We start from the raw sequence: 55584 nt of genomic DNA on the forward strand, positions 1-55584 counted from the left end.
CATAGCCGGCTAGAGGGCCTATCCGGGTATGTCCTAAAGTTAGCTCTTTGTAGCTTGACTTGATCCAGAAATGACCACTGCTCGTCGAGGTCCTCCCACTGCTCGTCGAGGTCCTCTCACTGCTCGTCGAGGGTCTCACACCGATCCTGCACGTAGGACTATCTACACCACTCGTCGAGGGCCTTACACTGCTCGTCGAGGTCCTCTCACTGCTCGAGGGTCTCACACCGATCCTGCACGTAGGACTATCTACACTACTCATCGAGGGCCTTACACTGCTCGTCGAGGTCCTCTCACTGCTCGTCGAGGGTCTCACACCGATCCTGCACGTAGGACTATCTACACTACTCGTCGAGGGCCTTACACTGCTCGTCGAGGTCCTCTCACTGCTCGTCGAGGTCGAAATGACCAAGTGTTCTTCATGGAATTTGTGGAGGAGAGATACCTCTTGACATATCAAAAGGGTAGAGGCAATGGGCTTCATCTCCTGGTCCATATTGAGAGTTAAAGTGGCATGTATAACTTGATCTTTGATCCTCTTAGCCATGGCTCTTGTGATTGCTCTTTGAGGAGTTGATGATAGGGATGCTCCTGCATCATTCCCTCCTTCTTTTGAAGGGCCTGACCTCAGGCCATCTTCATGATTGATGATTGGAGCCTCTTCTTGTTCTTCCCCTTCCCTAGCTTCTTCCTTGAGTCTGACCTTCCTCCTATGCTTGTTCTTTGCCTCAGCTACACTTGTGGGTAAGCTCTCCAGCCTCTCTTTGGTCCTTTCATGTAGCTCCTTGATGAGTTTAACCTGGTTCCCTGCACTATAGTCACACTTCTCTTTGCTAGGCAAAGGAATAAGATGAAAGGGGGTTAGAAGGTTAGTACCATACACACACATAAAAGGACTTACCTTGGTGCTTGAGTGTGTGGCCCTATTGTAGGCAAACTCAACACGTGGCACAATGTCTTCCCTTGATTTAAGGCTAGTCTCAAGCAAGGCTCTAAGCATGGTCCCTCTTAGTGGCGGACGTCCAATGGGTAGCTCTTGTGGAAACAACTCATGGAACTCATCTAGCACCTTTTGGATGGTATTAGGAAATGTGTGGCTGGGTGCTTCTGATGTGAAGGTGGGATGCTTGACTAAGCTCCTTAGTATATCATCCTTGGGCAGAAATTCATCCCTTTGAACTTCCTTGATCACTAGCATGGAGTATTGTCCTTGGGACTTGGAGTTGTGCAAAACCAGGGACTTGTCCTTGGTCTTAGGCCTCTCTTGTGCTACCATCTTGTCCCTTTCCTTGGCTCTCTTAGCCTCAGCTGCTTCTACAATCGGAATTGGTGTCATAGGTTTCAAAGTAACCAACTTACCATTAACCATGAAGGAGTACTTGTTAGAAAAGCCATCATGTGTAACTTTATTGTCATATTGCCAAGGTCTCCCTAAGAGTAGATGACAAGCCTGCATGGGTAAGACATCACAAAGAATAGTGGCCACATATGAGCCTATCTTAAAGGTCACATTACATTGCTTGTGAACCTTGAGTTCTCCACTATCATTCATCCAATGTAGTTTGTAAGGTCTAGGATGTAATATGGATGGCAAGTCTAGATTTTCTATCAATTCACTACTAGCTATATTGCAACAACTTCCTCCATCAATAATCACATCACAAACCTTGTCTTTGATCATGCATCTACTATGGAAAATGTTCTCCCTTTGATTATCTTCAACCAATTCAGTTTGGACACTTAGAACTCTCCTACAAACTAGCACTTCACCATGTTCATAACCTATCTCCTCTGGTTCTTCCCTTAAGTCCACATCTAGGTCATTACTAGGTTCATTATCTTCATGCTCACTTTCTGATTCATATTGTCCCATAGCATTAATGAACATAACTCTCTTGTTAGGACAATCTCTCATGAAATGGCCTTTACCCTTGCATTTGAAGCACTCTAAACTACTAGACCTAGGGTAAGGGGTATTAGTCACATTAGGGGGTTTAGAAGTACTCCCTGAATTGCCCATGGCCTGGCCTTGGGGCTTAGGTGGATCCCTTTGTGGATAGGTTTCCTTGGGTGCTTGAGTATGGGTGGTGCTTGGCTTGGTAGCCCATGGGGTGCTTGATCCCATTGGTCTAGAAGTTGGCCTTGTTGTTTGCACCATCCTAGCCTTCATCTTCCTTTCAACCTTGATAGCATTATGAAATAATTGCTCACTAGTTTCATAAGGATACATGTCTACCTCATTGGAGATGGAAGGGTTCAACACCCTTAGAAACCTTGCATTGGTTGCAATGGGGTCTTCTCTGATGTTGGCCTTAATCATGGCCATATGCATTGCATTATACACTTCCTCCACACTCTGATTTCCTTGCTTCAAGGTCTCTAACTTGTGCCTTAGCTCCCTTGCATGGTGCTCAGGTACAAATCTTTCTCTCATGACCCTCTTCATGTCATCCCAATTCTGGATGGGAGGCTCTTGTCTTTCTCTTCTCCCTTGGACCAAGTTATCCCACCACAACATAGCATAATCTTGGAATTCAAGGATAGCAAGTTGTACCTTCTTTTCTTCATTGAAGTTGTGGCATGACCAGATTTGGTCCATCTTTCTTTCCCATGCCATGTAGGTGTCCGGATCACACTTGCCCTCAAATGGTGGGATCTTCACCTTTATCTTGCCAATGCCATCCTCTTCTCTTGGCCTAGGCACTTGCTCAAACCCTTGATCATGTCTTGGTTGCCTTGGAGCTGGTCCTAGATGGTGTAATGGGGCATGTCTAGGGGCTTGCTCAAAGGGTTGCTCATGTCTAAGTTCCCTAGGAACATACCCATAAGGGTGCTCATTCCTTTGGAACCTTACCCTCCTTCCTCTGCTCCCTCTTCCTCCAAATCTCATGTACCTATCATCCTGAAACTCATCAACAAAATCATCACCATATCTATTCACATTAGGAGAATCAAAGTTAGGAAACTCCCTTTGGTATTGCATAGGTGATGGTCTTGCTATGGGTGAAACATGTTCTCTAGTTGGTATCCTAATAGGCTCAGGTCTGTTTATGGGTGAGATGGAGCCTATCCTCACATCTTGTCTAGGAATAGGAGCATGGGAGTGTGCATGAGAAGGTTCCCCTGGTTCATATTGGTTCCTTAAGATCCTAGGAGAACTCCTTGGTGACTTATGTTTTGACTCCAATGTTGCCATTCTACTAGAGAGCTCTTGGTGATTTCTAGCTATGGTGTCATTAAGGGTCCTTATGAGTGAGGCTAGGTCTGGTTGAGGGTTGGTGATACTTTGCTCTGAGTTGATCAGAGGGTTCACCTCCTCTTGTTGAGAATGATGGGGTGAGCTAGACATTGTCACACAAACAACAAGCAAAGATGTTAAGTTAGAGTAATAACTTGTGTTTGATTTGTGTCTTCCCTCACACTCAAAGATAATCTCACAATCTCTGCTCAATATAGTACCTTATAAGTGTGAAATGATTTGAGTGAAGCTAGATTAAGTACACTTAATGATGCCAAAGAAACAAGAGTTATAGCATGCAGTTTTAGGTACTTAGGCAAAAACAGAATTGTTTTAATGTGTTTAGCTCAAGAGGGGCGAAGGACTATTACCTTAGTTTTAGGTGAACAAGAAGCCCTTGGAGTCCCTTTGTAATTGCCTTCAAAAGTTCCTTGGAAAAGGCTGAGGATTGTGTTTAGGAAAAGAAGTTAAGTGAACCACCTTAGGTGTACTACTTCTCTTAAGGATAAAAGGTGGGGTATGGCTTAAGTTGTGAAGGGCACTTGGCAATCCCTTCTCTCCGTCTTCTCTGAGTATTATGACCACTTGGTCACGTTCCAAATGTTGCACTTGGAGTACACAACAAAAGGTACAAGGTTTAATGTTGAATAGGCAAGCTAGCACGTTACCGGGTACAAAAGTGTGTTGTCAAGCAACTTTGGGTGTGTTTTTCAAGAGGTCAATGGGCTGCAATGGATGTGACTTTTCTTGAGCCTTGTAGTGGGGGTTTTTCTAGGTAGAGGGCTCAGGTCAAATCCAAAAAGGCACGGCTCAATGAGGCTGCAATGCCTTGGGAAAATGCTAGGTCAACACTTTTGGGAAAGGAGAAGTGACACTTTACCGCTTTGGGAAAGGTTTTGGCTTTAGTGTTTTGGACAATCTACTCGTGCCCTTGGTCTGATTTTTGTTTCCCTCCACAGATCAAATGTTGTTCTTCATGGGGCACATGAGTGTTCTTCGTTTGGTTGTGTTTGGATTGAGGGGTGAAGCTCCAAAGTTGGGTTCTTGACCACTTTTGTGCGTGAATCAAGCACCCGGTTTTCTGCCTCTGGAGTGATTTTCTTTGCCTTGGTCAAAACGATCTACTCGGTGGATTTGGGTGATTTTTGTTGCTGTAGAAAGATCAAGACCTGTACTTTACACTTGGTTCAGATTGTTCTTGAAGATGGCTGCGTTTGGTAGGGCTAAAAAGGTCTGGCTTTTGGTATCTTGCTCGGCGCTGGTTCCCGGAACAAGACACAGATTTGGGTGAAGGGTAGGTTTTCCTTGGAACTTCCGAAGCCAAACTTAGGGAATTCCTTAGGCAACTTCCTCACCTTCAACCTTGGTTTTAGTCCTGCAAAAAGTTCAAGCATTCATCTTGGTTAGACCAAAGAAACAAGGTAAAGAAAAGGCTAGCTTTTGTGGGTTTTCACAATGTTTTTGTCAAGTGTTCTTGCAAGAACTTGCAAGGCACTTGGTTTTGGGTTTTCTAAGGTGAACAAAGGATGAACTCACTGAGCTCTGATACCACTTGATGTAGGGATATCCCTACAATGCTCGGATCTAGAGTTCAATCCTTTCCAAACATCAAGAACAAGTGTCCTAGATGTTATCCTAGCTTGGAAACAAGCTTGGATGCAAAATAGAGATAGAAGTGAAATGAAAACAAAGGGGGATAAGTTCTTGAGTGATTCTTAAGCTCTCTTGCAAGCACCTTGGACTTAACCTCAACACAATGCAAGCCTACAAGAAACAAACAAGCTATAACACAACACAACTAGGGGATATACCACCTAGAGCACCATGAGTTTCCCTAATCAAGTTCATACAATAACAATCACACAAACAAGATATAATTGGGCAAGAGATAAGGTTGTTTTCAGTTGATCAACCAACAAACCAAGGTGGCCTTCAAATGATAGAAAGGAGTCTTTGCTCAACTTTTACAACATGTGTGTTTTTAATCAATTCAAAGGCCCTAAAAATGAGCTATCTCTTGGCTTTTATACCAAGTGAGAGCCGGCCCTTTGAACCTCATAAAGTTCACTTACTTAAGACCAAAATACCCTAAGAAATGTTTCATAACAAACATAAGGAAGCTTGTGCAAATTGCACTTGAAAGTGACATAGCCGGCTAGAGGGCCTAACTGGGTATGTCCTAAAGTTAGCTCTTTGTAGCTTGACTTGATCCAGAAATGACCACTGCTCGTCGAGGTCCTCCCACTGCTCGTCGAGGTCCTCTCACTGCTCGTCGAGGGTCTCACACCGATCCTGCACGTAGGACTATCTACACCACTCGTCGAGGGCCTTACACTGCTCGTCGAGGTCCTCTCACTGCTCGAGGGTCTCACACCGATCCTGCACGTAGGACTATCTACACTACTCGTCGAGGGCCTTACACTGCTCGTCGAGGTCCTCTCACTGCTCGTCGAGGGTCTCACACCGATCCTGCACGTAGGACTATCTACACTACTCGTCGAGGGCCTTACACTGCTCGTCGAGGTCCTCTCACTGCTCGTCGAGGTCGAAATGACCAAGTGTTCTTCATGGAATTTGTGGAGGAGAGATACCTCTTGACATATCAAAAGGGTAGAGGCAATGGGCTTCATCTCCTGGTCCATATTGAGAGTTAAAGTGGCATGTATAACTTGATCTTTGATCCTCTTAGCCATGGCTCTTGTGATTGCTCTTTGAGGAGTTGATGATAGGGATGCTCCTGCATCAGATAACCCATTCCCGAGACAATATATGCCAAAAGCTCGGCCCTTCTATCCTTATTGAGGCTATTTTGATGAATTTATAAACACAAACGACGTATCTTGAAGGATAAGAAATGGATTACATGACAATTAATCCTAATTAGCAGGAAGCTAAACATTGATCAGGAGTTTTGCAAGCCTCTTGGCTCTCAAAAAGTTGATCTCTTTGACGTTGGTTGAGGTGAGTATATATAAAGGGGTTGAGCATGTTGGTATGAGTCATCCGCCTGGACACTTGTAGCCCAAAGACTAGCCTTAGTCTTACCTTCTGGGCCACGTGTTGCACGTTGACTCTGCTCAATCACCTGCCATTGAGGAGATGTGGATTTTCGTATCAGACTTCTCCTAGGGAATTACATACCATTTCCAACTTGAGTTCAACAAGATTCATCTCGCTGCTACCACATGGCCGCATGACTTCTCCTAGAGAATTACATGCCACTGCCAACTTGAATTCGACAAGATTCTTCCCGCTACTACCACATGGCCGCATGATAACACTTCATTCTCTTGGGCTTGTATCCTTCCTTCTTATATGTTTTGCACATCTCTTTCTTCTGAACGGAATGGCGTCACCAAGCATCCTGAAAAAGGCCCAGAAACGGAGATGGTGGTCTCAGAGACGGGCACTCCAACGCTCAAGTTAGTAATGTGTATCTATATAATGTACTTGTCAAATGAGTAATAAGAATCTAGAGATTTACGCGGTGTTTATTGGAAGACGCTCCTAGGGAGAGGGGTTAAGTACCATCCTTTTTCACCCGTTAGTTAATATCATGAGTATGATATTAGCAACGTTATTTGACTGGAATGAATGGATCAAAGAGCCTACAAGATCATCATGTTTACTTAAAATTATGCTCATGTTACTTATTAGAGGAGACCATGTGATAGGCTTTTAATGGCCCATATCACACTTAGTTATTTAGCCCACGTGGGCGCCATGCCTTAGTTTATATAATCACTTCAGTTAGCGTACATTAACTCATCATGAGTCTTACCATCAATGAGCTCGGGAGCCCGTGCCCGACAACATTGTCCAGGATTCACGTGGATACGCTTCACGAGTTTGGGTCTCATGTGTACAGTCCTTATGAGCAATACCTACTTGAGCACGTGGTCGACGACATCGTCAAGTATAATCTAGGAGCAGTACTTCACGATATTGGTTCAGACAACCGGTAGTGGGTTCGACTTTATAAGCAAGAGAGACCTTGTGAAGAAGGTAGAGTCCAACGTAGGCCTTGTGAGAGCAATACCTCATGAGGGTATAACTATAAGGACGTAGCTCGGCAACATCCGCAACGACCTCGGAGTAGTTGTCGGCGACTTCATGGGTTTCGTCAGAGCGATACCTCGTGAAGTTCAATTTATGGGATGCGACTCGACTCAAAATATGACCTCGTGAAGATCCCGTCGGCCATGGGTACGACTTCTGACCTCGAGAGTGTGTCGTATACAAGAAGATCATTTATGATTTAGCTCGACACCACCGAGAACAGCGTCGGGATCCCAACACCTCGCAAGAATATAGAATTAGACGAGCGGATCGGCACCGCTAACGGCATTGGGAGCCTAATGCATCGTGAATCTCAGATCATGAACTATAACTTGACTCAAGAGCTTCATGATATGAAGATAACTCAGGACCACCGGTGACGGCCTCATGAAGGTGGCTCAAGTAGTACTTCGCAAGACATGTTCAGTTCATGAAGCGGATCTCGACATTGGCAACTTCCATGAGCCTCAGAAGCAATGACTCGTGAGCTATGGGTTGGGGAGCGGCATCATCGGTTATATGAGTCCCGTGTACAAAGTTGAGTTCGTGAGCTGGTGTGTTTGTGGGCCATTTTATGTTGAGCTCGTTAGCCATCATTGGTTCATTAGTATAAGGGTTAAGGGATTTCTCTGAAAGTGAATTTCATGGGGGAGCTCTTTAAATTGGGTTCTCGACATTGGCAACTGCCATGAGCCTCAGAAGCAATGACTCGTGAGCTATGGGTTGGGGAGCGGCATCGTCGGTTATATGAGTCCCGTGTAAAAAGTTGAGTTCGTGAGCTGGTGTGTTTGTGGGCCGTTTCATGTTGAGCTCGTTATCCATCATTGGTTCATTAGTATAAGGGTTGAGGGATTTCTCTGAAAGTGAAATTCATGGGGGAGCTCTTTAAATTGGGTTCTCAGATGAGTTTCTCTTATTTAAAAAGGCAGTCCCCTTGCTCTCTCTCTCTCTCTCTCTCTCTCTCTCTCTCTCTCATCCTTCTTTTATTTATAGTGCTTTCTTAATATAGATGAAGAGCTCGGGGCCACCGACGACAACCTCATGAAGGTGGCTAAAGTAGTACTTCACCAAACACGTTCAGTTCATAAAGAGGATCTCGACATCAAGCAACCGCCATGAGCCTCAAAAGCAACGACTCGTGAGTTGTGGGTCGGGGAGCGGCATCGTCATCTATACGAGTCTTATGTACAAAGTTGAGTTTGCAAGCTAGTGTGTTTATGGGCCATTCTATGTTGAGCTCGTTAGACATCATGGGTTCGTGAATATAAGGGTTGAGGGATTTCTCTTAAAGTGAATTTCATGGGGTAGCTCTTTAAATTGGATTCTCATATGAGTTTCTCTTTTTAAAAGGTAGTCCCCTTGCTCTCTCTCTCTTCTTCTTTTTTTATACTATTTTCTTAATCTAGAAGGAGATTTTTGGCTTTATCCTAAATGAATTTTTGGGCTTCAATTGTAATGGACCTAAATTAACAATGACTGCATTATCTAGTCCAATATCCATCCTTACAAGTCCTTTGACTTCCCCAAGAGAAGGCGAAGACTTGTCTAGTTGGATGTTTTCTGAAACTTATACTTGTGTTGTGACTTTACAAACATTTCTACAGGTTGTTCTCATGACTAATGGATAAATATATTTTTATGGAGTGTTAGGATTCCCAAGGGCTTGTCCTAAGGGTGCATGGATCAAGGATACCGATGACTCTTAGTTTGTCACGAGTAAACAAAGTCGATAGTTTGTCATGAGTAGATAAGTTCGATAAATCCATCTTATGGCTCGCATCAAATTCGTAAAGGGAATTTGCATGAGATATGTGCATCATCTTTGTGTTTATTCGTACTTGGGGTGACCCGCGTGCTTCGTGTTGTTTACTCTATTAGTCGGATGTTAAGATAAAATTTAGTTATTTTCTTTGTTGTAAAATACATGTCACTATAAGATATTAGTAACACTAATTTAGTAAGTTTTTAGTGTACACTTGGCCATATACTTGGATATATAGCTCCCTAACTCGTGATGGTAGAACCTATATAGGGCTATAAGCTCTCTCGGTTGAGCATAGTTTCTAGGTACAATACATGTATAGCAAAGGATCGTATTGAGAATATGAAAACATCATCTTAAGGCTCTTATTTTATTCAACTTTTATGTCTCTCTGTGGATAACTTTGTACTCCATAAATCGAGAAAAGATTTTGGACATGAGTAGGGACCTGCAAAACAAAAACGAAGTTACCTCATGTTTGGTCTATCACATAGGTCTTATACACAAGATTTGTTGCATATAAAAAAGTTCAAAAATTATTACCAAAGTTTTGAGAGGGTAGCTTGTATCAAGCTCACGACACTATTAGTTTTAAAAAAGAGACGCTTCGCCAATCTTCATAGGTAACTGGCAAAGTAAATTACCTGAAATACTTTAAGATTGTGAATAACTGAGTATACTATCTTCATAAAAAACTCTTTCAATTTTTTTCTTTTCTTCTTCCCTACATTAGAGTACTTTAGGATTTTTTTCCCTTCAGATTCTTATGTCATTTAAGGTCTTAAAAGTGGCATGAATGAACTATTTGGTTCAAATGATTGATAAATTAATTACTTTTTAAATAGTTCTGAGGGTTGATATGTTGATCATTTTTTAAGTAAGATTTTTGTAGTGTAAGGTAGCACATAGTATTTTGTAGCTTGTTGTTTCCCTACATTAACCTAATTTCAATAACCAGGAATTCACAATTACTCAACTATCTGTAAGTGTAGAGAGAACTATAAGCATTATGTAGTTTATAATGTAAGTTGTGTTTGTCTAATAAATAGTTTAGATTACAACGTGAAAGCATGTATCTTAATTGATTCTTATTTGTTGGACCAATTGATTGAAGTACTCCCTCAATCCTTCTTTTATTTTTCCTTTTGACCGAGTACACGAGTTTTAAGGGAAAAGTGAAGAGTAATAATTGTAGAGGACAGAGATAGAGAAAAAGAGTAATAATTAGGTACTGAATGAAGATTACTATATTATTATTTTATTCTCTTCGTCCCTTTTTTATCTTTCCACTTTCCTTTTCTGGTGTCCCAATTTTATATTATTATTTGACTCTCTCCGTCACTTTTTTATCTTTCCGCTTTCCTACCACTATATTATTATTTTATTCCCTCTGTCCCCTTTTATCTTCCCGCTTTTCTTTTTCCGGTGTCACATTTGTATATTATTAATTTACTCCCTCCGTCCCTTTTTTGATCTTTCCGATTCCTTTTTCGGCATACAATTTTTTATCTTCCCACTTTCTGTAACATTAGTTTTTATATTATTATTTTATTCCCCTCTTTTCATTTAGATAAAAAAGGGACAGAGGGAGTGCAATAATAATATAAAAATGAGACACTGGAAAAGGAAAGTGGAAAGATAAAAAAAAGGTTGGAGGGAATAAAATAGTTATAAAGCTGAGGTATTGTAGATAAGGTTCCTCCCCTTTTATAGTAGGGCCCCTTTTTATCTTCCCGCTTTCCTTTTCCAGTGTCATATTTGTATGTTATTATTTTACTCCCTCCGTCCTTTTTCATCTTTCCGCTTTCCTTTTTCGGTATACCATTTTTATCTTCCCACTTTCCGTAACAATATTTTTTATATTATTATTTTATTCTTCACTTTTCATTTAGATAAAAAAGGGACGGAGGGAGTGAAATAATAATATAAAAATGAAACACCGGAAAAAGAAAGTGGAAAGATAACAAGGAACGGAAGAAATAAAATAATAATATACAGTTAAGGTACTGTAGATAAGCTTTCTCTCGCTTTTATAGTTGTATAGATAAAGGTGAGATGTTAATTGGTTGCTCGTTCCCATATATGTGAAGTTATTTTTAAGAATTATCCTTTTAGTTTTATGGACCAAGTCATTGCACCTCATATCATTTAACTGGGCGGTTGAGTCCCGAGCTGTTTGTATTACCGAGATAGGCTATAGAGCCTTGATCTTTTTGTATTAACGGGTTAGGTGACAAAGTCTCGAGAGGCATAATATATAGGTGCTTTGGAGTGGGTGGAAACACACCTGGAGTACATTCTTACTTCACGAGCCCCATCAGCAAGCCATAAACCAAGAGCTGCAGCTGTTGCATCTTTGCGAGCATGTCAACTCCGTGAGCATAATCTGACTTCGCGGGCTTCATGAAAGTCAAGTGGGGATATTGTTAGTTGAGCTTTAACCGTCTTGTTAAAGCTTAATCTATTTCTCTTTGTTTTGATGATAACAAACTAATATGTTTAATCTCTTAGTGTTTTTAAGCCTTCCATGTTATTGTTATATCTGTAAGGATGCGCTTAAGTCACTTAGAGATGCGCTTGACTGGTCTCAGTCGCGCTTAACACCAAGCGGAGAAAGTAAGTTTCGCAAACGGTGTTTAATAAATCCATTCAAGATCAAGAAGTGAGAGTGATCGAGCTTCGAGGGCGTAGTAGACGCGCTTGAATGAAGAAGAAGAAGGTTGACCACGAGGTTCCACCATAGCTTAGGGTGAGCTAGAGCGCAGAAGAAAACCGCCAACACGCTAGAGAAGGCTGGTAAGCGGGAGAGTGCAAGTTGCGTGCACATGAAGGTGCGAGAAGAGCTTGTTCACTCTTTGGGACGCAACTCCAGGGATCGCCAGCGTGGAAGGAGGTTGTTAGAGCTAAAGCACACGGATTGCTGATGTGGCGTGGATCAAAAAGTGAAGAACAAAACCAAATCACTCCAGGCCGTTGATTAATTCTGGTGCAATGATCAAGGCACACGAATTGATGAGTTGGCATTGTTCTTAGTCTTTGTTTGTTACACGAATTAAGTTAGAGGTTTAGCTTAAGGTTTGTGTATAAATAGAGGACTATTGCATTCACTCTAGATGTTACAAACGGAGAGAATTATAGAGAAGCTAGAGGGAGCTTAAGTGATATACTTGTTTGTAATCAGAGAGAGTGTTGAGAGTGCCTTCATTTGTTCTCTAGAGTTGAACTCAGTATTGTAGAAGGAGTGTTACGAGTGAGCTTCAATGTGATTGAAGCTAGAGTTGTAATTGTTTCTTCTATCAATACAAGTATAATGGTGAGTTTTATCCCGAGTCAGCTAGTGACTTAGGGTTCTCACCTTTGAGAAACTTTGTGTGCAAATATAAGTGCGCTTTAACAACTTAAAGCGCGCTCAATTGTCTGTCTGACCTCTTCCGCACTTAAGGACTTTCATAAAATCATTACTAATAGTTCTACATAGGTCAAGCGCATCCCAAGTATTCAAAGCGCAATTGGATACTTGTTAAGCGCATCTAAGGCTTAATGAACCTTAGTGACAGTGAACAATAGCTGATCAAATACGTATTCTACAGGTATAATGACGGAGTCGACGACGTGACCTTGTGACATTGAGGTCTTTGCGAGAATAAAAGTGAGGGGTTGTTAGAAACGAAAGGCTTAGGAGTGGACCTCGAGAGTATTCCTTGACCTAGCAAAGACACTAGTAATAGTGTGATCTTAGAACGTTACCTTGCGAGATAGGTTGAGTTCGTGAAGAATTGGTGAGCTTGTGGATGCGGCCAAGTTCGAGAACGTGCTAACGAGTTTGCGAGCAATAGACCAATTCATGTGAATCACCGAATATGTGGAAGTTGTCGAGTTTGTGACTTCATGAGCTGTTGAACTCATATCTTCGTTAGTATAACGAGATGCAGTGTTGTCAGCGACAACCACATGCTGATATTGAAGTCACGCAAAGGGTGACTGAAAGGCCATACATGAAGTCATTAATTCTCATGAACAAGTGAAGGAGGTCGAGCTAGATACAAACGTTGGGCTCGAGACAAAAGCTAGGTTACCCAAATGATAGAGGCGGGACGATAGCCCATTTGATTGGAAGTTTATTGACCTAGACTAAGGTACTCCACCATACTATCTTTGACTTTGCGAACATCATGTTGGGGAGATTCACTGTACTCCAATTAATGCATGTTGAGTCTTCATTGACGACATCAACAATATCTTAGACATTGTCGGGGATTTCAAGAGTATGTAATCCAACATATCACGCGCATTGTGAAATTGATTTCACAACCTTTCATTTACGAAGAAGTAGTTCTCCTTTCTATATGTTTTCCTTCTTTAGTCTGAGAGGTTTGTGGCCTCGTCTTGTAACGGGTGTATATTAATGGTAGACTCATTTATCATGATCCAACATCCAACCTCACAATTTTTTCGACTTTGCAAAGAGAAGGCGAAGACTTGGTCAGTTGGACACCATTTGGAGCTCGCTTTCATTTAATCACCTTATGAGTATTTCTTATCGGCCTTTGCGTGATCACCAAATGTATATGCTTAGTCTGCATTGATTTAAGACAACTTCATTGCTCCTTTGCAAGAGGCATAACTCCGAGAGTCGTTTGTATTTGCAGGTTGGCGATAGAGCCTCTAGTCGCTTGTATTCGCAAGATGGGCGATAGAGCCCCGAGCCGCTTTGTCTTTCTATACTTGTGTCTAATGACATATGTTGAGTGGGAAAAATTTTGATCGCTAATGGATGTGCAAGCACGATTTTTGAGTTTGTACAAAGGCCAAAGAAGTAGGGATCTTACTTAGCTCTTATGAAGCTCCTGCTCTATGTGAGGAGGAAACAATTTAGCTTGACTCTTTTAGCATTGCTATGCTTTCTGAGAACAGAAGCTTTGGTTCTTCATGAGAATGAAGGCTTTGATGCTTCGTGAGAATGAAGGCGTTAGTGTTTTGTGAGAACGATGGCTTTAGTGTTTCGTGAGAATGAAAACTTTGTTGCTTCGTAAGAACGAAGGCTTTTGGTACTTCGTGAAAATGAAGACATCATTGATTCGAGAGAACGAAGGGTTTAGATGCTCTGTGTCAAGGAGAAAGCTTGCGTGCTTCACTAGGTGAAGGCTTACAGAATGCTCTGTTACTCGGAAAAGGCATACACCACACACAAGGTTGCTCTGTGACTCGACAAAGTTTTACACTACATATAAGGTTTATCTATGACTCGGTCGAGGCCTACACCATATTCAAGGTTGCTTGGTGACTCGTCTGAGGCTTACACCCTTTTACCTTTCGCGTTTCTCGGCATCAAGGCAAAGGCCTACACGATATTATCTCTACTTTGCGCTTGGTCGAGACTTACGCAAGTTTTTCATGCTGCTTTGTGACTCAACAAAAGCTTACACGATAATTTCGTGCCTCGACAATTGGAGGACTTCTCATGTTGCTATGTGACTTGACAGAGGCTGACGTCTCTCTTGAGGAAGCTCTGCGGCATGGACAAAGGCTTACATCTATTCTCTCGAGGAGGCTCTGCAGCATGGACAGAGGCTTACATTTATTCTCTCGAGGAGGCTTTGCGACATGGACATACACTTATCACGAGGAAGTTTTGTGGCATGGAAAAAGGCTTAAACCTATTCACATATCATGGGGAGGCTCTGCGGCATGGATAGAGGCTTACACCTATTCACATATCATGAGGAGGCTCTGCAACACGGACAGATGCTTACACCTATTCACATAAACGAGGAGGCTCTGCGGCATGGATAAAGGCTTAGACTTATTAAAATATCACGAGGAGGCTCTATGGTATGGACAGAGGCTTATACCTATTCACGTATAACGAGGAGGCTCTACGACATGTACACAAGCTTACACTTATTCACATATCACTAGGAGGCTCTGCGGCATAGATATAGCCTTACACCTATCTTTCTTTCTTAGCTAAGTTAGGGGTTCTACTACTTTGCAAGGTGATTGAGGCTAATCATCCCACTCACCTCTTTATTTATGACCTAGAGACCTCACATACAAGAGAGTTAAGTCTCACCTATACATACGGGTAAAGAATGTTAATAAAATCTCTCTTTTGACCGTTCTTTCTTAGTGACCAGTCATACCCGGATGGAGAAAGTGAAATCTCTTGACGCTTTGGGTACCGTACTAGCTGTATGAGGAAGTCCCCATGATCGACACCATTGTTGGAGCTCGGATTCGTTGGCACCGTAATCTAACAGATAGAGGATAGAAACAATCCATCCTCTTGGGCTTGTATCCTTCCTTCTTATATGTTTTGCGCATCTCTTGCTTTCGAACGGAATGACATCACCAAACATCTTCCTAAAGGCCCAGAACCGGAGATGGACGTTTTCGGGACGGGCATTCCGATGCTCAAGCCAGTAATATATGTACGTAATGTACTTGACAAATGAACAATAAAATCTGGAGATTTACACGCCATTATCGGACACCCCCTGGAGAGAGGGGTTAATTACCATCCCTTTTCACCCGCTATTAATATCATGAGTATGATATTAAAAATGTTATTTGATAGGAATGAATGGATCAAAGATCCTACAAGCCCATCATATTTGCTTAAGACTACGCTCACATTACTTATTATAGGAGGCCATGTGATAGGTCTTTAATGACCCGTATGAGACTTAGTTATTTAGCCCACGTGGGCGCCATGCCTTTGTTTATATAATCACTTCAGTTATGTACATTACCTCATCACGAGTCTTACCATTGATGAGTATGCAAGTACATGACTGACAACATCGTCTAGGATTCACGTGGATACACTTCACGAATTTGGGCCTCATGAGTACTATCCTTGCGAGCAATACCTTCACGAGCACGTTCAACGACATCGTCAGGTCTAATATGGGAGCAGTACTTCGTGGTCTTGGTTCAGGCGACTAGCAGCGGGGTCAACTTTGTAAGAAAGAGAGACCTCGTGAAGAAGGTGTAGTCCAACGTCCTCCTCGTGAGAGCAATACCTTGCGAAGGTATAACTATGAAGATGTAGCTCAGCACCATTTGCGACAACCTCGAGAGTGGTGTCGGTGACTTCATGGCTTTGTGAGAGCAATATCTCGAGAAGTTTGGTTTATTGGATGCATCTCGACTAGGAATCTATCCCATCGCCATGGGTATGCCTTTTGACCTTAGGAGCGTGTTGCATACAAGAGGATAATTCCATACGATTTAGCTCAACACCAAAGAGAACAACATCGGGAGCCCAACACCTCGTGAGAATATAGATGCTCGACACCGCTAACGGCATCAGAATCTCATGCATCGCAAAGCTCAACTCGTGAACTATAACTCGCGAAGCTCAACACCGGGAACCTAGTGCATCGGGAACCTAATGAGGGATGAATTTATATTGAGTTTCCTACCTAGTCTTTTGAAAGAGATCAAATCATACATAATTCTCATGGATATTTTTCACGTGAAATATATATTTATTCACACTCATTTGTTTAACATGGACATTTCTATCACACTAGACAATATATATCATCTCATGTCCATGAGAATAATGCATTACAGGTACAATTAGGTTTAGCATTATTATTTTTTATTCACGTGCTAGGTTTTCTAACTTATCTTTGTATCTCTTCTTCTCCTGGTGCTCTGATTGAAATTGGGAGTAAAGTTACGACTTATAGTAAAAACTTCCTCCTAGCGGAAGGCTCTCTTTTGTTTCTTTGTTTTGTGTTTGCACAAACAACAGTAATGGGGGGTTTTATTCACTGAATCCATTTTGTTTAAGGATTAATCACAGTTGTTTAATCACTAATGGAACCGCAAAGCCACCTATTCCATGTTCACCTCCCTTTTAAATCTTAGATGTTGTAACCTAACTAATAATCTTCCTTATAGCAACATTTTGATTTTCTTTCATTTAATTCATTTTGTTATTAATTTTTATCATTCAAGGTAAGAATTCGAATACTAGATGTTACAATACCAAGTAATCGAGAGCCTGAAAGATCGGGAACCGGAACAAACCAGTTAAAGAGATGAACAACAAGCCAACAAGGGACCAAATAACTAGGCAAGAAAGGAGCAAAACAATTCTAAGAACAACAACCAACTCCGGAAGGATGGGGATGACGAACAAACCACCATGACATTCCCCTCACCTAAACGAGGGATCTTCAGGAGTCGCAACCAACACGACGTTGCCCGAAACAGTAGCCATGATCTCCAAGGGCCTCGAAATCACCAAAAATACACCGAGGAGATCGACCAACACCAAGAATAAACTCCAAACAAAGTATAGAAATAACTCAAGCAAAATGGATGAAATCATCACCACCCAAGAAAAGAGACCAACAACAACAAATGAAAAAATGAAAAATAAAAGGCAAATGCACTTCCATACAAAGAACACTAGTGTTCGACTGGTCAAGGTCTAATTCATACTTACTTGAAGAATAATCAAAAGGAGAATCAATCAAGCAAAAAGAACACACATTAGTAGAATATTACAACTAGTTGTCATCCAAAGGTGTCATTTTACCAAGTTATTATCGAGATAGGCTACTAAATGGTCAAAGATAGATGAGTCTTCTCCCATAAATGGATTTCGTCAGTGATGTATTTGGTTTACCAATGGGTGGTATGAGAGTTGGTACAAATTGGCAATTGGAATAGATCTTTGTTCATATTGATATTGCTAATACGAATAAAACTAGCCCAATACTAGCTTATTATTTATTGATTTTTTTTGAAACTAGCCCAAGACTAGTTTTTTAAAGGTTCTAGCCTAAGACCAATTGATCATCTACGAACAAGAAATAAATAAACTTGGGCAAGGTTGTGAGAATCTGAAGCCCATAAAAGGGCTTTTGGTATTGGAAAGTGTTATGTATTTTCTACTCCCTCATTCCGTTCTTATTCTCCTCCTTTCTTTTTCATATACTATTCATATTTTTATAGAATCTTCTCTATTTCTCTCGATGTATATAAAAAAATATAGTTATGTTTGGTCTTATTATATTTGTCTGGACGAGGACTTCAACAAGATATAAATTTTATAATTTATATTAATCTAAATTTGAAGATATTTACCTTAGAAAATGTGTCTCGGGAAATGTGTTGGGAAGAAATGAGAAGAATAAAAAGGGACAGAGGAAATAGGTGAGAGAGTTACTAGTCTAGCAAGGCAAAGCTATATTGATTAGTTTATGATTGATGTGACTTTACAAAGGGAGTCTCTTTTTTTTTTTTTAGATTTGACTTCCACAAACATGCTTAAAAAGGGGAGAATATAATAATTTTTGTTATTAATTTTGATTTTAACTCTTTTAAATGTTTGTAGGTAAACACAAGAACCAATTTATAAGCCATGGAGTGAATATGTGTTGAGTTTTTGGTGTAGGTTTAAGATCTGAAAATGGCTTGTAAGCCTCATATCAGGTTATTTTGTTAGTCTTCATCAAAGGATAAAGGAGAGGTAAGAGAATAAAATTGTATGAGTAGCAAATGCAACGAGGGAGAAAGCCATGAGAGATGCCATTAATTTGAGGGATTTGGAGATTGAGGATCCCAATTTAACCTTCAAAGTGAAAATTACTAAAAAAAAGGGGGGTACTTTTTTTGGTCGTGTGATTAAAATGTTCGAAGTGTGGATTTTTTTAAGGTTTAGATCTATGGCCGGTGGTTGATTTTAGAAGAGAAAACCCAAAAGACAAGGGAAGATGGTTTTCATTCGAGATGAATGCTTGATTTGTGAGAAGATGAAAACAATAGTATCTTGTTCTGTGTAGATTTGCTCCAAACAGGAGTTTTCTAAATAGTTTTCTGGTAGACTGAAGTTCCTCCATAAGTGAGGTTTTGATTTGAAAATTGGTAGAGTGGGTTATTCCTCAAAAGAGGGCCCATATATATTGGTGATGGGACGAGAAAGCTCTTAAATGAAGCTCTCATTTTGATTGTTGTTCGTATAAGTTTGCACTTACATGAATTTATGGACAATTTATTATTGAAAAGTTGATCTCCATTGAAGTTAAGTGGATAGAGGGGGTGAGATTTGGGTTTTTGGTTTTTGATTTTTGGCTTTTGTTTTTTGTTTTTGGTTGGGAGTGTTTTTTGCAATAACTCACGTATTGTAGTATTCCTTTTGTTATTAATTATCACTAGAAGGAAGTTGTTGTTTTTTTAAAACAATTTTATTTTAGAAGAAATGTTTCAAATGAAATAGAGTAACTACTACATGACATCCATTATGCCCATGTTCTTCAATATTTTATTTTATTTTATTTTGTTTCATTTATTTTGCAAAAACTATTGGCAGTATATTCCAACCTTGATTTTTATCATTTTTAGATCCCATTATTTTTTTTGTCATGAAAGAGGGTCGGGTGCCCTTGCAAGTTGTTTTATTTAAAAAATAGTAGCTCTTGCCGCATTTGAGGCTACAATATCCTGAAGAATGAAGGAATAAAGGAAGCTAGGTACGAACTAGTGTACTCTAGTGCATGATTAGCTAGGCAATACGTTGTGGTATTCATTGTATGACGGATAGAGTGTAGATGTACATCCTTCAATGCGTCATAGAGCAGACTTCGGCATCTTGTGATGAGGTGGATATGTGTGTGCGTTTGTAACGTTCTGATTGTAATGGCATCAACCGCCAACCTGGAACCAGATTCAATGATGAATCATCCATCAATAAAGGATATTGTTGTTTGTAGCCCATGAAAATAGCCTAGATTTCAGCATGTAGGGTCGTGCAGACACCGCTTTGAAACGAGAAAGCTTTTATGAAGGTCTCATCGTGGTCCCTAATCATGCCACCCCCACCAACAACACCTAGGTTCCCTTTTAAGATTGCGTCTACCGTGATACTCAGCCAGTCCGCAGGAGGGCAGCGCCAACGCTGAGTAGTAGTGTCCGAGACAGCAAGTGGAGGGGTCCCTAGGGGTCTAGTACTCGGTGTTGCTAGTATGATAGATACCTTCCAGTAGGAAGTCACCATGTCAACAAAGATCTTGGAGAGATGAAGATGGTTGTCGGTGTTGTCGAAGACCAGCTAATTCCACATTTCCATGTGTACCACATCATTTTGCCAAACAAAGTGCTCCAAAAAGAATCGGTGGCGATGTTTGATTTGATCCAGGAGCGAGGACAAGGTGACTCAAATAAAGGATCAACTCTGGATGTCATGAGAAGAGCGTGCCAGACATTTGTCACCACCAGCCAATCTCTCATTGCATGAAGCCATGTCTTAATAGCTGGGCACCTTGGGCATTTAGATGAATTAGACATGTGGCGACAGCGTCTCATGTCGTTGCAGAGAATGGTGCTATTTACCACGAGATAAACGAATATTCGAATTCACTGGCTGATTTGGACCTAGGAGCTTGCAGTGCAACGTTATTAGCCAAGCAAGGTTGGTGACTAATGCAAATGGGCAATTCTTTAATCAAGAGCATTCTTAAGTTCATATATTATCCATACTTTGATTTTCTCGCAACTTCAGTTGACCCTAATCCAAGTTATTCCTGGACAAGCATAATGTGTGCATAATGAATGCTACAAAAAAGATGTGCGTGGATTGGCAATCTACTTATGCCACTGCTCTATGGAGTCCTGAGGGGGACAAGTTTCAGCACCCGATGGAACCTAACTTGATTTCGTCCTGTTGGGTGGTTGATTCATATATCACTAGACACTTTGGAGTTCTACATCAAGCTAGGTGGTTTGGGCTTTCAGGACCTAAGAGCTTTCAGTACATCGTTATTAGCCAAGCAAGGTTGGAGACTAATGCAAAGGGGCAATTCTTTACTCAAGAGCATTCTTAAGGCCATACATTATCCGGATTGTGATTTTCTCTTGAAGCTTCAGTTGGCACTAGTCCAACTTATTCCTAGACGAGCATAATGTCTGCACAATCAATGCTACAAAAAAGGATGTGCGTGGAGGATTAGCCATGTGCAATCTACTTGTGCCACTACTCTATGGAGTCCTTAGTGGGACAAGTTTCGGCAACCGAGGTTTACCCACATCGTAATTAATTTTCTGCCCGGACGATGTTTCGACTGAACCGGGGGACTTAGGCACAAAAGGGTAGGTAAGAAGTTTAGATTTCAAGCTAGTCAAATAGGTCATTAACTCTAATTTAGGAGTTCGACAGATTATATGGCAATTCCTATGAATCAGAATCAGAATTGGATGAAGGAAGACTACCGAAGGAGAGAGATTCTCAATCAAATGGGATAAAAGAGATCGATGATTCTAAGAGATTTCCACTATGGAGTACCTAAAGAAAATGTCCAAATCCGAAGATGAGACTAATAGGTAGGTAGAGAGCCTTAAGCTGCTAAGTCTTCCTTCAAAAAGTTGTCCCGAGTGTCCACAGTGAGAAGATTTCATTCTTAAGGGGTGTCAAGCTCCCTTAAGTAAGATCTAACCTTTGTCACCTCCAAACTGGGAATAGAATAAGTAGCGGGATTATGATAAAGAGAAAGGAGTGTCATGAATAGAGACTTGATAAGTGGTTGAGGTTGGAACCAGTTCCACTAGAAGGAGGGTAGGTTAAAATAGTTAGTTAAAACCTTGTTAAGTTAGATGATGCTTAGCGGGGTAAAGCTAGTTATTTAGAGGTTTTGCAAACTTTTTTAATACAAAACCTATTAAAATATCTACTATTTTTTACAAAATACTTAATTTCACTAAAAGTCATGTACTATGGCTTTGAATATTATGAAAAATCTATTTAAGTATTAAAAATACAATTCTTTTCTTTTATTAATCTTAGAATATCATTCTTATATAAATGTTAAAAAAAAATTAATGCAAAAGTATTGAAATTTATACTTTTATGGAATACTTAATTTTGATAAAATTTGTGTACTACCCTTTAAAAATTATGAAGAATCAGTTACAAATAAAATATCCATTTTTTCTTATAAAAATGTCAAATTTCTACTTTTTCTCGATAAAACTAATGTATTACATATACTCTTTGAAATTTATGAATAATCCATTAAAATAGAATATTCAATATTTTCTTCTAGTAATCTTAAAATATATTCTTACATAAATGTCAAAATTTTATAATACATCAAATATCTACCTTTTTTTAAAAAAAATACGTAACTCAGTAAAACTCGTGTACTTTAAACACTTCGAAAATTATGAATAATCCATTAAAAACAAATCCATTTCTCTTCTCTTAATCTTAGAATATCATTCTTTCATAAATGTCAGTACTTTTAATAAAAAAGTTGTTGGATCGTGTATAATTCTTTCAAGTAGCGCTTAAGCTATAGCATAGCTTATGCGCTTAAATGCAGAAAGGAAGACTAAAACAATAAAACCTCGATAACACTTACAAGGATTTTTCCAAGGTGAGAACCCTAGACTTCTAGCAAGTCTGGGATGAAACTCACCACTACTCTTTATTGCTTAACGAGTTAATTTTACAAAGTTTAGAACAACACTCTATAGATCTCCTCTAGCATTAGTGTTTTCTCTCACTTTCTCTCAAAACTCTACTCCTAACCAACAGGCCCGTCTAATGGATCTAAGTGACCCGACTTTAAAAATTAGACGAGGCCTAATAGAACAACAATATAAGAGACAAAAAAGAGAAATATGTTATTTTTATTAATAAATACCAATATTCATTTAACCGCTTCAATAATATAGTAATAAAATAAACTAAACCACCCATACTATTTAAAAAGCAGTATCCTTCTAGCATTATTTGATACAAATTTGTCTACGAGCTCCTCAAATTTTATGTTTTCCAAAAGCTCGTTCTCAATTGCCAACATAGCTAAACCGTTGAGCCTTTCTTGTGTCATTGTGGATCGCAGATAGGACTTCAGCAACTTCAACTTAGAAAAACTTCTCTCTGCACTAGCAACAGTAATGGGAATGGTTAACAAGATTCTGTATACAATAGATGCATTAGGAAAGCAATCAATTTGTTTCAAAAAGTTCAAAATTTCAATAGGCTGCAAATCTCCTTCGGGCAAAAAATCTTGTAATAAATTAAGTTCAACATATAAATCAGTGCCATCAATATCGGACTGCTCATTGTTCCTAAGTACAGTTTCAATATGCATGCAACAAATCTTCATAGTTCTATCATCCAAAGAATACAACTTCTTAGAACTAAACAAGAAGCCAAAAATAGATTCAATGTCCTCATATTGTTGAATTAATCTACTAGTAAGTGAAGGAATTGCTTTATCCATAATATATAAGAAATAATTTATTCGAAATAAGTCCTCACTAGTTTTTTTTCCTGATTAGGTGCATCTGGAACCTCATCAAATTGCTTTTTCCTTCTAATTTCACGCCTTTGAGGAAAAACTGGATCAACATCCATTTTATTTGCAATTTCTTTTGCTTGCTCTAAGGCATTTTGTAAACCATATTCTCTGTATCTATTAAAAAAGGAGACTAGACCTTTTACTTTTTTAATAGCAATATCAATCAGCATATTCTTGGATTGAAAATCTTTACTAACATGATTGATAGCTTCCAATATTTCAAACCAAATAACTAAAGAGACGATAAACTCAAATTCACCAAGTTCATTTTGTGCCAACGATTTGGCTTCACTTCTTATTTTTGAATCATTATCTACATCAGCCACTTGAAGTAAAGCTTCTCTAACTTCAAATTTGGTATCTAATAGCTCTTACACTTTCAACACGACTCTCCAACGAGTCGAAGACAATGGTTTCAAAGTCAAGTCTTTTACATTGTTCGTCAAAATCTGCCATCTCTTATTAGAATTTGCAAAAATTGTATAAATTCGTTGAATAATTCCAAAAAAAATCTCTAGCCTTACCACATGAATTGGCCATGTCACATAATGTTAAATTAAGACTATGAGAAGCACAAGATGTATGAAATGCTCTAGGATTTATATCTAGTAATCTTCTTTGTACACCACTATGCTCTCCTTTCATGTTTGATCCATTATCATATGATTGCCCTCTAATATTATCAATATCAAGATCAAGAGAATTCAACTCAGATTTCAAAACATCAAATAGTCCTTGACCAGTAGTATCATTCACATCTAAAAACCCCCAAAAAGACTCTTCGATAGAGACAACATTTGAAGAGACATCCACATACCTTAAGATCATAGACATTTGTTCTTGATGACTTATATCAGGAGTACAATCAAGAATCACAGAAAAGTACTTAGCTTGTTTTATTTTTCTAATAATTTCATTTTTAATTGCCGAGGAGAGCAAAAGTACAATTTCATTTTGGATAGTATGACCAAGATAATGAAAATGAATCTCATCACTAGTAATACGACGAACATGCTCTTCCGTAATTGGATCAAACTCAGCCAACATTTCAATCAAGCCTAAAAAATTTCCATTACTACTTTGATACAATTTTCCATTACTACCACGAATGCAAGATTATGTTTAGCAAGGAATTTCACAATTGAAATAATTCTCACCAAGACTTTCTTCCAATGCTCTTTTTCTTTCTGAAGCTGACTTTGAACTACTTTATCAATTGTTTGATTCTTTTGGAGCCTCGTCCGCAAATCATACCAAGTAGCCATATTTCTAACATGCTCTAAACTTGTTTCATGCTCTTTAAGCCTAATGCTAAGGTGTGACCAATCACTAAAACCCTCATTTGACAATTGACCTCTTTTATTCATTTTTTCTGAAAATTTTACAGCAAAAGCAAAATAACCTATCAAGCTCTTTTGAATACACATGCCAATCTCTGTCACTTTTTTCACGATTCGGTAAAACTCTAGTGTAGCAAGTTGCCGAAAATCTTTGGAATACTTATCTTTAGGACCTTTTTGAACTAAACTTCTTTTTGGACCCTCGACAACAAGAATATCAAGCATTTTAGAATCAAGAGAATCCCAAATTCTAGGTCAAAGATATCAACTCTAGGTAAACAACCATCCAAATCATCACTATTTTGCAAACTAGGCACATTAGGTAAACTAGTGTCTAGATTATCAACTTGATTGAAATTAGCATCATCATTAACACAATCAACATCAGCATCTAGTTCATCATTAGATTTAGTGTTATGAAGATTAGTGTGAATTTCATCATTCAAATTAAGATCATTAAAATCAACATTCACTTCAGAATTAACTTCCTTGGTAAAAAAATTATCTAGTGCTCCTTTTTGAGATTGAATTAAGTCCATAACTCTCTGTATTTTTTTTAGCTTAGAACTTCCGGAATCATATTTTCTATTTGAAGACATAGCTAAAATAAAACAAAATTTAAGCTTGACAAAGATGAAGGAAGGAGCAACACAACCTGAGAAATTCTTCAAATTCCAGAATTATTGAACTTCTTCAAGAATTATTCATCTTCTCTTGTTCATTATTTCAGAACCAGTTAACCTGCTTATACATATAAAATAAAGACATTTAGCAATTGGGACATGAGATTAAATTTTTTTAAATATAGCTATGAAGGAGAAATTCACCAGGGGCAAAATTGAAGCAAAAATTCAGCAGGGCTTCAATTAGTCAAAATTCAGCAGGGCTTCAATTAGTCAAAATTCAGCAGGGCCTGCTGCGTTGCACAGTTGAAGACCATTTGAAGACAGAATTGAAGCCAAAATTGAAGCCAAAATTCAGCAGGGTCTTCAATTGGTCAAAATTCAGCAGGGCCGTTGCACACTTGCAGCAAATTGAAGCCCAAATTCACCAGCCACCAGTAACTTGAAGCCAAAATTCACGTACTGAAAATGAAAGATGGCACAGTCACAGAGTTGCACAACTTGAATCCAAAACTGGATTCCAATGACAGATTTCCAATTGAAAACAAATGGAAGTGCTGCTTGCTTGACAATGTGCTAAAAACAAATTGAAGACCAATTTTTTATAGTTCACCCAATTGAAATAAACAGATTAAAATTTGACACAATGCTGATTTGGATGAAAAAATCAAAGACTAAAGATGAGGGAGCAAGAAAATTACAAGTGTGTTTGCATTTTGCTGCTGTATAGTTCTCGTTTATATAGGGGAAGAATGAAAGACGAATTATTGAAGGAGGAGGCCAGAAGATGAAGCATCTCAAGAGTTGGTCCAATCCCATGGAAGAATCCTTAATGACAATCTTGAAATTTGAAGAAGAAGAGCTACGTTGGAAGAAAAAGAGTTGCGTTGGGAGGAGAAGACAATTAAGAGGATAAAAAGAATTTTAACTAACCCTAATAGTATAATAGAAATATGGGGCCCTAATTAATTTGGGGCCCTGTTCTGATGGGCCGAATGGAACAGGCTCATCAACGGCCCTGCTAAACAGCAAAACTACCTTTCTCAACTCTTACAAGCGAATACTCTCTCAAGCTAGTGATCTCTATGTATGTATGATGTGTGAGATCTCCATATTACAAACGTTATTCATAAGCTATATATAGCACTGCATAGCTAACTCTAATTAAGCATAGCTTATCCTCCAAGAAACACGTTAGGTCAGCAATCCGTGCGCTTGCGCTTCTTCACAATGGTGATCCATGTGCTCGTGTTTCTTCGCTTGAAGATCCCGCTGTCCACGTCAATGATCTGTGCGCTTGTGTTTCTCCATGTTAGCGATTCCCGAATATCCACCTTCCAAAAGTAGAATACTCTAACAAACTCCAGTTTTCTTCTTCTCTCTTTAGCTCTAGTGATACCGACCTTCTTTCCATGAGCAAACCCTTCGCACGCTTCAACGAACCACTGGAATCCTTCCATGTGCTTGACAATGAACTCTAGATCAACTTCATTTGCTTCACTTCAATTATTTTGCAGCTCGACTCTCTCGCTGCGCAACACGACCTTCGCGCTAATTTATTTTAGTCTTGGCGAGACTCATATTTCCCCGCTAGGCTCAAGCTCGACCCTTAAATGGTTAACCTGAATTTGTTGTCTTCAAGATGGACCTAAAACTCTTTGAGTATATCCAGCCAATCTTTAAGCACACAAATATCATTAAATACATATATTTGTCATTATCAAAATAAGAGAACTGGTTAAGCTTGACTTAGCCTTCACCAACAATTTCCCCCATTTCGATGATGACAAACCTATACATGACTAAACATTTGCATACAAACTCAGTTAATCTCAATAACATATCGAGCTCGATTAATATACTCAGTTAAGCATATAAGCGATATACTTACACTTCAACAACTCCTTACCCCATTACTTTTTGTACCCCTTAGACCAAGACGGTCTAATTCACAACTCAAATTTGACCAAGGAGAAGTATGCACATGCACCTGTTCACACACTTGTTTAGTTCCCCTTTTGACATCATCAAAAATATCACACTTCATTCTATATAGGGAACTATAGTAAGAAGCATAATGAAGCTCAACTCAACAAACATGAAAAAATAACAGTAGGAACCAGCCAAGCTAAATTGTAACCAAGAAGCAAATAAAACACTGTAATAATTAGAAAGCATAATTAAATTGCATGATATCCTTAAACATTTTTGTAGTAGAAATCCTAATAGTTCTAGCATACTTAGCAGCAAAAACAATCATAAAAGCACAGATAACAAAAACTTAAATTACTGACTACTCATATGGGTGACTAGTTGTTCCAGAAGCTCGGTTAACTTGGTCAAGCGAGACTCGAGGCAAATAATCTTCTCGGTCATAACCTCGTTGTGAGCTTGAATAGATTTTCTACCCCGTAGATAACCTGTGACGATGTTTTGGTTTGTTCCCATAGGTAAGCCCTTTGGGTAGCTTTTGTTGCTTCTGTGGATGTTCCTTAACTACTACAACTTTTGCCTTTGCTGCAGTGACCATCGCAGACTCCACCCCGCAAGTCAGAACAGTATCAAACACAATATCCTTGTGTGGCTCATAGATTTGGACTGAAATCGTCATCTTCTTCAAAATATGAGGAAAGGGGAGGGGTAGTTAGAGGTGTTAGCGCGACTGAGGGTCATATGAGAGAGCATCAGCTGAGCAATATTGATAGGCTCACTGGACAAGGCACGATCCATTATACAACGGTAAGAAATAGTGATTGTGTGGAGGTTTTGATGTCGCAAGGTGATATTCCGAACTATAAAGATGTGGAGCATCTACTTGTATAGTGGTAGGGAGTGGGTCTTCAGACTGAGAGGTACATTCTTCCCAAAGACGACTTGCTTGATGTGCTTGGAGTTCTCCGGCCAGTTATTCTTGAACAGCTTGTCAAAATCCATCCATACTCTCGAACCCAATCAACTTCGCAAATTCAGCAAGCGAGAAATATTTGTTCATACCTTCCAGATGACGTAAATCAAATTAACTGGACACTCACCAACTTGAAGGACAAATGTGAGGGTGGCGTAGAAGCAACGAACCTCGTCTGGGTCAGCCTGAGAAGGAACGGTCTCGAGCTGGTTCCAGCCTGAATCTCTAGTAGCTCAGAATTTCTGCACCTCGAACTTCTTCTCTAGAGCATAGAGGGTGTTGACAGCAACAATTAGCGGCTCAAGAACATCCTGCTTTGCAATTCCAGAAGGGATATCAAGGATAGAAGAAGGGTCGGATGACTTACTTGTCCAACACTTACTCTTTCCGCACTTCGGGTTAGGGACTAGTGTAATAGCTTGAGCTAGAACTTCTTCTTCTTTTCCTTCACTCTCCTCAACTTCTTCAATGGCTTCTCTGGCTCAGTTAACACCCTTTTTGATGCAGCGAGAGTCCTATGGTTGCTCTTCTCTGTGGTGATAAAAGAGTCGATCAAACTCATCATCCTCTTCTTCATCGCCGGCGATGATGATGTGCTTGGAGCAACTTGTCTTGACCAGTGAGGTCAATCTGAAACAAAGGAGAAGCAAGAGTCTACAACTCCTCCGGTTAAACCAGGGCTAGATTTGTAACCACTTTTTGACCACCTCAGTAATTGGGTCAAGTGGATTAGGAGGTGCCGGAGTGGTAGACTCACCAAGAGCACCTTCAATGGATGGTGTTGCTGGAGATGTAGCAAGAGCTTTGGTTTGGGGAGTGGCTGGTGGTGTGGTTTGGGTAAGATTTTGTGGAGATGACGATGCTGTGGCATTCTTATTCATGGCCACTTGGAAAGCCATGAATTTCTGGAGGGTCTCCTCGTCAAATGACATGGAAATCTACTTGGATCTTGGGCATGTTTGAGATTTTGTGAAGGTAGAGAATTTTTAGAGCTTGGTAATGGCAATGGCGAGTGAGAATTGTAAACAGAAAAAAATAAGAGAGAGTTGGGAGAGAGATGAAATTGAGAGAGAATAAAGCAAGATAAGGAGAAAGATCCATTGTACCTCGGTATTTATAGCAAGAGTGCCGCTTGAATATCAGCATATCCCAACGTCTCAAAATAAATGGTGCAAACAACAGCTAGATCTCGCTCGGCCAAAATCACTGAATCTTTCCAATCACCATCACATATACACTTTCCAAAAATCAATTTACCGTTCAACGGATATAATCCCACTGCGACTGCCTCGAAGCAGGAAAACCATGTGCTTTTCTGAATCCACATACCACACACGCTTTTCCAAAGCTCACTAAACTAATTTACTTACCATGACGAGTAGTTTGTAAGATCATGCTTGAGATATGTTGCAATTTAATAGTGCTAATATAAATGTTAAAGTGCAAGTAAGAGGGAAAATGCACATTTCAAATAGGGACAATACAAAATCACACTCAATAATGATAATATAACAAGTATGTGCATATAGATGGGTATTTGACTTTTTGTCACCAAAATGAATACTTCCAATGTCGAGCTTATAAGGACTAGGAAGCGTTACATTAAGGTCGGGCGTAGGAACACCATATGAGTGGATCATGTCTATGGGCTTGTAAGTTGCAATATAGCTAGAATGCGATCACCACTCTCTATTTGAGGAGAAATAAGAGCATGCAAATGGATGTCGAAGAGAGTACTCAGTTTGCATTGAATATACAAGTCTAGCTAGGTAGGCCTTTTGGAGTAGATAATGCATTTAAGCAGTATAAGTATGAAGGATAACTTCAGATAAAGTTCCCAAAGTGATAAAAGCATGCTAATTTATAGCCAATATAGAAGGAAACTTACATCGCAAGAAGAGATGGTCTAATTGAGAGGAATAAGACCGAGATGAAGTATAAGGCGTAGAAATGGTAACATGTTGAGTTCCTTAGTAAAGATATAAACTTATTTGCTCTTCTGAAGGTATATGAACTAGATCGGCGGGATAGCTAGGATATGCTTTATCACTATGAGGTTGTGCTTGAGCTGGATAGAGTCTTGCTAAAGCTATAGTCATACCTAACTTACCACAAATTGGACTCGCTGAAACTCAGCGATACTTAGCTTTAACTATATAGACATCTCTGAATAGTATGGAGTGAAAGATATGTATATGAACATTTCAGCACAGTCGATCTCGACTTCTTGTTGACACCGAAGACATGATTCCCCTTCCTTCGCTTGAAATGAGAGTAGCAAAGATGGATCACCTGTCACGAGTAACCACTGAAAATGTAGCTCCTACTCTTCATTCAACTTGCAAGAGAAAAAAAAATCAAGCTTTGGGTACCCAACGAAGCTTTGACTTCATAGGGTTGTTAACACTAGCTATTTTTGAGTTGGAAGGTAGAACATTCAGCTTCACAACTCGAGGAACAAACTCATACTAGATAGGATCATTAAGATTAAGCACTTGATGAGGTTTACCTTTATAAGGCATACCTTTTGGTGCTTTGGTTTGTGCATTCTTGGCTTTTGAAGACCTAGTATGCACAAATTTAGTCTTAGAAGACCAGCTCTGGTCAAGCTTGCCATCATAGAGACTAGCTTGATCGAGCTTGCCCTTCCTAGAGTTGGCCTTAACAGGCTTGTAGGTCCTTGTTCTTGAGTGAAATTAAGAGCTCACACTCATGCATAGAGTGACCATTCATTCCATAAAAAATGCAATATTGATTAATCGGACATAACCATATTTGCCTTTTTATGGAAGAAATGGTTCATTATGCTCAATTTTGATAGGCGAGTGGTAGGAGTTTGCGCTTTTTTGATATACATTTTATGCACATTTCTCCACAAAACCATTTTTTGTCTCGCTTGATCCTTTCTCAAGAACTTGAATCTTGCTATTCAGATAGAGATTTTCAGCTTTGCAAGATTGAAGCTCTTTATCTAGTGTGACTAACTTTTCAGAAAGGTCGCTAGATTGAGAAGGACCAGAATTGGTGGAGGAATCTAGAAAGTTGAAACCCAAACCAGGTCGTGCTTTCACGGAGACAGTTTGAGTAACAACCTTTGCTTTAACATTTTCAGCTAGATCATCAAGCTTGGTTAGGATTTCAGCAAGCATATTTGTTACAATTGAGTCAGAATTCTTAGCTAAATCTTTGCCTTTACAAAGCTCACATGATTTGGTATTCAAAGTGGTCTTTGCATGCAATTGTTTAATAAGCTCAATTGTTTCCTCTCTTAGATCATTCAGCTCAACTAGTTGTGCTCTTGCTTGAGCTGCGAGAGCTTTATGATCTACTACCAATTCTGTAAGAAGCTCAACAAGGTTATTTTTAGGAAGTAATTCAAACTTAAGATACGATACCTCGATGTCGTCATCTTATTCAGAGTCTCCAGCTGCCATTAAGCACAACTCTTATGCTTGCTCACTAATGTCCAACTCGTCATCTGAATCTCTTCATAGAGTGACAAAGTCCTTCTTTGGTGGACTTTGAGATGAACTTGAGTTAGTATCCACCTTGGCATTGATGCATGACTTATCCATATGTCCCTTCTCTTGGCAATTATAGCACAAAATATCCTTGAGGTCTCGCGACCTAGTTTGATCTATTTGGAATCCACCTTGTCTCTTGAAAAACTTCTTGACTAGCTTGGCCATCATATCAAAATCCTTGTCTTCATCATGGTCGTCATCATCATTCTCCATTTTTTGAAGAACTCGGGAGAGCTTCAATGCCATACCTCTGTTCTATTTGGCTACAAGCGACTCCTTGAGATCTTTGCTTTCCTGTACTCTTAGCTTACCAGCAAGCACGAAAACTGAAAGTCTTTTTGTTTCCTTAATCATGAGCATAATTCTTTTTGAGGTGCCAAATTTATAGTTAGCCCCGTGAATAAAAGCAAGAGACAATTCCCATTCATCAATCTTCAAGCCAGGGGAAGACATTTTATCACAAAGTACCTAGAACCGTGAATGATAATCAGAAATGGTCTTGATGTCGCCCATCTTGAATGAATGGAACTCGCGTTGTAGCTCAAATTTTCTGTTTTTGCGTATGTCCTTGTTTCATGCGTGCATGTTGATAATTTCTTCCCACATAAGGCTTGACAGTAGGAAGAGACATCACTTGTCTATGTCTTTCCTTGAGAGTGTGTTGAGGATGAGCTACTTACCTTTGGCGTTCATCTCTAGTGATGCGTATTCCGTTGGCCCCCATTTAACAGTGTCGGTCTCTGCATTGACCTTCTCATTACCAACTTCTATTATCCTCCAACATTGATAAACCGTTTGCTGGATATAATTGTGTGTCATGGTCAACCACCATTCTAGCTCATCATCAGCTAAGACATGAGGCTTAGCTAAAGAGATTCTAATGTTGAAAGCTACCTTGTTGTTTCTCGTGATCCAAAGTATGAGCGAGTATGAATCTATGCAAGAGCGCCTACTCTGATATCAATTGTTTGATCATGTATAATTCTTCAAAGTAGCGCTCATATTATAGCTTATCTTATACGCTTAAATGCGGAACGGAAGATTAAAACAATAAAAGCTCGATAACACTTGCAATGATTTTTTTAAGGTGAGAACCCTAGACTTCTAGCAAGTCCGGGATGAAACTCACCACTACTCTTTATTGCTTAACAAGTTGATTTTACAAAGTTTAGAACAACATTCTATAGATCTCCTATAGCCTTAGTGTTTTCTCTCACTTTCTCTCAAAGCTCAACTCCTAAACAACAAAGCTACCTTTCTTAGCTCCTAGAAGTGAATACTCTCTCAAGCTAGTGATCTCTATGTAATGTATGATGTGTGAGATCTCCATATTACAATCACAGTTCATAAGCTATATATAGCACTGCATAACTAACTCTAATTAAGCATTCCTCTATAACTTATCCTCCAAGAAACACGTTAGGTCAACAATCCGAGCGCTTGTGCTTCTTCACAATAGTGATCCATGTGCTTGTGTTTCTTCGCTGAAGATCCCGCTGTCCACGCCAACGATCCGTGGGCTCGCGTTTCTCCGTGTCAGCGATCCCCGAATATCCACCTTCCTAAAGTAGAATACTCTAACAACCTCCAACTATCATCTTCTCTCTTTAGCTCTAGTGATACCGGCCTTCCTTCCATGATAAAAACCTTCGCGCGCTTCCAACGAACCACTGGAATCCTTCCACATGATTGATGATGAACTCTGGACCAGCTTCACTTCACCTTTTGTAGCTCGACTCTCTCGTTTCGCAACGCTACCTTCACGCTACTTTATTTCAGCCTTGGCGAGACTCGTATTCCCCACTAGGCTCAAGCTCGATCCTTAAATGGTTAAGCTGGACTTTGTTGTTTTCAAGCTGGACCAAAAACTCCTCGAGTATATCCTGTCAAGCTTGAAACACAACAAAGATCATTAAACACATATTTGTCAAGAACAAAAATAAGAGAACTGGTTCAGATCAACTTTGCCTTAACCAACAAAAGTAATGAAATACTATTTTTGTATAATACTTCATCTGAGTAAAACTCGTGTACTTTATACGCTTTGAAAATTATGAAAAATCCATTAAAATCAAAATTTTAATATTTTTTTTTGTTAATATTAGAATTATCATTCTTATACAAATATCCCAAATTTTCTAATACAAAGTATTGAAATTTCTACTTTTTTGCAAAATATCTAATTCGGTAAAAGTCATGTACTATATACCCTTTAAAATTATGAAAAATCTGTTAAAACAAAAAATCCATTTTTCCCCTTTTGTTAAACTTATAATACCATTATTATATAAATGTCAAAATTTTTCTAATATAAAACTATTAAAATTTCTATTGTTTTTTTTAGAAAATATATGATTTCAGTAAAACTCATTAACTATCACTTTGAAATTTATGAAAAAAACCATAAAACCATAAATATAATTTTCTTCTGCTAATCTTATAATATCATTCTTATATAAATGTCAAAAAATTTTTGATACAAAAGTATTGAAATATCTAACTTTTTAATGAAATATTTAATTTTGTTAAAAGTCGTGTACACCCTTTAAAAATTATGAAAAAAATAATTATAATAAAAAATGATTATTTTTTCTTATGTTGATCTTAGATATAACATTTTATAAAAATCTCAATAAATTCTAATATAAAGTATTCAAATTTCTACTTTAAAAAAATGCTTAATCTCATAAAAACTCTTCTACTATATACCCTTTGAAAATTAAGAAAAAACCATTAACATGAATTTTTTTCTTTTTTTTATCTTAAAATATAATTCTTACATAATTTAAAAAAATGTCTAATATAAAAAAACTCAAATTTTGACATTTTTTTTACAAAATACTTAATCTCCTAAAGCTGGAGTACTATATATACCCTTTGAAAAACATAAATAATAAATCAAAAAATTTAAAATTTTCTTCAGTTAATCTTAGAATATCATTCTTATATAAACGTCAAATTTTAAAATACAAAAGTATTAAAATTTGTAGTTTTTTTTTACAAAATACTTGATCTTGTAAAACTCTTGTACTGTAACCCTTTAAAAAATAATAAAGAATCATTTTTAAATTAAAAAACCACTATTTTCTTTTGTTAATTTTAGAATATTATTCTTTTAATTTTTTAAAAATTTTGTGTTATAATATTATTTAAATTTCTACTTTTTTCGTAAAATGCTTAATTTTTGTAAATTAAGAGGCGATCAACAATTGTTCATCGAAATTCCACTCCTGGCGTTTGGTGGCGGCACTTCTTTTGTGTTTCTGGCCTTGTGCAACTGAAGCGGTTCTGCAGTGGAGTGCTTGGCTATTCATTTCTTGTGTGGTTGTCAGGGTTTTGCAATGGTAAAGAAGAGTGCGGCAACATCTTCCTCTATTTTGGTGGCAACGCTTGTGGATGTTAACCCTAGCGCAACATTGATGGTAGAATCGGCGGTAGGACAATATGGGTTATGCCCCTGCACAGCCTTGAAGGAGATACCGTGTAGAAGGGCTTGTACTGAGGGGGTTGTAAAGACTACACCTTTTGTAGTGCAAGAAGGGGTTGCAAAGATCATACCTTTAGTGCAGGAAAGTCAAACTACTGATGCGGCGCATGGAGAAACTTCAAAACAAGCACCTTTTGTGGAGAATCTTTAAAGGAATCAACCAAAAAATATTTTCGCACAAGTAGGAACAAATAAAACTGCAACTTTTACACATGTATTGAAACGCAAACAACCAATTATCTCTTCTACACTCGCACTTGATTGTTTGGACCTAGATGATTCCGAAGTTATGACTTCATGTTTGAGGAAATTAAGGCTGAATCGGATGGGCGGAAATATACACTAATTGGTGGGATTATCGGTCCGGGTGCAACTGTTAAAGAGATGGAGGATTTTGTTGATTGTAACTGGGAAAACTCTAAACCAACTATTAGTGTTCGTCGTAATGGTGTGTGAATGTTTAGATTTCAGAACCAAGAAGAATTTGATCGTGTGTTTGATCACATGTCGTGGTTTTTTAAGGGAAAAATTCCTTATTACGCTCTCTCATGGGGAGTCGGGGTTGCTAGTTGCATGGTCAAGTTTTGTGTCCATACTAGTCTAGACTCAATTACATAATTTGCATCCTTACTTTTATTCAAAGCATATGCTTAGTGTCATGGGGAGTATGATAGGTACACCGATAGCTATGGATGAGAATACTGGGGCTGGTTTGAGGCCTGAGGTTGCTAGGCTTCTTGTGCGGGTCACGACTAGTGATGTGTTGAAGGATAAACTTGTGTTGCGTGATCTGGAAGTTAAGCTTTATCATCAACGTATTTGGTTCGAATGGTTTCCTTGGGTGTGTGATTGTGCGGAATTTGGCCATACATTGGAAAAATGCAAGGTACCTAAGAATCCGGAAGAGAAGGTGCGTGTGGATAGTGATGTTCCTGTTGCGCAAAAAGCTGGGGGTTAAGGTGTTTCTCCTTTGCAACCGGATGGTATTCAGCTTGTGAAGGAAGGTGAGACGCTGCGTGTTGATGCACAACTGATGGCGTTTCTGGTTCGCAAACTCGATTGTTGCCGGTCAGGTGGGTGCTCAAAGGGGGGGGGGGGGGGGGCAGTCCAGTGTGCCGCCTATTCCTCTGATTCAAGTCCTGGGTGCAGACTCTAGTACTAAAGGGAGGTTTAATCATGAAAAGGTGAAAGTACTGATCCTAATGTGGTTTGAAATTTGAGAAGTAGTAGCAACTCCAAGCGGGTAGGGGGTTTGTGTGACATTTCACTTGTTGCTTGGAACTCTAGAGGGTGTATCTCTGCCCCTAGAGAGAGGCTTATTGCAGAGTTCTTGCGGAGGAATAATGTTTCAATGATTGGTATATTGCAGATGAAACTTGATAGAGATAAAGAGGCCTTGTTTAGTAGAAGATTATTGCAGGGGTGGTTATTTGTTTCTAATAGTACGACGACTTATAAAGGACGTATTTGTCTCACATGGGATGATTGTATTATGGATGTGATTGTTCTTTGGGTTGTAGATCAGTTCATTCATTGATCCATTGTAAGTAAGGACAAGCATACTGAATTCTTAGTTATTAGTCCAAGTACTCCTAATAACCCTTACTAAGCTATAACCCTGAAACTATCAAGATTTAATAACAAAGCAACAATAATCTCAGGAATAGATAGGTGCATTGTGCATGCAGTACTATTGACTTTAGTCGATATTTAACATGCAATCAACTCTCTCTACAATAACAATCCCAACTAGATCATGCATTGATTTGCTACGTAAAGATAAGACCTTTCAACTAAGAAATAATCAAAATCCTAGTAATATGAATAAATTAAATCTACCTAGATGATCAGGCTAGACATACAAATCAGATTCAATAACATTCAAGCGCAAGAGAGATGAAAAAAACCAAATTATGAATTAGAACAAAGGCAGAAGTCTTACAACCAAATCAATCCGAAGGCTTTCAGCTATTGAACAAAGCAAAAAGAGAAATAGTGTGGCATAATTCTCTAGAACGTAAATTGGAAAAGTGAAAGTGAAGGAGAGGTTTTTTGAGATAATGTCTAAATATAATCTCCTCTTTATTCAACCCTAAACCAGGAAATAAGAATACTAAAATTCCAAGCCCGTAACCCTTCTGCAAGACTCAAAAGCCCGGAGGCAATCCCACAAGCGAAGCCCACGTTCTGTGTCCGGCCCAATAGGGGCGCGGTCGCGCGTTAGGAAGGTGAGGTCACGCCTGGCCCCTTGGGTCAAGTGTTCTCCATGTACATCTGCGCGGTCGCGCCATGGCTAGCCGCGGTCACGCCTATGGGTCTGCAGCTTTGTCGCAATCATGCCTTCTTCTCTGTGAAGATCTTCTCTTCGTCTTCCTTCTTATGTTTGTAATTCTAATGAATAACACTTCTGCACTGCAAGGTCCGGATTACAGGAAAACAATGCATAACATCGCCAAATCACCTATAAACAATGCTAATAACTACTGGATGCGCTATATAAGATATCACCTATCAAACTTCCCCACACTTAGACCTTTCTCGTTCTCGAGTAATCTGTAATGAACCTCCCTTATCCATTAAGCACATTAGTATCAATGAGTATGGAAAGAACGTGATAGCAGTGGTCATCATCAACACTCCATCTCCAAAACATCTGCAATCATCAACGCACATGTGTAGACTCCGACTCTACAAAAACTACGAAATAAAACAAAGCAAGACGCGAAAGACTCAAAAACGACTCTTTTTAGACGAAAACAAACAAACCTAAAAATGCATGTTATCAATAATTCCAAAAACTAGAACTATGTTTGTCCTACTCAAGCACACGACAATGAATCCATATATTATGCAAATGTTGTCACTATCGAAGTGACATGTGAATGATAATACCAAAAGATCAAACAAGAGGACAAATTCCTTCCTAACATACTTCACAATCAATGGCAATATATCACAAGTTCCAACATATTTGAAAGCACAAAAAATCACATACCAACTCAAGAATTACCACATTGACTTTTTAAAACCACTATTTGAGGCATTGGGTCCTTCCGTTTTATGGTCCATGCCCACTAATGAACTCTTTGCTTTGCCATGGAGGATTGAACCTGGATTGATCTTTCACACCACTAAGATCACATGCTCTTCTGACTTATTGCGCTAGGAGCTCTCTCACCTTATTTTCTTTTATATCATTTCTTTTTATGAAAAAGACGAAAGCAAGATCATATGAACAACATGATAAACCTATGAGATAAGAGGATATATGCAATTTTATTATTTTCCTAATACGTCCTAATCAAAGTCCACATGCTCAAGTCAATGTCAAAAATTTGATCAATCATATCATCATAAGGCAATTGTAATATCAGCATATAAGGCATATTAAAGAGATTCAAAGTCAATGCACCAGTATATGAACTCACAAAGTACAAAATAGGGGAATATGATAACCGACACACAAAAATAAATAAATAAAACTAAAATAAAAACTCAAAAACAAACGGAAATGCAAACAGAGTGAGATAATTTCCCCTCCCCCACACTTGAAGTACACAATGTCCCTATTGTGAAATAAAGAACAAAGATAAAAGATAGGTGAAAGGGGAAAAGTACCTCATTCCTCGGGTTGCCTCTTGATTAACGCCTTGGTTAAAGTCATTGGCTCGACTTCTCAGCTCTCAATCATCCAACACTTAGTCCTCCAAGAGCCGACTCATACAAAAATTCCTTCTTGACCGTCACATAGTAGGACTTGACGCCTTGTCATTTCCTTACTCTATTATCATACCAAGCCTTCTTCTTTTCCTTGTAGTGTCCTGGGAGGCTCCTTAGGCTCAACTTTTGGTACAAGCAGAACAGAAGAAGGGAAAAACTTGTCGCCCTCCAAAGTTAGTAACAGTGGCCAAACAGCCAAATACACCTCATCCGCATCTAAAATTCCTAAAGGCTTCTGCACAGTGGAATCACGCACACCAATAGAACAAAATAGAAGCAATATCCGCAATAGGGTGTTTCATAGCATCAAAGATATTGAATCTCACAATCTCCTCATAAAACTCTAAGGTTAAAGATCAACTTTTATACTCGCAATTTTCATAAAAGGTTACCTAAGAGTATAGGGCCAACTTGTCTATCATGCTCCATATCTAACACAAAGAAGTTGGTCAGAAAGACTATCCTATCAACCATAAACAAAACATTTTCAACTACTCCCTTAGGATAAACATTGGACCCATCAACTAATTGAATTATTATTCTGGTTTCATGCAAAGGTCCCCAGATGCTTACATAAGAGAATGTGGTATCACATTAATAGAAGCACCCAAAATCAAGAATAGCTTTATCAAAATGAGTTTCACCAATACGAAAAGGAATAATAATCATACCTGGATTGTTTCACTTCTTAGGCGTACACTTTTGGAATATAACCGAGACTCTTTCACTTACCAAAACCTTGTGTTGTCCCTTCAACTTTTATTTCATCTTTACCGTGCATAGATCCTTCAAGAATTTAGCATAAACAAGAAATAGTCTTAATTAATTTTAGTGAAGGGATGTCTACTTCACACTTACTAAAGGTCTTGAAAAGCTCCCTTATCATTCTCCAGTCTCCTTGCATCTTTTAGAGCTTCGAGAAACGGTGTTGGGGGTTTCATAGACCCAAGTGGCGGAAATTTTTGGATGCGCGTAGTTGTCTTGTATCAGCTTGAAATCACCATGCAGATCATCTCAACATCGAGTTGGTGGAACCGGATCACCCTCTTCGGCGTTTAGTGGAAAAATAGAACCTTCCTCGGATCCTACAGTGGCGTGGGAGCGTGGTTCATGGCTCAGGAGTGCAAGGGATGCAGAAGGCTTGGCATGGTAGTGTATCTTTGGGCACGGGTGCGCACAAACTTCCCGGAAAGATCACCATGTCGGCGCAGTCGTGTAGCTCAGGCCGCGGTCGCATCTGGGCTACAAAGGGGTGTCACGGTCTTGCCCTTGTGTAGGGCCTTTGGCAGGATCGCCCTATCGTGGGCACGAGTGCGCCATTTCTACAGAGACCCCAACGTGGTTGCGCGGCTCGGGGTGTGGGTGCACATCTGTAGGTTCCTCAACTATGAATTCTTCTTCATCTAATGGATTTTTCTCCGAAATTTGACCACTCCTTAGTGTCATAGCACTGACATTCCTAATATTCGGGTTCACTATAGTCTGAGATGAGAATGCATTGGATTTATTATGAGCTAGAGTAGATACCGTCTTCGCTAACTGCCCAATTTGCACTTTGATGTTCTTAATGCTTGCTTCCATAGTTTGGACATGAGTTGTGAAGTGATTAGTCAAAAAATTCAGCAAATCTGCAGTTGATGGTCCCGAATTTGGTTGAGGATCGCAAGGCCTCCACCTCTATTGGTTCTCATGTTGATATCTATACCTCAGATTGTAGTTATTCTGTTGTTGATAATTCCAAGGGCGTGGAGGTCCATATCCACCCGCAACATTGACTTCAGCAACTGCATCTTCTTGTAGCTCAGGGCATTGGTCACAGTGGTGATACGGATCCGTACATACTCCACAAACTCTAGCTGATTTCTGCCCACTCTGTGGCACTAGATTAGCAAGCATCTTCTTAATTTCAGCTAGCTCAATAACAAGGCTTGGATTATCTGAACTCACAACATTCATAACTCTCTTAGTATAAGTCCTTCCAAAGCTCCTGGTACATTCTGCCATATCTTGTAGCTTCTCCATGACATCCTCAGGTGTCACGTTTAGAATGATCCCACCGCAGGCGGCATCAATCATTCTCCTTTCCGAATTTAGCAAACCTTGGGTTAGGAATAGTACCAGATCATCAGACTCATATCCATTAAAGGGACAGCTAGCACAAACCCCCTTGAAACTCTCCAAGTAATCTTATAGAGATTCTTTGTAACGATGCTCTACCTACGCAATCTCTTTCTTTAACACATTAGCTTTCTTAACCGTGAAGTACCTATCTAGAAACTCCTTGTGCAACCTCTCCCAGTTGTCTATGGACCAGTAGGTAGATGGTAGTCCAGGACCTGGTAGTATCTTTCAGCGTAAACCCGAATGCTCTCATATTGATCTTCTCTTTAGTAACATTTATTGGTTTAATTGTCATATAGATATCATAAAATTGGTTAAGATGCATGATTGGATCCTCCCCAAGCAAACCATGGAGTGTTGGGAGCAAATTGATTACCTCACACTTTAGCTCGAATGTCACCCCATGAGCAGAGGTGGTAGAATCACTACTTGTGGCTGTTGTGTTAGATAAGGAGTAGTACACTCCCTTAATGTCCGGTTGCCACCATTGTTCCTTTGCATACGTATCTCTTACTGCACTTTAAACAGTTCTCTTTGCGCCTCTACAACTTGTCTTAGTTGATATAATTGCATTTGGGAATCCGCAAGAGCCATCGCTTAGGAGTCTGCTCTTCAATCTGATTGTTGTTCACTGTACGACTATCTTCTCTTTATGACTTCTACGGATAGTCTGCTCGATTTCTAAATTAATCTCAACAAGAAATTGATCAGTAGCACGAGTGTTGGCCATATACTAGTCAACATCAAAATTAATCAAACTAAAAACACAAGAGAAGAAACTTTGACTCCCCGACAACGACGCCAAATTTGACAGGCCGCTAAATTTGTGTTGTTATGCCAAATCAAAATAAATCCTAACTACCAACTCTAAATAGTGTAGAGGCAAGCAAGAGTCAAATCCCATAAGGAGTCAGATTATCAATTCTTGCATGATTAATATGATTAACTTGAAAGTAACCAAAGGGGGGTTTGTATGCAACTAAACGAACTAAACTAGATTGTAAGGTAATATGATGGGAAATCACTTTGTTCAAAAAACATCCACACAACCGATTGATAGGTTGATCATTGACAACTATTAACGTTCGAGTTCAACAATTCATATGGTTGTCCTAATCCCTGTTTTGATATAGTTATTACTCCAACTACTCCTAATAACCCTTACTAACTATAACCCTGAAACTATCAAGATTTAATAACAAAGTAACAATGAACTCAGTAATAGATAGGTGTATGCAGTACCATTGACTTTAGTCGATATTTAACATGCAATTAACTCTCTCTACAATAACAATCCCAACTAGATCATGCATTAATTTGCTACACAAATATAAGACCTTTCAACTAGAAATAATCAAACCCTAGTAATATGAATAGATTAAATCTACCTAGATGATCAAGTCAGACAAACAAATCAGATTCAATAATATTCAAGCGCAAGAGAGATCATGCATTGATTTCCTTGATTTAGTACGTGAGGCCTAACTTGGGTCGGTTGATGGAAATGATCAGTTTGTTGTACATGATAAATTGAGTAGGGTTAGGGTATTCTGAAGCAGTGGCAGAAAGGCAGGTTCAGGAAGTTAGAATTGATGGTTGATAAGGCTTCAGAGAAGCTTAAGAGTGCGCAGAACATGCTTCAATCAGAGTTCTCTCGGGTTGACCTACAGAGAGATGTTTCACCGGCTAAGTCCAAACTAGATGTTCATATTTCACAACTTCATTGCTAAAAATTCCAAGGTGGATTAGATCAAGCTTCACAAAGAGAACTCCACATTCTTCAATAATGACATTAAGCAAAGGCGGGGAGAAGTTCTATCTTTCTTCTTAAGAATTCTGATGGTGAGGCTATTGATTGTAAGATTAGCATTGCCCTTGAGATTGTGGAGTTTTACGTAGATTATTTGGTACGGCTATTCCTACTCATTTCCCTTGTTTAGGTGGGTTACAAGGGGATGTTATTGAATTTGATTCTCATGCTGGCCTTTGTCGTCGCTGCACGGTGGAGGAGATAAAATCAACTTTGTTTGCAATTGAAAATATTAAATCACTTGGGTCGAACGGAGTCGGTAGTTTGTTCTTCAAGACTTGTTGGATCATTGTGCATGGAGATGTATGCGAATGGGTTTGGGATTTCTTTCATAGGGGTAGACTTCTCCACCAATCTAATGCTATTTTCATCAATTTGACCCCGAAGGTTGATAAGCCTTTTCTGGTTAAAGGATTTCAACCCATTGCTTGCTGCAACACTATGTTAAAAGTTGTCTCAAAGATATTGTTGGAAAGGATTAGACCGATCCTTGATGAGAACATTTCTATTAATCAGGGTGCGTTCATGCCTCATCGACGTATCATTGATAATCTTGCAGTTTCCAGGACCTGGTTAAAGGGTATGATGGTAACCACACTTCATCCCGACGCCTCATTCAGATTGATATCTAGACAACGTATGATTGTGTGAGTTGGAAGTTCTTGAGAAGCACCTTGGAATATTTTAATTTTACGAGTCAAATTATTTGTTGGATTATGGAGTGTGTTTCTACACCGTCTTACTCTATTATTATTAATGGAGAGGCTGGAGGTTTCTTCAAGGGGGGTCATGGGTTACGACAATCGGACCCACTTTCTCCTTTCTTATTTATTCGCATTGTGAAGATGTTTACTGAACGCATGGTCAGGGCAAGTGGTCGTACTGTTCTTCTTTCACCCTAGGTACAAACAACTCAAGCTTACCATGCTAGCATTTGCGGATGACCTACTCATATTCTGTAAGCTGGTGAAATCTACATTGAAAATTGTGAAAGATAAACTTTCATCATTTGCTACAGACTCTGGGCTTATTGCAAACCCTAGTAAGACTTGCATGTGGAGGCTTCCCGGCGTTGGGAGTTGGCTGATTTCATGAGCCTCCAAACGGGGAGGCTGCCCGTCAAGTACCTTAGTACTCCTCTTCACTCTAAACGGCTTAAGAGGGGTGATTTCCAACCTATTCTTAGCAAGATCCAAGCCGCTTTCTCGGGTAAGCAGACGAGACACATTTCTTATCCACGGAGGGTCCATGTTATTAAGTCTGTTTGGGAGAGTGTTGTGGGTTTTTAGATGCAAGTCATCATCTTCCCGAAGTCCACCATTAGACGTATAGAGGTTTTGTGTCGTTCCTATATTTGGACGGGTGAGGTTGGCAATAAGCGGGCCCTTGTCGCATGGAAGAAAGTGTGCAGAGACTAAGCCGATGGAGGTTTAGGGTTCAAGGAGCATCTATCTTGGAACAAGACATTTTCATTCAGGCTGTTTTTGGATGTTATTGTGGATAGGAGGAGTATTTGGACTGCTTGGACAAGACAAAATCTGCTCAAAGGCGTCGATATGTGGCATGCTAAGTCTTCTCCGGGTAGCTCTACTTTGTGGAAAAGTGTGGTGTTGATCAAAGATGGTTTATTGACGCAGTTTAGCATGGTTGCTCCGAGTAAAGACCGGATGTGCACTTCTTCGGGTCGGATGGATGTGGTTTCGGTCTACAAGGTCTCCCCCCCCTCCCGTGTCAATCCCATAGTGTGAGATCGTATGGACTGGAATCCAACCGCGTAAGTTGTCGTTCATCTGCTGGCTTGCGACTTTTAATCGGTTATCAACGAAATCCAATATGCTTAGATGAGGAGTGGTCCAGGATGATGGTTGTGTTCTTTGTGGGGATGATATTGAGTCTACCCAACATATTTGGTTTGAATGTAGAGTTGCTTTAGATGTCTTGTCAAGGGTGATGGATTGGCAAGGTGTGTCTTCTCGACATCTTTCATTACACACATGGTGAGATTGGTATGCTGCATGCCCTAAGCGCCCCAACTTGGGTTCATGAGTGTAGTTTATTTTATTTGGAAATTGCATAGTGATGTTGTAGTCAGTAATAAGCAAATAAGAGTGGATGGACTATCTAGTGATATCATTAGTACTTTTCAATTTAGGATGATACATAAATTTCGTACGAGTGGTAGAAGAGGGCAAGTTATGATTCGTAGGATGTATGCCCATTAGCTGTGTTGTGACGAGATTGGAGGCATTAATGAAATTATTTACCATTTAACAACAAAAATCTCATTTTATATGTCTGTTAATCTTTGAATATGTTTCTTATATATATGTTAAAATTTTCTAACACAAGATTATTCAAATTTCTACTTTTTACAAAATACTTAATTTCGGTAAAACTCGTCTACTTATACCCTTTCAAAATTATGAAGAATCAACTAAAATTAAAAATAAAAAATGTCTTTAGCTAATCTTGGGATATTATTCTTATATAAATTTCAAAATTTTCTAATACAAAAGTTTTCAAATTTCTACATTTTTACAATATAATTGATCTTGGCAAAACTCGTGTACTATATATATCCTTTTAAAAATTATGAAGAATCCATAAAAAATAATAAATTCCAATCTTTTATTCTGTTAATCTTAGAATATCCTTCTTATATAAATGTAAGAAAATTCTAATACAGAAGTATTGAAAATTTCAACTTTTTTTACAAATACATAATTTCGGTAAAAGTCATGTAATAAGTCATGTAATATACACCCTTAGAAAATTAAGAAAATCCATTTAAATAAAAAATATTTTTTCTTTAGTAATAAATATAATATCATTCTTACATAAATTAAAAAATTTATAATATAAAAGTATTGAAATTTCTACTTTATTTAAAAATACTTAATTTCTGTAAAATTCATGCATTACCCTTTGAAACTATGAATAATCAATTAAAATAAAATATCCATTTTTTCCTTCTCTCAATCTTAAAATATCATTATTATTTAATTCGTAAGTATTCAAATTTCTACTTTTTCACAAAATACTTAATCGGGTAAAAATTCATGTACTATTTTCTTTTGAAAATTATGAAGAATGGATTGAAAATATATTTTTTCTTTTTTTAATATTAAAATATCATTCTTCAATTAATATCAATTTTTCTAATACAAAATATTCAAATTTCTACTTTTTTACAAAATACTTAATTTTGATGACTCATGTGCTATCCATTTGAAAATTATGATTAATCCATCAAAATAATAAAAAACCATATTTTATTCTATTAACCATACAGTATCATTTTTATATAAATGTAATTTTTTTTCTAATACAGAAATGTTGAAATTTTAACTTATTTTTACAAAATACTTAATTTCGGTAAAAGTCGTGTTCTATCCTTTGTAAATTATGATAACAAAATTAATATTAAAATATCATTCTTATATAAATCTCATAATTTTGTAATATAAAAGTATACAAATTTCTATTATTTTTATAAAATACTTAATCTCGGTAAAACACATGTACTATATACCCTTTGAAATTTATGAAGAATCCATTAAAATTAAAATATCCATTTTTTCTCTTGTTAATCTTATAATATCATTCTTATATAAATTTCATAATTTTCTAATACAGAAGTATTCAAATTTCTATATTTTTTTATAAAATACTTAATCTCGATAAAACTCGTGTAGTTTTTACCCTTTGAAAATTATTAAAAATCCATTTTTTTTTAAACTTATAATGTCATTCTTATATTAATTTCAAACTTTTCTAATACAAAACCTATTAAAATTTCTACTGTTTTTTACAAAATACTTAATTTAACTAAAAATCATGTACTGTCCCTTTAAAAATTATGAAGAATCCATTAAAGTATAAAAATATTTTTTTTCTTCTAATAATTTAAAATATCATTCTTATAAAAATGAAAAAAAATTCTAATACGAAAGTATTGAAACTTGTAATTTTTATGAAATACTTAATTTCGGTAAAATTCGTGTAGCACCCTTTGAAAAATATGTAGAATTAAAAATATCCATTCTTTATATATAAATGTCAAAATTCCTACTTTTTTCTACAAAAGGTTTAATCTCGGTAAAACTAATTTGATATATATACCCTTTGAAAATTATATATAAGAATGACATTATAAGGTTATAAGTACACGAGTTTTACCAAGTACGATGGTGTAGTTACTTTATACGAGTTTCAAATAGCTAAAGAACTTTTTTATTTTTGTATATAAGAATGACATTATAAGGCTTAATCGAGTAAGGTATAGTTATTTTGTACCGTTTGAAAATTATGAAGAATCCATTAAAATAAAAAATTCATTTTTTTCTTTTATTAATCTTAGAAAATCAGTCTTATACAAATGTCTCAGTTTTCTAATACAAAGGTATTGAAATTTCTACTTTTTTCTTTATAAAATACCTAATTTTTGTAAAAGTTGTGTACTATATATCTTTTAATATTATGAAAAATCTAATAAAGTAAAAAAACTCATTTTTTTTCTTTCGTTAAACTTAGAATAACACATTGGTTGCTTGGAAAAATGTGTGTAGAGAGCTTGATGTCGGGGGTTTGGGGTTCAAAGAACTCCTTTCTTGGAATAATCTCTATTGTTTTCTCTTTTGTTTGATGTTCTTGTTAATAGGAGGAGCATTTGAACAGTTTGGGTCTGGCAATATATGTTGAAACAGGGTGATATGTGGTATGCCACATCCTCTCCTGGCTCATCTTGTGTTTGGCAGAGCGTTTTCATGGTCAAAGATTTGATGCTTTTCCGGTTCCACTAGGTCATTCCAAACCTTGTACGCTTAGGGAAGCCATCTGGGAGGATGGATACGGCTGCGGTATATCGGGTTTTGCCCTGAATGTTCCTATCCCGTGTTGTGAGGTCATTTGGCACGAAATTAAGCCGAGGAAGTGGTCGTTTGTTTCCTGTCTTGCTACTTTGAATCGACTTCCAACAAAGTCAAATATGATCCGTTTAGGGACAGTTCATGATGACAAATGTGTTCTTTGTATTAGTGACACCCCTGCTCATCATCTTTTGTTTGATTGCAGAGTTATTGCTTCCATTTTGGCTAAGGTTATGTGTTGGAAGGGTGTTTTGATGCAGCTTGATTCCCTGCAGTCTTGGTGGAGTTGGTTTATTGCGTGTACCCGGAGGAATAACTCCATCTATCTCATACAGTTGCTTGCTTTTATAGGATTTGTCTATTCTACATGGAGACTTAGAAATGATGTTATTTTCAATAATAAGCTTGTTAATGTTGATGTTGTTTCTAGTGAGATTATTGCTACTTGTAGATTTAGAATGATTCATAAGATTAGTACTAGTAGTATAAGAGGTAGAGCTATGTTGAGAAGGTTGTATTGAACTAATTGATAGTTTTGGTATTAATATAATTTCTTACAATTTGGAAAAATGAAACTTTGAATAACATTTTTATATAAATGTCAAATATTTCTAATATAAAACTATTAAAATCTCTACTGTTTTTTACAAAATACTTAATTTCGGGAAAAGTCATTTACTATCCGGCTATCCCTTTGAAAATTATGAAGAATCCATTAAAATAATAAAAATACATTGTTCTTCTAAATATTAGAACATCATTCTTTTGTTGAACTTATAATACCATTCTTATAAATATGTCAAACTTTTCTAATACAAAACTATTAACTTTCTACTTTTTATTACAAACTATTAAATTTCAACTTTTAAAATATAATTCTTTTCTTTTGTTAATCATAGAATATCTCTTCAGTTAATATTAGAATCTCTCTTTTCTTGGCGACCTAGAGGCGATCATCACTTTTCTCACCAATATTCCATCCTTGGCGTTTGGTGGTGGCACTTTGGTGTCTCCGACCTATGCAATTGAAGGGGGTGTGTGGTGTGGTGTTGGCTGGCGTCACTTGTGTGTGAGACATGATTAGGGTTTATTGTTGACTGGCATTTCCCTTGTGTGTGCGGCAAGAAAATAGGGTGTGCGGTGTGGTGTTGGCTAACGTCTCTTGTGTGTGTGTGATAGAATTAGGGTTTGTTGTTGAATGACGTTTCCCTTGTTTGTGCGTCAATACATAGGGATTGATCATGGAAAAGAAGAGTGCGGCTCACTCTACATCAGATTTGGTGGCAACTAGGGCTGACGTGCACTCCAGCGCACCTTTGAAGATTGTTACAGTAGTAGGACAGGATGCGCCTCATGCGCTCACTCAACATCTGGTTTGGCGGCAACCATGGCTGATGCACATTCTAGCTCATCGTTGGTAGTTGCTTCGGCGGTAGGGCATGATGCGCACCCTTGTGAGGCGTAATTAGGATTAGGAAAGATCGCAACTTTTGTGCAGGAAGGTCCATCTACTGGTGTGGCGCATGGGGACTCATCAAAGGACCAGCCTTTTGTGCAGGGTCACACGCCTGTGTTATGGTGCAAGGTGGACCACCAAAAACTGCCACTTTTACGCAGGTTTGAAACATAAGCAACCAATAATTTCTCATACCCTTGAACTTGATTGTTTGGATTTTGAGGATTGTGAGGTATATAACTTTACATTTTAGGAAATTAAGGCTGAATTGGATAGGCAGAAATATACCTAATTGGTGGAATTATTGGTCCGGGTGCAATTATGAAGGAAATGGAGGAGTTTGTTGATTGCAACTGGGCAGACTCAAATCCAACTATTAGTGTTCGTAGGAATGGTGTGTGGATGTTTCAGTTTATGAACCAAGCTGATTGTGATTGGGTGATTGAGCATGGGCCGTGTTTTTTTAAGGGGAACTACCCTATCACACTTGCATATTGGGAGCCGGATTGTCAGTTGCGTGGTCCAGTTTTGTGTCCATACCAATCTGGATTCAACTACGTAATCTACATCCTTATTTTTTATTCGAATCATATGCTTAGTGTCATGGGAAGTATGGTAGTACCACCGATAGCAATGGATGAGAATACAGGGGTTGGTCTGCGCCCTAAGGTTTCTAGGCTTCTTGTTCAGGTTACGGCTAGTGATGTGCTAAAGGAAATAATTATGTTTCATGACCCGGAAGGTAAGATCTATCATCAACTAGGGTGCATTTGTTCCTAATAGGCGCATTGTTGATAATATGTCGTTGCGTAGGACTTGGTTAAGGGGTATGATACTGCGCACATATCTTCGTAATGCATTATTCAGATTGACCTGTAGAAGGCTTATGATTGTGTTAGTTGGAAGTTCTTGAGATGCACTCTTGAGTACTTTAACTTCCCTTGTCAGATGATCGGCTGGATTATGGATTGTGTTACCACACCGTCTTACTTTGTTCTTGTCAATGGGGAAACAGAGGGGTTCTTCAGAGGGGTATGGGTCTTCGACAAGGGGTTCCTCTTTCCCCATATTTGTTTGTCCTGATTATGGAGATGTTATGGTTAAGGCGAGTGGGCGTAGGGATTTCTACTTTCACCCGAGGTGTAACAGCTATAGCTTTCGACACTTCCTTTGCTGGGTGATCTTCTTATCTTTTGTAAGGCAATGAAATCTACGTTGAAGATTATTAAGGAGGAGTTGTATTCTTTTTCTATTGAATCAGGGTTGATAGCTTTATCCAGACCAAGACGTGTATTTTTTGGAGGTGTTGATGCTGCACGTCAGAGAGAGCTAGCTGATTTTATGGGATTTAGGAGTGGGCAGCTTCCTGTTTGGTATCTGGGTGTTCCTCTGCACTTGAAAAAGATCAGTGATGGTGATTTTCAGCCTATCATGAACTAGCTTCAGAGTGCGATTTCTAGGAGACAAGCATGTCATCCCTCTTACCCGGGAAGAGCACATATTATTATCTGTATTAGAGAGCATATTTGGGTTTTGGATGCAAGTCATTGAGTTCCCTAAAAGTGTGATCAAACAAATTAAGACAGTGTGTAGTTCGTACTTATGGTCGGGTGAAGTAGGGAGACGACGTTCCTTGGTTGCTAGGAAGTCGGTTTGTAGGGAACTTGAGGGAGGTGGATTGGGGTTCAAGGAAGTCCTCTTTTTGAATAAAACGCTGCAGTTTCGCCTTGTTTTTATGTGATAATTGATAGGAGTGGTATGTGGACGATTTGGGTTAGACAAAATCTCCTTAAGGGGAGAGGGATTTGGGCTGCTGTATTCTCTTATAGACTTATCGCGTATCCTGGAAAAGTGTGATTATGGTGAGAGACAGCTTATTGAACCATTTTCATCAGGTTGTTCGAACAGTTGAGAGGTTGAGTACTACTGCTGGTGGTTTTGATGCTAGAGCTATTTATAGGATTTTAGACTGCCTTTGAATCCTATTATGTGGTGTACCGTTATTTGGCATGGTATCCACCCAAAGAAGTGTTCATTTGTGTGTTGTCTGACTATTCTTAACCGCCTACCTACCAAGGGTGGATTATAAAAGAAAAAAGAGCTTTCCTCACCAATTCGATGGGGGTGCGGTTCATGATTATAGAAGAAAGAAGAATCCTTCCCTTATTCTTAATGATTCGGTGTGGTGCGGTTCAGGATGATCATTGTGTGCTCTGTAGCAAGGGACGCATTCTACTCAGCATTTGTTGTTTGATTGTGAGGTTGTTGCTTTGATTTTGGACATGGTTATGGGCTGTTAGGGGGTATCGACCCGTCATGTCGAGCAAGTAATCGGAGATCTAACAATGTTTATCTGGTAGATTGCTTGCTTTTATGAGAGTGGTATATTCGACATGACAATTGAGGAATGACGTAATCTTTATACATAAGGTTGTTGATATTGATATAGTAGCTAGTTAGATTGTTCTATTTGTAAATTTGGAATTTTGCATAAGTTACACACAAATGGTAGGTGAGGAAGAGCTATGATGGCACGTTTGTATGGCGCATAGATTGTTGAAGTCGCATTAATAAAATTATTTACCATTTGGCAAAAAAAAATCGTAGAATATCATTCTTATATAAAAGAATATATTTTTTCTAATATAAAAGTATTCAAATTTCTAAATATTAAAACAAAAAATACTTAATCTCGGTAAAATTCGTGTACTAATACCCTTTGAAAATTATGAAGAATCTATTAAAATAAAAGGTCCAATTTTTCTTCTATTAATATTATAATATCATTCTTATATAAATATTAAATACTAATGTCAAAATTTTCAAATCTAAATTAAAACATCTACAATTTTTTTTACAAAATACTTAATTTTGGTAAAAGTCGTGTACTATATACCCTTTGAAAATTTTACAAAACCATTATATATAAAAAACCATTAAATATAAAAACCACTTTTTCTTCTGGTAATCTAGAATATCATTATCTTTTTTGGTGATCAAGAGGCGATCAAGACTCTTCACCAGAATTCCATCTCTTGGCTTTAGGTGGCGGCGCCTTTGGTGTCTCCAACCTTGTGCAATTGACAAGGGTGGGTGGTAGATAGCCTGGCTGGTTTCGTCTCATGTGGTGCGACCAATTTGGGTTTCGCGATGGCAAAGAAAGTTGCGGCAATACTGGCTTGGTAGCAACGCGAGTGGAGGCCAACCCTAGCGTACTTTTGAGGTTAGATTTAACGGTTGTGCATGATGCAGCAATTCCTAACGCATCTCTAAGGGAGGATTCGGCCGTGGGGCAGGTTAAGCTGGAGGTTGATCCATCAAAGATCACACCTTTTGTGTAGGAAGTTGCGTATAAGGTTATTTCACAAGGAGGACCATCAAAGGTGGCAACTTTTCTGCAACTTTTGAAGCACAAACAACGGTAATATCACCTACTCTTGCACTTGATTGTTTGCATCTTGAAGAATTTGAAGTTTATGACTTTATGTTTGATGAAATTAAGGCTGAATCAGATATCCAAAATATACACTAATTGGTGTGATTATTGGTCCAGGTGCAACTATTAAGGAGATGGAGGATTTGGTTGATTGTAACTAGACGGAATCTAAACCTACTATTAGTGGTCGTCGAAATGGTGTATGGATGTTTAGGTTCATGATACAATAAGATTGTGACCGTGTGATTGAGCATGGTCCATGGTTTTTAAGGGGAGATATCCTATTGCACTATCTTATTGAGAGTCGGGGTTGCCAGTTGCGTGGTCAAGTTTTGAGTCCATACTAGTCTGGATTAAATTACGTAATTTGCATCCTTATTTTTATTTGAAGCATATGCTTAGTGTCATGAGGAGTATGTTGGTACGCCGATAGATATGGATGAGAATACTGGGGATGGTTTGCAGCCGAAGGTTGCTAGGCTTCTTGTCCGAGTCACGGCTAGTGAAATTGTGTTGCGTGATCTGGAAGGTAAGCTCTATCATCAACATATTGGTTTGAATGGGTTCCTTGGGTGTGTGATTGTTGTGCGGAATTTGTCCATACATTGGCAAAATGCAAGGTGCCTAATAATTCTGAAGAGGAGGTGCGTGTAGATGGTGATATTCTTGTTGCACAACCAGCTAAGGGTTCAGGTGATTGTTCTATGCTACCAGATGGTGTTCAGCTTGTCAAGGAAGGTGTGACGTTGTGTGTTGATGTGGAAATTGATGGAGTTTCTGGTGCGTAAAGTGATGCATTGACTAACACGGTTATTGGTGCGTAACTTGTTGCGCATGCAGATGTTCAGCTGGCTGGCACTGTCTTGATGAATGCAAAGCAGAATGTTACGCATAATGGCTCGCCAAATGTTGTTAAGCCTTCGACAAAGCTTGGGAGTTCAGGTCAGCTGTCAGCAGGATCATTGAGCGCAACCAAAGTCAAAAAATCACTGGAAAGGCAAAACAACGCTAGCTTTGGAGTATTAGCAACTCTAAGGGTCTGGGTGTTTATGTGTGATGTATCTATTGTTGCTTGGAACTCTAGGGGGGTGTAACTCTACCCCTAGAGCAAGGCTTCTCGCAGAGTTCTTGAGACAGAATCGGTTTCTATGATTTGTATTTTCGAGACAAAAATTGAACAATCTAAGGAACCTATATTGGAAGTAGATTAATGCTGGGGTGGTCGTATGTATCTAATAGTACATCAGTGAAGAGAGGGCACATATGGATCACTCGGATGGTTGTGTTATTGATGTTCAAATTCTTCATGTAGAGGCCCCTGTATATTCATTGCTCCGTTGTGAGTAAGGATACTCATGTTGCATTTTTGGCTACCTTTGTCTATGCTAGTAATGTCAGTAGAGAGAGAAGTGTTCTTTGGAATGATATGCGAGACCTAGGAGATTCTATTGTGTCTTGATGGATTGTGTTGGGGGACTTTAATTGTATTCTGTTTCCAGCGGATAAGCTGACCTTTACGTGTCAGTTACATGTGTTGGTCATGATTTTTTCAGTTTCATTTACTCCTCGTAGCTATGTGATCATCCTTATCCGGGTGCGCACTATACTGATACACCATTGTTGGTGCTGATACTCCTGGTCCCGCAGCATGTCCTCCCGGATGGCCATCATGTCGGTCTGGAACCGCTCCTGGTTCTGGACGAGCGCCTGTGTAGTCGTCCGCATCTCGTGCTGGCTCATCTGGATCGCCCCGATCGCCTCCGTAATCTGGCCCAACTGGTACGCCATGTGGGTCCGCCAATACATCTCATCAGAATAAGGCTGATACCCAGACCCGCTCGCGCCAGCGTCGGAATAAGCGTCTTAATGTTCGGGCGCGGGGGCAAATGGAGGTGGAGGTGCAAATGGGGCTGGAGCTGGGGTTGGTGCCGGTGCTGGTCCCGGTACAGGGAAGTGCTGACCCTCAGGAACGACATCTGGTGGGATGTATGAATCGGCCCATGAGCCGAAGACGACGGGCTCCTCTCTAGGATAGGTAATCTGCAATCCGCGCCCGTACAAGTAGATGAGATATGGGCCATCTCTCCGCAACCACTGGTTCCTCGTGCACCATGACTCGTCGTATAAGTGGCTCCCCCTAATAGGCTGATCTCACGGGGGCCAGCCGACCTCGATATCTAAGAGGGTGATCATTCCACCCACGGTGATGTCGCCAAATTGCGGCTTGTGCGACTCCTGACAGGCACGCACAAACTGGGTAGGCCAGTCGAGGACGAAAAACTCGCACTCAACTCAGAATGCATACATCAGGAAGAGCTGGTGGACCGAGATCTTGTTGTTCTCAGCCTTGTTTCCGAAGCACATCGCCACCACCTTGTGGATGAGGCGCCACTGCGGAAAAGCGACGGAGGTATCTGTGGTGCGTCGGGCGTCATACGCCTCTCCCCGATCCTCTGGTCCACCATTCCTTCACCGTATTGTTATCCACGTCTCTGTCCCAGTTTCTCCTCTTAGTCACCCCAAACGCATGTGCGATCTGCTCATGGGTGAGTCTCCATGTCCTATTGCTCGACCGCCATTCAATATGCAACACCCGGTCGTGCGGTCGTCTAGAGTCACGGACAAACTACGGATGAATTCCCGAGTGAAGTTCGGGAATGTGGGTGCACTCAACCCCAGGAAGCCCCCTAAACCGGCCTTGGTGAACATCGCCGTGACCACCTCTTGCAATTTCATGTTGTCCAACAAAACCGAGTCCGGGAACCGAGGTCTTGACGATTGCTTTGTTGTTGATGATCTGCTCTAATTCATCCGCGTTTCTCCTTTGTCTCTTAGGAGCCATTGATCACAACCAACAAAAAATTCCCAGAAAAGATATGGTGATCACAGCCACAAATGGACAAGATCAGAC

At 38.9% G+C, this 55584-nt stretch overlaps 1 pseudogene; it reads right to left on the reverse strand.

The window, feature by feature from the left end:
- Positions 1–21919: 21919 nt before the first annotated feature.
- Positions 21920–25322, reverse strand: LOC141249666 (zinc finger MYM-type protein 1-like; annotated as a pseudogene).
- Positions 25323–55584: the final 30262 nt, after the last annotated feature.

This window comes from Phyllobates terribilis, unplaced genomic scaffold (genome assembly GCF_046119375.1).
Source record: "Phyllobates terribilis strain yellow unplaced genomic scaffold, ASM4611937v1 Scaffold_4967__1_contigs__length_55583, whole genome shotgun sequence".
NCBI lineage: Eukaryota > Metazoa > Chordata > Amphibia > Anura > Dendrobatidae > Phyllobates > Phyllobates terribilis.